This window comes from Pyrus communis, chromosome 11, assembly GCF_041283825.1.
Source record: "Pyrus communis isolate YQ-2024b chromosome 11, ASM4128382v1, whole genome shotgun sequence".
NCBI lineage: Eukaryota > Viridiplantae > Streptophyta > Magnoliopsida > Rosales > Rosaceae > Pyrus > Pyrus communis.
The window spans coordinates 24631305-24703034 of NC_142575.1; the positions used below are offsets into that span (position 1 = coordinate 24631305).

General features: G+C 36.7%; 5 protein-coding genes and 1 pseudogene across 26 annotated transcripts; 2 read left to right on the forward strand and 4 right to left on the reverse strand.

Annotated features, from left to right (window-relative positions):
• Positions 1 to 9926: 9926 nt before the first annotated feature.
• LOC137743676 (receptor-like protein EIX1) lies at positions 9927 to 12824 on the forward strand (annotated as a pseudogene).
• A 6208-nt stretch (positions 12825 to 19032) lies between these two features.
• Positions 19033 to 23882, reverse strand: LOC137711992 (uncharacterized). Of its 17 annotated transcripts, none has more exons than XR_015953401.1 (11): positions 23525 to 23882; positions 23128 to 23250; positions 22986 to 23008; positions 22795 to 22910; positions 22220 to 22258; positions 21687 to 21765; positions 21466 to 21507; positions 21307 to 21352; positions 20225 to 20559; positions 19471 to 19583; positions 19033 to 19267 (listed from the first exon to the last, which is right to left on the reverse strand). XR_015953401.1 is itself a non-coding variant. In XM_088679914.1 (9 exons), the coding sequence occupies exons 4-9, from the start codon at positions 22819 to 22821 to the stop codon at positions 19133 to 19135; spliced, it is 372 nt and encodes a 123-aa protein (XP_088536040.1). In that variant the 5' UTR covers positions 22822 to 22910; positions 22986 to 23008; positions 23128 to 23250; positions 23525 to 23863; the 3' UTR covers positions 19033 to 19132. The 17 variants fall into 17 exon arrangements, 3 of the variants coding, with proteins under 3 accessions (XP_088536040.1, XP_088536042.1, XP_088536041.1); XR_015953405.1 differs by having other exon boundaries at positions 20225 to 20538; positions 23525 to 23881; XR_015953403.1 differs by having other exon boundaries at positions 20225 to 20544; positions 23525 to 23881.
• Positions 23883 to 24564: 682 nt separating this feature from the next.
• LOC137743406 (RNI-like superfamily protein) lies at positions 24565 to 27604 on the reverse strand. The gene is made up of 6 exons (XM_068483290.2): positions 27345 to 27604; positions 27105 to 27235; positions 26758 to 26927; positions 26316 to 26393; positions 25713 to 25857; positions 24565 to 25113 (listed from the first exon to the last, which is right to left on the reverse strand). The coding sequence occupies exons 1-6, from the start codon at positions 27448 to 27450 to the stop codon at positions 24700 to 24702; spliced, it is 1044 nt and encodes a 347-aa protein (XP_068339391.2). The 5' UTR covers positions 27451 to 27604; the 3' UTR covers positions 24565 to 24699.
• An 8987-nt stretch (positions 27605 to 36591) lies between these two features.
• LOC137742046 (uncharacterized protein At4g14342) lies at positions 36592 to 39166 on the reverse strand. Its single transcript, XM_068481784.2, has 4 exons — positions 39027 to 39166; positions 38151 to 38236; positions 37926 to 38049; positions 36592 to 36933 (listed from the first exon to the last, which is right to left on the reverse strand). The coding sequence occupies exons 1-4, from the start codon at positions 39030 to 39032 to the stop codon at positions 36886 to 36888; spliced, it is 264 nt and encodes an 87-aa protein (XP_068337885.1). The 5' UTR covers positions 39033 to 39166; the 3' UTR covers positions 36592 to 36885.
• A 1886-nt stretch (positions 39167 to 41052) lies between these two features.
• Positions 41053 to 42503, forward strand: LOC137742075 (protein translation factor SUI1 homolog). Its single transcript, XM_068481820.2, has 2 exons — positions 41053 to 41188; positions 41951 to 42503. The coding sequence occupies exon 2, from the start codon at positions 41995 to 41997 to the stop codon at positions 42331 to 42333; it is 339 nt and encodes a 112-aa protein (XP_068337921.2). The 5' UTR covers positions 41053 to 41188; positions 41951 to 41994; the 3' UTR covers positions 42334 to 42503.
• Positions 42504 to 42979: 476 nt separating this feature from the next.
• Positions 42980 to 47224, reverse strand: LOC137742074 (calcium-dependent protein kinase 2-like). 6 transcript variants are annotated; one of them, XM_088679713.1, is made up of 8 exons: positions 46276 to 47224; positions 44942 to 45034; positions 44678 to 44830; positions 44471 to 44586; positions 44189 to 44356; positions 43977 to 44104; positions 43652 to 43751; positions 42980 to 43580 (listed from the first exon to the last, which is right to left on the reverse strand). In XM_088679713.1, exons 1-8 carry the CDS (start codon positions 46385 to 46387, stop codon positions 43506 to 43508), a joined length of 945 nt encoding a protein of 314 aa, XP_088535839.1. In that variant the 5' UTR covers positions 46388 to 47224; the 3' UTR covers positions 42980 to 43505. The 6 variants fall into 6 exon arrangements, with proteins under 6 accessions (XP_088535839.1, XP_088535840.1, XP_088535845.1 ...); XM_088679714.1 differs by having other exon boundaries at positions 43043 to 43580; positions 44942 to 45080; positions 46276 to 47135; XM_088679719.1 differs by having other exon boundaries at positions 43043 to 43580; positions 44942 to 45120; positions 46276 to 46948.
• Positions 47225 to 71730: the final 24506 nt, after the last annotated feature.

Below are 71730 nucleotides of genomic sequence, written 5' to 3' on the forward strand. Positions count from 1 at the left end.
GCTAACACAGCTCAATTCTAGGTCCCAGGTGGACTTCCAGGTCGGAGTATGTCAGTTATGCTTTTTAAAAGATTGGTAAAATTATTTCCAAAGCTTGAATCAGTACTACCTCTGTTATTTTACAAAAAAAATAAAAAATAAAAAAAATAACATTTTCTTAAACAAACTGTCCAACATTTTATTACAAAAAATTATCAAAATTATCACAAAATTCTGAAAAGCCTTGATTTTCCTAAAATTACTAATTTCAACGTTTTCCTTGTCAAATAAAATTAAAATTTCAATGACCCATTAATTTATCAATATAATTGTCATCGATGGGAGTTTATCATTAATCTTGCAGTTGGTGAGAGAGTGAGGGACAACAGTGGAAACGAGTGGGTGGCATAATTATTAATCGACTGATTTCGTCTACAAGAAATTTTTTGAAGGAAATGTCAAATATGATCAAATGATACTAGAGTAAATTGTAGCAATGATTCTTTGATTTTAACTTAATTGGAGCAATGGTTTCTCAACTAAAAATGCATTACCATTGGTCCCTCAATTCATCAAAACGTGCAGCTAGGGGTGGGCACTTGGAACCGAAAACCGAAACCGAAATACGAATCGAATCGAACCGCACCGAACGGTTTGGTTTTGTGATTTTGAAACGGTTTCGGTTTCAAAACCGAACCGCGGCAAAGAAAACGATTTGGTTTTAGTTTTGGGTTTTCAAAACAGCACCGAAACCAAAACCGCACCATATAATAAAATTAATAAATAAATGTTATATTTTAAACTTTTAATCTAGTTTTGCACTTCGGCTCCTGAAGGCAGAAACACATCTTCATCTCCTTAACTCATCTTCTTAAAACTCATCTTTTCCTTAACTCATCTTCTTGAAAATTATCTTCAATTTTGCGACCTGGTGCAGATTTGGTGCACTTTTGTTGAGTTTTTTGCAGCAGTTTTGGTGCAGTTTTTCTGTTGTTTTGCTGCATTTTTTATGCAGTTTTGCTGCTGTTTTTTGCTGCATTTGTTTTGCAGTTTTGCCACTATTTTTTGCTGCATTGTTGTTTCTATTTTTGCTGCATATTCATTAATTAATATATGAGGAAAATAAGACCGTCTTATGCATAAATAGATGTATATTTTAAATTGTACATTTTTTTCTCAAAAACCAAACTGAAACCATTTGAAACCGCATCGAACCAAACCAAACGGTTTGGTTTCATTTCGATTTTGGCTTCAAAATAGCACCGAACCGCACCGCGCCCACCCCTACGTGCAGCTATGGTCCCTTAACTAAAAATTCATTACCATTGGTCCCTCAACTTGGTCTCTCAATTTTAACCCGATTGTAGCAATGATTCTTTCAACATAACTCGTTTTGACAAAATTCTAACGAAGTTGACAAAAAAGACCACAGCTACATGTTTTGATGAGTTGAGGGACTCCAATTGTAGCAATGGTCCTTCCAACATAACTCATTTTGACAAAATTTTGATGAAGTTGACGAAAAGGACCATAGCTACACATTTTGATGAGTTGAGGGACCAATGATAATGGATTTTTAGTTGAGGGACTACTGCCACAATTTACTCAATGACACTGAGGTATTCTCCAATGACTCGAATGGCTCCAATAAAGATGCCATATATGCAAACAAATATGGAGTCAAATATATTTAATTTAATTTTTTAATGTATGAGTCCCACTGACAAATAATAAGATAAAAACTAAATCAATTTTAATTATTTTTAATAGTTAATAAAAAAAATGGAGCCCAATATATTAATAGGGTCTATATCACAAATGGTTCCTGAAATTGACCCACACCATTAAAATGGTTCCTGAAATTGAAAATAGATTAATGTAGTTCCTGAAAATAGGTGTCGCAAAACAATGTGGTCCTTCCGTCATAATTCTGTCAAAAATTCTTTTACGTGTGCAGTAAAATTTAAAGTAAATAAGACACAATATGTACGAGGTTCGGCAAGTGTGCCTACGTCATCGGGGCAGCAGTAATACTTTCTCTCATTATCTGAAATAAAAAGAGTACAAAAATGACTCTCACTATTTTTCTCTCTACCTCTCTGGCATTGACGTAGCTTACATGAATTTCTCAATTTTGTGTTGTGTTCTTCAATGATGCAAATACCTCTTTATATAGAGGTTTTCATTCTCTGTCATATTTGATTGGCAATGTTTTTCAACCTAACAAACTTTTCAAATTTTTTTTTTCTTTGAGAACATTGTAAATCTACGGTCATATTTGTTTGCTTATTACAATGGGCATTCACACCTCCATTTACAACAAAATGTTTATTTTTAGGAGAACTAATAAAAAGTTCCATATTTTATTTTATCGAAAAACTCTTAATCAACTTTTCTTATTATTAAGGACATTTTTTTAAATTATAAAGATAAAAAAAACAAAAATGAGTCAAGTCACATTTTATGAGGGGTTTGAATTGAAAAAAAAAAAGAAGAAGTCCTTAATAATAAAAAAATGTTAAAGTTATCCAATAACTTTTTAATAAAAAAAAATTGAGGGACTTTTTATGAATTTTCTATTATTTTTTAATTTGTTTCATTCGTAGTAGAAAGTGTAATGGAAAAGGAAAAATTACACATAGAGTATATTACACAGAGTACACTTTTAATACTTAATTGTATATTAAGACAACAACTTTTAAACATTATGAGGTGAGACAAAAGTTAATACTTGTGAAATATGATATCATTGCCTTTTTGTTATCTAGAGTGTAAGTTACAAAATTATCCTTTATAGTAGAAAAGATTTTTTTCACACTTTTATCTCTTCATTTATTGTCCATTCTCTCTCTTTTTTTAAAAAATATATATATATTGGTTCCAATTCATCCGGCTCATTAGCTGACCAGGAATTCCACCACCACATTTTCACACAACCCACAATTTAAAGAATTATAAAATAAAACATATTGGGGTTCGCCCCACTATCTCGCCTTCCTCTCTCTCCCTTCTCTAGGAAACTAAAAGGTAAAAATCATCACCACTTGCATCCAAATGTCCGTCCTTGCCACTTCCAAGACCACCCACTTGATATTGATTCCTTCCACCCAACAACCACATCATGCCCACCACCATGAACACCCACCCGAAACTCCAATCTTCATATTTAAATATGATTTTCATACCTTGTGCTTCTTTTTCTCTAGTCATGCCAACTGAAATATGATTTGAAAGAGACATCATAATTCTGAAATCAAATAGATTTTGAATAATGTAAATGCAAAAATCTTTTTTGTTCTTTCAGTTTCCAGAAGAATGAGAGAGGAAGGAGAGACTAGTGGGGCGCAAACCCAAAATGTTTTTTTTTTTTCTTTAAGTTGTGGGTTGGTGTTAAAAATGAAGAAGTGTCAAGTTATGGTTGGTGGACTCCATGTTAGCTAACGAGCCCGGAACCTAGAATAATTTCTCTTTGTTTGGGGCCACTATTCAGCCAATATGCACTATTGGAGATCCAATAAATGGTGTGGTTTTATAGTCACAATTTAAAAGAAACTTTTTTGATAATTTGATTTGTCTGTGGTTAACAATTGCAATCAAAATAGTTGAAATCTTTTTACTTTTCAAGATAATATTGGTTTTTTGTTAATAGTTTTTTTATATATTAGTTTGTTCAATGTCGAATTGAATCTCAAATCCACAACTCACTGGCAATAAAATTAAAATAGAAAAAATGACCAACTTTATTAAATCACTAATATGAAGAACAATACAAAGCTGAGTAAGTTTGAAAACAGTAGTTGGTGTATTGGTGAGTTTTTAAATGGATGACAACAAATGTACACACATAGGCATGGTGACATATGATGACGACAGGTTGAACTGATTTTGCAAAAATGGTCGAGAACGGGATGAACTGATTCTGCAAAAATATTTGATGATGGGATGAATTGATTTTGCAAAAATGGTCGAGGATGGGTTGAACTGATTCTGCAAAAATTGTTGAGGATAGGATGAACTGATTCTGCAAAAATAGTCAACGACAAGTTGAACTGATTTTGCAAAAGTGGTCGAGGGCTGATTGAATTGATTTTGCATAAATGGTTGAAGAAGGGTTGAAATGATTCTACAAAAATAGTCGAGGACGAGTTGAACTGATTCTGCAAAAATGGTCGATGATGAGTTGAGTTTATGGCACATATTAATTTTGTTGGAGTTGTTAGGGCTGTTTTCCTAATGCCTTAGGGGTATGGTTAGCATTTTAAAGTATTAGTTCCATGTTTTTAGGTTGAACTTTAATTGTTTTTATGTTTTTGTCTCTCATGACATGTTTAAAATCTAGTGGAGTTCCTTGAAATATAGTGAAAGTTTTTACCTATATATATATATAAAGCTCCTAATAAACTAAATTATTTACTATGGTTGACGAAAAGCTTTGATGTGGAATGTAATTTTTCGTAAATAATAAAGAACTAAAAAAGAAAAAGCTTTAAATAGATTCAGCCTCAAGATATTTGAATCCTCCAATCTTAAGGGTAGTTGGCAGGTAAATAGTTCAATTCTCTTATGGAAAATGTTTTCTTAAAACTAATTAAGAGTGGGCCCAGTTTGGCAGGTGGTCATTTATCATAATAGTGGAAAGATATTGTACCCTTACATGACAGCGTGAGTTCTAATCTCGTTGGTGACTAATCTAATATTTAACATTTAACTTACTTCGCTATCGTTTCGCTCAAAAAAAAAAAAAGAAAAAAAAAAATTGGGCTTAGCTACTCATTCATCAAACAAAATGCGTATTTCAAAGACTCTTATCGGAAGAACCATCATTGGAATATAATACTCCCTACAGAATTGTTGTTTGGGTTTCTAGCCCACTCAAGTTGAACAATTATTGCTAGTGTGCCTGATTTCAACCACATTGGTAATGAACTATCATTGTTTGGAATTTGTTTTGGGGATCAACCATTCTTTTTATCGTAATTTCTGTTCACTGACTTGTAATTTTTTCCATAACAACTTTGTTTACCGTCTTTGTGGGGATGGATCTAGAAAAAGGCAGCTCTTTGCATTGGAAAAAGTGAGAGCTACATAATATTATGAGATATATAATTATATATGTAAGTAGTGGATCGGTCTGAGATTGGGCTTATACACACTAATATGTGTATTATAGATCTTTAAGAGCAAGTTTCAAATTGCTTTTTTTTTCTTTTTTTTTTTTTTAAATATGCTTATGAAGCAATGGCAGATCCATGATTATAATGTTGTGTGATCTCAATATAAAAGTTTCGAAAAATTTAGACGAAACAACAGTACAAACTACAAAGATTAAATTTGTCTACGATGTGGTTTTATAATTTTAAAATGTTTTATGACAGTTTCCTTATCAATAGAACACTTTTTTTGCATATAAAAAAACATAAATGGTATCCCTTTCTAGGGCCGTATTCTATTCATTGTTAATGCACATGAGTTATACCAGCACATGAACAAAAAGGGGAAAACTCTATATAGTTTTCTTACAAGTCATATCAATAACTATAATCTATTGTGAATCCAAAATTTTCATCCAATACACATTAATTTCAATTTTTAACATCATATCAATAAGAATTTGGATTAAAAAACTTAAATGGAATTATGTGGTGGTGAAGAGAGGTGGACCAAGTGGCGGTGGAATGGAGAGAGGTTGACCCGATGGTGGTTTTAGATTCAATATTCATCTTCACTTATAAGTGAGAGGTTTTAGACAATGAACTATCATTGTCTGGAATTTGTTTTGGGGATCGACCATCCTTTTTATCTCAATTTCTATTGACTGACTTGTAAATTTTTCCATAACGACTTTGTCCACCGTCTTTGTGGGGATGGATCTACAAAAAGGTAGCTCTTTGCATTGGAAAAAGTGAGAGCTACATAATATAGATATATAATTATATATGCAAGTAGTGGATTGGTCTGAGATTGGGCTTCGACACACTAATATGTGTATTATAGATCCTTAAGAGCCAGTTTGAAATTGCTCTTTTAAAAACAAATAAAAAAAAAATATGCTTATGATGCAATGGCAGATCCATGATTATAATGTTGTGTGATCTCAGTATAAAAGTTTCGAAAAATTTAGACGAAACAACAATACAAACTACAAAGATTAAATTTGTCTACGATGTGGTTTCATAATTTTAAAATGTTTTATAACAGTTTCCTTATCAATAGAACACTTTTTGCATATAAGAAAACATAAATGGTATCCGTTGCTAGGGCCTTATTCTATTCATTACTAATGCATATGAGCTATACCAGCACATGAACAAAAGGGGGAAAACTCTATGTAGTTTTCTTACAAGTCATATCAATAACTGTAGTCTATTGCGAATCCAAAATTTTCATCCAATACACATTAATTTCAATTTTTAACATCATATTAATAAGAACTTGGATTAAAAAACTTAAATGAAAATCGAGAATTATGTGGTGGTGGAGAGAGGTGGACCAAGTGGTGGTGGAAAGGAGAAAGGTTGACCCGGTGGTGGTTTTAGAATCAATATTCATCTTCACTTATAAGTGAGAGGTTTTAAACAATGAACTATCATTGTCTGGAATTTGTTTTGGGGATCGACCATCCTTTTTATCTTAATTTCTGTTGACTGACGTGTAAATTTTTCCATAACAACTTTGTCTACCGTCTTTGTGGGGATGGATCTAGAAAAAGGTAGCTCTTTGCATTGGAAAAAGTGAGAGATACATAATATTATGAGATATATGATTATATATGCAAGCAGTGGATTGGTCTGAGATTGGGCTTATACACACTAATATGTGTATTATAGATCTTTAAGAGCCATTTTGAAATTGCTTTTTTTAGAAAGAAAAAAAATTGCTTATGATGCAATGGCAGATCCATGATTATAATGTTGTGCGATCTCAAAATAAAAGTTTCAAAAAAATGTAGACGAAACAACAGTACAAACTACAAAGATTAAATTTGTCTACGATGCGGTTTTATAATTTTAAAATGTTTTTTGACAGTTTCCTTATCAATAGAACACTTTTTGCATATAAAAAAACATAAATGGTATCCCTTTCTAGGGCCTTGTTCTATTCATTACTAATGCATATGAGTTATACCAGCACATGAACAAAAACGGGAAACTCTATGTAGTTTTCTTACAAGTCATATCAATAGCTATAATCTATTGTGAATCCAAAATTTTCATCCAATACACATTAATTTCAATTTTTAACATCATATCAATAAGAATTTGGATTAAAAAACTTAAATGGAATTATGTGGTGGTGGAGAGAGGTGGACCAAGTGGTGGTGGAATGGAGAGAGGTTGACCCGATGGTGGTTTTAGATTCAATATTCATCTTCACTTATAAGTGAAAGGTTTTAGACAATGAACTATCATTGTCTGGAATTTGTTTTGGGGATCGACCATCCTTTTTATCTTAATTTTTATTGACTGACTTGTAAATTTTTCCATAACGACTTTGTCTACCGTCTTTTTGGGGATGGATCTAGAAAAAGGTAGCTCTTTGCGTTGGAAAAAGTGAGAGATACATAATATAGATATATAATTATATATGCAAGTAGTGGATTGGTCTGAGATTGGGCTTATACACACTAATATGTGTATTATAGATCCTTAAGAGCCAGTTTGAAATTGCTCTTTTAAAAAAAAAAAATGCTTATGATGCAATGGCAAATCCATGATTATAATGTTGTGTGATCTCAATATAAAAGTTTCGAAAAATTTAGACAAAACAACAGTACAAACTACAAAGATTAAATTTGTCTACGATGTGGTTTCATAATTTTAAAATGTTTTATGACAATTTCCTTATCAATAGAACACTTTTTGGATATAAAAAAACATAAATGGTATCCCTTGCTAGGGCCTTATTCTATTCATTACTAATGCATATGAGCTATTCCAGCACATGAACAAAAGGGGGAAAACTCTATGTAGTTTTCTTACAAGTCATATTAATAACTATAGTCTATTGCGAATCCAAAATTTTCATCCAATACACATTAATTTCAATTTTTAACATCATATCAATAAGAACTTGGATTAAAAAACTTAAATGAAAATCGGGAATTATGTGGTGGTGGAGAGAGGTGGACCAAGTGGTGGTGGAAAGGAGAGAGGTTGACCTGGTGGTGGTTGTAGAATCAATATTCATCTTCACTTATAAGTGAGAGGTTTTAAACAATGATAGTAGTGGTGGTGGAAAGGAGAGAGGTTGACCTGGTGGTGGTTGTAGAATCAATATTCATCTTCACTTATAAGTGAGAGGTTTTAAACAATGAACTATCATTGTCTGGAATTTGTTTTGGGGATCGACCATCCTTTTTTTCTTAATTTCTGTTGACTAACTTGTAAATTTTTCCTTAACGACTTTGTCTACCGTCTTTGTGGGGATGGATCTAGAAAAAGGTAGCTCTTTGTATTGGTAAAAGTGAGAGATACTTAATATTATGAGATATATGATTATATATGCAAGTAGTGGATTGGTCTGAGATTGGGCTTATACACACTAATATGTGTATTATAGATCTTTAAGAGCCATTTTGAAATTGCTTTTTTTAGAAAGATAAAAAAAATGCTTATGATGCAATGGCATATCCATGATTAAAATGTTGTGTGATTTCAATATAAAAGTTTCAAAAAATTTAGACGAAACAACAGTACAAACTACAAAGATTAAATTTGTCTATGATGTGGTTTTATAATTTTAAAATGTTTTATGACAGTTTCCTTATCAATAGAACATTTTTTGCATATAAAAAAACATAAATGGTATCCCTTTCTAGGGCCTTATTCTATTCATTACTAATGCATATGAGTTATACTAGCACATGAACAAAAAGGGGAAAACTCTATGTAGTTTTCTTGCAAGTCATATCAATAACTATAGTCTATTGTAAATCCAAAATTTTCATCCAATACACATTAATTTCAATTTTTAACATCATATCAATAAGAATTTGGATTAAAAAACTTAAATGAAAATTGGGAATTATGTGGTGGTGGAAAGAGGTGGACCAAGTGGTGGTGGAATGGAGAGAGGTGGACCAACTCGTGGTGGAAAGGAGAGAGGTTGACCCGGTGGTGGTTTTAGATTCAATATTCATCTTCACTTATAAGTGAGAGGTTTAAGATTTGATTCTTGCCAAAGGCGAATTTGAACAACATTATTGTTAGTTCATTGTGAGGCTAAGCTCACCCCCTTCCCTTAGTGTAGATAATATCGTTTGCACAAGAAAAAAGAAAAACCATTCATTAGGCCTTGAATGAAACAAAGGTATTTAGTTCTTGTACAAGCCCAAACTTATTTTAATTCCAAATATCTTGTTCATTTTTCTCCCCTCCTATTAGCTGATCTATAAATCAAGGAAGAACATTATCTACTATTAAAAGAGATGAATGACGAAAAATTGATGAAGTTTATTTTATTTTATTCTATTTTCAAGGCACTAAGTCGTTGTTAACTTTTGTTAAGAAATATTCATCTAATTAAGTGGATGACTGCTCATTCCACAAAAAGAACACGTATTTCATAAAACTAATTAAGTGGATCAACTATTGCAACCACATGCTTTTGAGTTTTGACTACCTTATAAAAGTTTCCATGACAACTTTGTCTAAGGTTTTTGTCGGTTTAATGGCATTCTTTCTTACTTATAAGTAAGAGATTTTAAATTCGATTATTTCAAAAAGCGTATTTAAATAATATTATTACTAGCTCATAGTTAGATTTAGTCCACTCTCCTACCTTCTCAATGTAGGTAATATCATTTGTTCAAATAAAAAAAAAAAAATATATATATATATATAAATTAATTAAGAGTAGGGCCGAGTTTTGACCTGTACTCTTTACTAATGTGTGTATATATATAGGATATTAGCACTCTAAATTACTCATTACTCACATCCATCACCTACTTGATATCTATATGGATAGAGTCATGAGAGTTGGTTCACTAGTCAGCTTTCTCCTATGCATTGCGTCTTTTACAGTTAGCTTATGCAAAGGGGACCTGTATGTGCCTTGCAAAGAAAATGAGAGACAAGCACTTTTTCTGTTCAAGAAAGATCTTGATGATCCGTCAAATATGCTTTCCTCCTGGGGTGGTGCAAGCGATTGTTGTAACTGGATCGGTGTTGCCTGCGATAATTTAACCGGTCATGTCCATGAGCTCCACCTTGCTGGTAATTATGATCAAGAAACTGGTGAGGAACATGGTTTGGGTGGTAAGGTAAATCCTTCTCTACTCAATTTAAAGCATCTCAGCTACTTGAACTTGAGCCACAATAATTTTGAAGGACTACAGATTCCTAGCTTTCTAGGTTCTCTTAAAGGTTTAAGATATCTTGACCTCTCGTATGCAGGGTTCAATGGAACCATTCCTCATCAGTTGGGGAATCTCTCGAGTCTGCGTTATCTCGACCTTTCTCACAACTTTGGTTCGATGGTCGAGAATCTCAAATGGCTCTCTGGTCTTTCTCTGTTGAAACATCTTGACATGAGTTCTGTAGATCTTACCAACGCATCTCATTGGTTACAAGCAAATACACTCCCTTCTCTGCTAGTCGAGTTGCATTTGTCTAGCTGCGAACTTTATCACATACCAAGTGGTATTGCGAACTTGACAAGTCTTAAGGTTCTTCATCTGCACCGGAACCATTTCAACTCTACTATACCTAAATGGTTGTACAGTTTGGGCCATCTTGAGTTCCTCTTTCTTTCTCATAATGCTTTCCATGGTGAAATTTCGAGTTCCCTTGGAAACTTGACAACCCTTGTTGATCTTAAATTGGGTAGCAATTAGCTTGAAGGGGAAATCCCAAACTCTTTGGGAAATCTTTGTAAGTTGACTGCTATTGATCTATCATCGAACAATTTTAGGGGGAGGGTATCAGCAATCTTTGAAAGTTTGTCTCGATGTAGTTCTGGTCAAATATATTATTTAGATTTGTTGGATAATAATTTTTCAGGTCATTTATCTGATCAACTTGAAAGTTTCAAAAATTTACGTTATCTTTATCTTTCAAATAATTCAATATCAGGTCCTGTTCCAGTGTCTTTAGGAAATCTATCACTCTTAGAGGAGTTGGCCATTGATAGCAATTCATTCGAGGGTGTTGTCTCTGAAGTTCATTTTACTAATCTTACAAGATTGATTAACTTTTTTGCAAATGAGAACTCTTTGACTCTTAAAACCAGCCCAGACTGGCTTCCTCCTTTTCAACTTTCTATCTTGACTTTAAGTTCTTTGCATCTGGACCCATCAGAGTTGCCTGCGTGGCTCAAGAGTCAAAAACATTTGTCCGCTCTTAACATGTCCAATACAGGAATTTCAGGTACCATTCCCATTTGGTTTTGGAACATTTATTCGAATGATGCATATTTTGTGGATCTCTCGCGTAATCAGTTGTCCGGCGAGATTCCAAACATAGTTTCCACCAACTGGCCAAAACAACAGCGTTTCGATCCCCAAGTTTCAGGAATCCTAATTGACTTAAGGTCTAACCAGTTCAATGGTTCATTGCCTCTTGTGTCTTCGGCAGTGTCTACACTTGATCTTTCCAATTCATCATTTTCGGGAACTCTCTCTCACTTACTTTGTGATAGGAGCGATGTACCTAAAAACCTTCTTGTTCTTCATCTTGGCAACAATCTCCTCACTGGAGAAATTCCTGATTGTAGGTTACACTGGCCAAACTTGACAGTTGTGAATTTAGAAGACAACAAGTTGACGGGGAAAATTCCAAGCTCTATCGGGGACCTAATTTCCCTTCAATCTTTGCACTTGCGCAATAATAAGCTATCTGGAGAATTACCTGTGTCCCTACAAAACTGTGAGCAATTGTTACTTCTTGACCTTGGTGGAAACAAGTTTGCTGGAAGCTTTCCATTATGGTTTGGCCAAAGCTTGGTAGTTCTGAGTCTTCGTTCAAATCAGTTCCATGGCGCCATTCCTTATAAGCTTTGTAGTCTCACAAATCTCCAAATCTTGGACCTTGCGCATAACAATATCTCGGGAACGATACCCAAATGTTTCCAAAATTTGTCATCCATGGCCAATACCTCTTCAAGCGAAGGACTTACCAGTATTCAATTCTTGGATGCTTCTTTTTTCGGTTTTGGTCTTTTTGGGGAATCCTACACAGAGACTGCAGTTTTTGTGACCAAAGGTAGAGAAGTGAACTATAACACAATGCTTCGGTTGGTAGCTAGTTTGGACCTTTCCAACAACATGTTAACTGGAGAAATCCCGGAAGAGCTGACCAGCCTCATTAGCTTACAAACGTTGAATTTATCCGATAATCTTCTGACGGGAAGAATCCCTTCCAAAATCGGTGATATGAGAATGTTAGAGTCGCTTGATTTGTCCATGAACCAACTTTGTGGCGAAGTTTCTCCTAGCATCTCGAACTTGACATTTCTCAACTATTTGAATTTGTCCTATAACAATCTGATAGGGCAGATTCCGAAGGGCACTCAGCTTCAGAGCTTTGATATGTCTAGTTATGCCGGCAATAAACTTTGCGGACCTCCATTGGAAGAGTGTCACAGTACAAAAGAGGCAATGCCACCTGTAGGTGATGAGAAGCATGGAGAAGGTCATTTACTTGAAGATGGCGGGTTCTATCTGAGTTTGGGGCTTGGATTTGCATTCGGGTTTTGGATTGTTCTTGGTTCATTGTTGTCTAATGTGCCGTGGAGCAATGCACTTTCTCAGTTCCAAAATATCATTGTGAAGAAGCTCTATGCTGTAATCGTTAAACGTCATTAATTATTCTGTGCAGATAGAGGGAGTTTGTGTGGTTTGTTTCTACTTTTTTGTTATACAGATAGAATGTTACACTGTTGTATGCTTCTTTGTTTCTAAATCTGGCATGTTTGCACAACTCTTTCTGATCATGTGATCATATTTACAAGAACAAAAATGAATAAGCAACTGATTCCGATTCTCTTCTTTTTAACCAGGCCATTATGTTCCACAGTTTGCACATTATCTAATAAAAAACTGAAGTTCAACCTGAAAGCAATAGCAGTAAGCAAATGAGAATCGAAAAAGTGAAGTGACCTGAGAGTTGATGTTTTTGACTAAGATGTCATGCTTGAGTGCTTGTGGTATCATGGCACTCAATTCAATGTTGACATTCACTTACCAGCAGAGTGCTTGTGGTATCATGGTACTGAATTCGACCTTCGAAATACAAAGTGTGTTGTATTTCAAACCAACAACGTACATCTACTTATTCTCACTAGTCCTTACTTCTTATGATGCATATAAACATAACATTCTTAAATTCTTTGATTGGTGGACGCTAAAAAAATTTGTATGTGTCAGTTTGAGTTGTGGCACGCCCAATGTTTAAAATATTGGTATCAGTAAAAATATCGATATGTAAATTTGTGAAAATATCAATGGATATATTGATATAGATATCGTTGCCTTCGATAGAAATGATGGAAATTTACTAAAAAATGTGGACATTTAAAATGAAGCTTTAGGAAAATATCATATGGAATTTTGTCGATAATTTACTGATATATAGGAAATATCAATGAAATCTATCTATTTTAGCCGAAATTTAAGAATTTTTCCAGTATCTTATGAAGTTTAGACTTCACCTCCACCTTCATATCTTTTCTTTAATTTTTTCCATATTTCCACAGAAATTCAATCGTATAGGAAAAAAAATTCAAACACTGTGTTAGCGTTTTGAAAATGGAAGAAGGAAAAAATGCACTGAGAATGAAGAAATGCTACTATTCTCTCTGCAAGTTACAGAGGAACCTTTTCATTCTTTTTGTAAAGTATATTTTTTCACACAGCACGCACAATCGTGCAAAAGGGAATAACTCTGTTAACAAGGCTTAGCTGGGTACACACACCAACAATACAATCTCAGCCTTACACTTGTCATAATCTAAGACTAAGTGAATACACAATTAGAAACAAGGCTTATTTACTTTAACTTTACTTAGCTCACAGCTTATACACTAATACTCCCCTTTAAGCTTTGAGCAGAAATAACTCCAAGTTTGTCCCTGAGATAGTTGAATCTGTCCTTTGGTAATGCCTTGGTGAAAATGTCTGCCACTTGTTCTTTGGTAGGACAGTAAACCAAGTCAATTATCCCTTGCTGCAAGGCATCCTTGATGAAGTGATATCTCCTGTCAATGTGTTTTGTCTTCTGGTGAAACACAGGGTTCTTGGATATTGAGATTGCAGATGTGTTATCACACTGCAGAGGAGTTGCCTCAGCTTGTAATTCTCCAAAATCTTCAAGAACAAACCTGATCCATATAGCTTGAGATGTTGCTTCGGCAGCACTTATATATTCAGCCTCTGCTGTGGATAGTGCAACACAATTTTGTTTCACAGAAGCCCATGAGAACACTCCACTGCCAAAAGAAAACGCATAGCCTGAGGTACTCTTGCTGTCATCTATTGATCCTCCCCAATCACTATCACAGAAACCAACCAAAACTGCCTTCTTGCCTTTCATATAATGCAAACCATAGTCCAGTGTTCCCTTGATATATCTGAGCACTCTCTTAGCTACCCCATAGTGCTTGTTAGAAGGGCCATGCATATATCTAGCTAACAAACTAGCTGCATACATCACATCTGGTCTTGTAGCAGTAAGATACAATAAACTGCCTACAAGTTTTCTGTATTTCTCTTCATCTGCTGCACCACTTCCATCTTCTTTACTTAACTTTTCAGTAGCCACAAGAGGAATAGAGACAGATTTACATTCTTTCAACCCAAATTTATCCAACAGAGAAGAGGCATACTTCTTTTGATGAATGAAGATGCTAGATTCTGTTTGAATCACCCCCATTCCCAGAAAATGGTGAAGAAGACCCAAGTCTGACATCTCATACTTCTCCTTCATATCATCTTTGAACTCATCCAGCATATCTTGATTGTTTCCAGTATACACAATATCATCCACATATATGGAAACTATTAGTATATCCTTTTCTCCCCTTGTCTTAGTGTATAGAGTTGCTTCACTTAAGCTTTTCTCAAACCCACACTTAGCAAAATAGCTGTCAATCTCTCCATACCAGGCCCTAGGCGCCTGTTTCAAGCCATAAAGAGCCTTGTGCAGCTTGTAAACCTTATCTTCCTTGCCACTAATCACAAACCCTTCAGGTTGATCAACATATACTTCTTCCTGCAATATTCCATTTAAGAAAGCAGACTTAACGTCTAATTGAAATAGCTTCCAGCTTCTGTGTGCAGCAAGTGCTATTAGTGTTCTGATGGTGTCCAATCGGGCAACTGGAGCAAACGTCTCATTGTAATCAAGTCCTGGTTTCTGCACATATCCTTTAGCAACCAGCCTTGCCTTGTTCTTTTGTACTGAGCCATCCAAATTTAGTTTGGTTTTGAACACCCATTTCACACCAATAACCTGCTTATCACTTGGTCTGTCTACAAGCTTCCAAGTCTCATTTTTCTCAATCATGGACAATTCTTCTTTCATAGCTTTTATCCAAGCTTTATCTTGTGCAGCTTCCTCATACTTCTCTGGCTCCACAATACAAAGATTGCATTGTGCTAGAATATCACTGATATTTCTCCATTTAACTGGTGTATGATCATATGGACTAGTGATCTCAACAGTTTCAGAGACATCTCTATCTTGTTCTTCCATTTGATTACTGTCTACTATTTCTGTCACTTCTTGTAGACTGAAATCATTCACAGTCCTATACTGATCTTGAATGTTAGTTATTGCAATAGACTTCTCTGAATTCTCCTTCCAATTCCAAGACATAGTTTCATCGAAGACCACATCCCTTGATAGAATTAGCTTCCTTGAACATGGATCAAATACTCTGTACCCTTTCTCACAAGTTGCATAACCCACAAACACACCTTTGACAGACTTTACATCAAGCTTTTGTCTTCTTTCAGCTGGTACATGAACATAACAGAGTGATCCAAACACCTTTAAGTGACCAATTCCTGGTTTTCTCCCACTATAGGCTTCAAAAGGAGTCATGTTCTCAAGAGCTTTTGTAGGCGATCTGTTCAGAATATAAACAGCTGTATGTACAGCTTCTGCCCACAGAGAGTATGGCATGCTCTTATCATGAAGCATTGCCTTAGCCATCTCTACAACTGTTCTATTCTTTCTCTCCACTACTCCATTTTGCTGTGGAGTATAAGCAATGGATAACTGTCTTTGTATGCCTTCAGATTCCAACAACTTGCTGAATTCAGTTGAGAGAAATTCTCCCCCTCTGTCACTTCTTAGACATTTCACTTTAAATCCACATTGTAACTCCACCATTGTTTTGAACTTTCTAAAACAGATTAGTGCCTCAGACTTATGTCGTAGGAAATAAACCCATGACATTCTTGTGTGATCATCAATAAACAACATGAAATATTTATTCCCAGCAATTGATTCATTATTCATGGGACCACACAAATCTGTGTGTATCAATTCTAGAGGATTCTTGGCTCTCCAAGCTTGTCCTTTTGGAAACCAATCTCTGTGTTGTTTTCCCATTTGACATCCTGCACACACACCATCAACATTTTCAAGGTGCGGAAGACCATGCACCATTTCTTTTTCTCTAAGCTGCTTGAGGCTTCTAAGATTTAGGTGTCCTAGTCTCTTGTGCCAAGTCCAGGTACATTCAGCTACACTAGTTTTCAATGCAACTTGATCAGTTTGCATTAAAAACAAAGGGTAGCACCTATTACTTTTCATCTTAACCTTGATAACCAGACAATCAAGTGAAGGACCATCAAAGATACAACACTCTCCTCCACCAAATAGCAAATAATATCCATGTTCGTCCATCTGTCCCACACTCAACAGATTTTCCTTCAAACCAGGTAGAAACATGACTTCCTTGATGCATTTACTACCAGAATTTGTATCAATTATAAGTGAACCTATTCCAGCAACATCTACCAGATTTCCAGTGGGCATTTGTACCTTTCCAGTGACATTTGTCCTTACATCCCTAAGTAGCTCAGCATTTCCAGTCATGTGGTTACTACAACCACTATCAATGTACCAGTTTTCATTCACCTTGACCTCAGTAATTGCACTGTTAGCATAAAACAGATTACCTGTCACTTCTGCCTGATTAGCACAGTTTGCCTTCTGAACAACCTTGCCTGCTGTGCATTCTCTAGCCCAATGTCCAAACCTATCACAGTTGTGACATTTGGATTGCCCCTTGTATCGACATTCTCCAAAGTGAAACTTAGAGCACACTTTACACTGTGGTTTAACTATATCTTGCTTCACATACCCAGAAGAGTTTGAGTTCTGTGTAGAATTAGTGAATGACCTCTGTTGAAACTTAGGCTTAGATTCCCATTTCTTTCCCTTCGAATTCAAGTGCTTATAGGATTTGAATGTACCAGATTGAGCATTTCCACTGGTTTGTCCTTTTGAACTCACAGAGAATGAGGCAAAAGCCTTTTCAGTGACATCAACATTATGCAAATCAAATCGTTGTTCTTGACTCTTCAAAATTGCTACAACCTCCTGCAGTTCTACAGTTTCTAAGCACTTGGTATTTTCAATAACTAGACATATGGGATCATATGGTTTACTGAGACTAATGAGCACTTTCTGTACAAGCCTTTCATTAGACAGATTCTCACCAAATGTTTTCATCTGATTGATCAATTCATTTAGCCTAGTAAGATACCCAGACAGAGTTTCATCATCACGCATCCTAGCATACTCAAATTCACGTCTCAGATTTTGTAGTTTCACAGATCTTACCTGATCACCACCATGGTACTCACCATATAACAGATCCCATGCCATCTTCGCAGAGTCTGCATTGGCTATTCTAGGGAATATCTGATCTGAGACTGCGTTCTGAATAATACCCAGAGCTTTTGCATCTTGCATATATGCTGCGACCATTTTCTCATCGTCTTCTTCTTCCTCTGAGCTTCCTTCAGCCTTCTTCTTCTTCTTTGTTTCTGAGATCGTAATCCCTTTTTCAACTAATTTCCATAACCCATGAGATTTGAAGATCGTCACCATCTTGATTCTCCAGAACTCGTAGTTCTCACCGGAGAAGATCGGAGTTCTCACCTCAGAACTTCCAGGTCCAGCCATCTTCGAGCTTTGATGATGCGAATATAAATCGAAATCGAGTTTTGTAAATTTCCAGCAACGTCACCCAACCCGGAACGAGTTCGAGTGTAGCTCGATTGGTTTTACGCCCAGATCTCAAACAATCGATCCTGGCTCTGAGGCCATGTTAGCGTTTTGAAAATGGAAGAAGGAAAAAATGCACTGAGAATGAAGAAATGCTACTATTCTCTCTGCAAGTTACAGAGGAACCTTTTCATTCTTTTTGTAAAGTATATTTTTTCACACAGCACGCACAATCGTGCAAAAGGGAATAACTCTGTTAACAAGGCTTAGCTGGGTACACACACCAACAATACAATCTCAGCCTTACACTTGTCATAATCTAAGACTAAGTGAATACACAATTAGAAACAAGGCTTATTTACTTTAACTTTACTTAGCTCACAGCTTATACACTAATAGGGCAAACCATATACTGCGTGAGGCAAGATATACGATCACCATTGGAAGATAAGACAAGGCCTTTGACAATTTCCTAATGAAAGTGATGCAGATTATGTTGACCTTCCTCTTTCTAAAACTCTTTACACAATGTTTGGACGAAAGAAATAAATATGGAATTTGTCAAAAGCCAAAATTATAGATTAACATATATCAATTCTTTTATTTGGATTCATAAACATAGAAATTTAGAATTTCCAAGTAGAAAAAAACTTGGAATTTGGGACACTGACTCCCAAGTTTAATTATCATGAATAGGTGTTACTAGAAATTTGTACCCGCACGATGCTGCGGGATTTAAAATTATATGAGATATTTTATAGCTTCAAATTTCATAAATAATGTTGAGTGAAAACAGAGAATTACGAATGGCAATGCAATTTATATGTATTATCATGAACGGATACCAACAGAAAAATCTATTCCTTCAAAGTGCAAAGAAGAAGATAATTGTTCATTCAAAAAGTTGGACTAATAATAACTGCATAACTTACAAATCCAGCATTGAGAGTATACCAGTCAAACAAAGCTTGCTACATGCTAAATAAAGTTGAATGTAAAGCTTGGATACCAGACTTGTTCCTAGCTTGAGGAGTTTCCAAGGAAGGAAAATTTGACCTTTTGTTGTAATAAATTCCAGAGAGTGTCTTGGACAGTTGTGAATACAACTGCAAAACGTAATAAAGACAATTAGGCAATGATTAAAAAAAAATCAAAATTGAGTTTGGGAGAGTGGAGAGAGAGAGAGAGAGGTGGTAATTTGACTTGTGAAATTATCAAATCAAACATTTAAATGAAGTTTAATCAAAATTTAGAACAAAATGTTAATTAGAAATGTGTTAAAATAGAAGTAAAAAAGATTGAAACTTGCCTAATGTGATGTGTACAATTTTACCATCTGTTTGTGAAAAATATACTGCTGTGACATGCCATATGTTGATCTTGCCTTCTTGGAAGTGATATTAGTCGTTGATTGCCAAGTAGCTAAAATATGTACAATATTTTAAATTATGAGACAAATTATTATGTCAAAGTTGTGTGATAAAAAATAATTTATATTTCTATATTGACGCAAGTTATGATTTTAATTTGCATATTCCTTGGTGGAGTTATTCTGTGTATGAGTTTCTTACATTCGTCATCCATGTTATGTGAAAAGCTGATTCCAAGTTGTGCAAGAAGTCACAAAGAAATGAAATATAAAATTGGACCAAAAGGAAATTTGAAAAAACAGAAGTAAGAAAATATTATTTCAGTCATTTTCCAATCTTTGAATTGGAATGACACAGAACATATGACTAAAACTTTTAACTTTCTAGTTAAAGTCTTAACTATTTTATAAATTTTTATCAGCCAATACTGGAAAATGAATGTAAGTACTGCTGAAGGAGGCAGACAATAAAAGTCGATGTAACATGTAAAACCCAAAACGTTAAAAACATAACATAACTTTTTCAAAGACAAAAATGTTGCAAAGGGAAAAAATGTGGTCTGCAGAAAATCTGAAAATGAGAAAAATCGAATTTGATAAAACTGTATTTGAAGAGAACTATTAAATATGTAGTGAAAACAAAATTAATACAGTTTTTGCAAAACAAACTCCATGAGTGATTTATTCAACCAACCTGAGTTTATTTGACCATAATGAATGTCATCTTTGATTAATATCATCTGCGAGAAAACATTTTGCTTTCTACACATCAGTAACCACTCATCTCTAGAGGCAGTATCTTTCTCTAGCTCCGCGAAATCCATGCATTGCCTCCTTTTTTTGGATTTCGCTTGGCTTGGATGAGAGGTTTTAGACCTGTTGAGGTGAAGGTGGATTCTACTACTGTTGTGACTCTTGTTAATCAGCAGGATAATTTTCTCCATCCTCTCCACATCCTGATTTATGACTGCCAAGCTTACTTGAAGATGGACTGGCAACTCTCCTCCTCTGCTTCTTCAAAGCTCAAAACTTTCACGCTCAATGGATCAAGTAAGCCTTGTTTTTAATACCCTTTTGGAGTTTGATCATTAAGTCTGTTAAATTTTTTATTTATTTTTTGTCTGATTTGAATTTGTGGGTTTTGTCTCCCAATATCAAAAGCTTATAGTTTTATATATGTCAGTAATAATCCACAATATCTCAATTTTTTTTCCAAGCAAAAATAAATATCTCAACAAATCAGTGCTTCATTTGGTATTCTTCTTTCCAGTTCCATATCAAAATCTATTTACATCCCTATGTTCTATAAAGAACAATTGATATGAAAAAATTATCTTATTTTCATCCATGTAGTATATATAATACACAGTAAAAAATTATCTTATTCATCGCCAAATATTTGATTTTTTGCTGTGGTTTGTTATTTTACCGAATTTGGTTGTTGATATTTCGTATTTTTTATCGTTCATTTGTGTTCTATTGGGGTTGTATTTTGCTAGAATTTCATAGAATTTGATTTGGCTGCGTGACTGATTGGCTTAAAATTTTGTGAGATTAAATATTTCTTGAATTTGATCATTAGATTTCCCTTTTTTTTCTTCTTTTTTTTTTTTTTTTTTTTTTTGCAAATATCTTGTTTTCTAGGTCCCAACTTTTGACATTGTTGTTCAGTACTTCACTCTTCTTTACAGCAAAGAAATGTTTTTCTTGTACCATGCATAGGGTTTTTAGAAATGGATCAAAACTAACATGAGATATAGAACTTCTGTGCTTCACTTATTGATTGGGTTACAATCTCAGCATGAGAAACTCACTCCATGATCTGAAAAACATGGAAGAATTATATAGCTACAGTAGACAAACTAACCTACGATTTTAGAAATACAAAGTAGGATAAATTTGCTACATGGAGATCCCACAACAGAACCAACTTACAAATATTCTAAACTCCATCCAAAATTCAAACCGTCTGCAATTCTATACAAAAATATAAACTTGTATGACAATTACTACAATTTGAAGTAAAATTTAACCTATGCAATAGTTGAATTTAATAACTCAACAATATTAATATTCTCAAGAGAAAAAAAAAAACCACAAAAAAAATAAAACCCCATATAAAAAAATCCAACACTTTGTACAGAACATAGGCTTACCTTTCTTCAAGAACTGCAATTGAAATTGCAGCAGTTGCGTTTGTTGGGTGGTGGGAGTCATTTCGCTGTGCAAGAGTTGCTGAAAATTTACCAAAATCTTAGTAAGATAAAGAACAAAAATAGTAATCACAAAACTCAAATTTAAAGCATAGTTTTGTAGCTCCTAAATTTTTTCTAAAGAATGCAAACACTCTTGCCTATCTCAGATGGCTATAACTCATGAATCCAAATCTCATTGAATCAAGCCTATTCTCTTAAACTAAAGATGAAATTGTTTCATGATCTGCAACTAATATGATTTACAACTAAAAAATAAAATTAATCAACTCGAAATCAAATATAAATCCAATTCAATTTAAACCTACCAAGCATAACAGAACAAATCATAGATAAACAATCAATCAAACAGAACTGAATGAGATTTAGCTCCTTCAAAAATTTCACATTAAACCCAATTATAAAGCACAAAATCCTACCCAAAAATGAAAACAGAGATAAAACAAAGCAAAAATCGAACAAAAAGGGATGGGTACCTCTGTTTTTGACTCGAGATCTCTGCGCGCTTTGAATTTCTGCACACAAAATATATTACTTTATGTAACACTTGATAAAATTTGGAAGGTCCTTATATAATAAGATTCATGTTTGCTTATGATTTTTTTTTTTTTTAAATTCCCTTAGCAAGAGGATTAGTAATGGTAAAGCTAAAGTTTGGGGATTCATGTGTGATTTGGCTTTTGATGTTCAAATGACGGAGAACGAATTTGTCAATGTAAGTTGGCAAATATTTGATCGAGTAAAAACTATGTTTAGCCACAAAATACTATCATGTAGTCAGATGGAAGCATTAAGGATTAATTTTCATTAATAGTATTCGATCTATTTGCAGACATTTTGTATGATAATCCTTTTTGGGTGGTTAGTCAGATCAATTAGGGATATATTTAACTAAAATGGTAACACATTTTAACTAAAATGATAATACAATTCAATATCCTTCTCCTTGAATTGGAGATTAAGTAGAAAATATTACCCACAAATCATCCACACATATTCATAATTATGCATGAAAAGTAGAAATTCGAAAAGAAAAATCTAAATCACTTACATGGCAGGTCTTCAGCAAGAATAGCATTGCTGCAACCAAAATTGATACCAATAAGCCGTATGAATCTTATTGATTATGAGTACCAATTCTCTAGATTGAGCACTGCGGGGTAAGATCTGCACTTGTGGGTAAAATCAAATTAGGTTCTATTTAATCATAGGTGCACCAGAAAATTATAAAAATTTTCATACCTTTAAGTTTCAACGTTTTTACTCTGGAATCCAAGAAAAACCCATATCAGATTCTAAGTGGGTTTATCACAAATAATAATTTAATCAGAAATTAACACTGAAAATAAATCAAAAACACAAAAAAAAATTGAAATTTCCGTACCTCTAAGTTTCTGGGTTTTTACTGTGAATCATATTGAGAACTAAGGGCGCAAATTGCTGGAGGAGAAGACGAAGAGGGAGGAAGCACGGATTTGTTTTGGCGATGAGTGGGAAAGCACGTCAACTTCCAAAAAAAAAAAAAAAAAAAGGAAAAAAAAAAAAGAAGGGAAATCTAATGATCAAATTCAAGAAATATTTAATCTCACAAAATTTTAAGCCAATCAGTTACGCAGCCAAATCAAATTCTATAAACTTCTAGCAAAATACAATCCCAATAGAACACAAATGAACGATAAAAAATACGAAATATCAACAACCAAATTCGGTAAAATAACAAACCACAGCGAAAAATCAAATATTTGGCTCTGGGTAGTTGAGAAGAAGTGAGATTTAATTACCTGTTGAAGGCTAGAGAAATTGGGTGCACGATTAGGCAGCAAGGAGATCGCAAAGCAGAGACCAAAAAGATGAGGAAGCAGAGATCGAAGGGATCACGAAGGAGAGATCGAAAGGATCAGGAAGCAGAGATGGAAGAGATCGCAAGGCGGAGTGTAGGACGCATGATCGAAACCGCCAACCCGTTGCAGAGTAGCTGAGAATTCTGTGTTTCAAGTGTTTTCGGCAGTAGTCGAGAGATTTCTACTGGAAACCATGTGGAAACCATGGCCAAAACCGTCATTTTACTGTGGAAAACACAAAAAAAGCTAGACTTGAAGAGCAGATGAGGGGCAAAAACGGAAGAACACTGGCGAAGGAACAGTAAAAAGGACACAAAGGGAATTAAACAGAAAGTTAGGCGTTTAGGATATATATAATTTCCAAATTTCTGTGAGTGAGAATTTAAAAACAAAAAATTCCCTTGTATTTTTTTAGGTTAACAAAAAAGAAAATTTACAAATTCTAGAAAATAAAATTCCGTCATTTCTGTTTATGTCATTTTGAAATTTTTTTAGTAATCCAAACACAATGTTAGGTTTATTTTCTTGTGTTTTTAGAAAGACCGTAATTTAGTAGTGAAATAAGAGAGGGATTGTGGTATTACTAAATCTGGATATCTGGGTTTGTTTTCTAATTAAAAATTAATGCGAGGTTGTAGTTTTATTTGGCTTTTTGAGCATTATCAAATGAATTATTGGTTTTTCGAGATTGCATCACGGATTAATCAAACGAAGTTTTGGAATTTTTGAGTTGATTTGTTAGTCCCTTGCATCTTTTATGTGCATTGCTTGTCCTCGTTTTTAGGGTTGCGTGAAAATACCTGCAGGTTGGTTCATTGGAACCGATTATTTTGGTTTTGGCACAATCTGAAATTTAAATTGGTAGCATGCGATACTAATAACCCACACTATTTTTTAAACTAAACCAAAATAATCCACACTAAACTAGCAAAATAATAGTTTATGATGGTTTTTAGTTAAATTAAACTTAGTCCAAGCCATTTTCATTAAAGCTCCCTTCTTGAAATTACTAGTTGCATGTGCATAAGCCACGAACAGTACAACACATATTCATTTAGCAGCAAAGTTGACGAAAACCTGGTACATTTGAAGGTAATGCAAACAAACAATATGTGCTAGTTCCAACTGTGTAGAGATCTGCTCGCTCGTGAGGCTAGAGCGACTGCCTTTGCTCTGGTATCCGTCATCACCCAGTCTCTCTCCGCACGTCGCTGATGCTGCCTTGCATTTTTGGCTCTCTTGGGGGCTAACCGAGTATCCCTTTCCTCAAATGCACGTCTAAACTTTTCAGCCACAGACAACTCCACGGGGCTGGAAAGAGATGAAGGTATTGCCTTTGGTGTAAAACCACGCACCGCCCATGTTTTGGGATCAATATCCTTGACAACAGAATCATCCAATTGGATGTCTGGGAATGCCTCCCTGGGAACTTGGGTTCCCCTTAATCCGAAGGGTGATGGCTTTGGATTTACTGTAATGCGCGGGCATTCGGTGGCAAATCCCTCAAGAGAATCATTATCAATCTTTGGCTGCAAAACATGAAAGGAGGAATGAAAACATCACAAGGCAGGAACAGATAAAGAAGCAGAAAGTGATTCTCCTACTTGTTTCTCTAAGGGCAGAATAATTGAATGGTCATAGCCGACCACAAACTTGTGCACCGCTTGCGGACCCAACTAATTACTAGTAGGGGCTGTAGCCCCCTATTAAATTTCCTTTATTTTATTCAATCTTCTATATACATCTAAGCTTTCCTTGTGACACTGTTTTACACATCCCTACTCTTACTATTGCTGACATGCTACCATTTGAAGCCCAAAGATGGAATCCATTTTTTCTTTTTAATCTTTTCCAACCTTTCGGATAAGTTCACACAGAGAACCGAAGAATGTGTCCATTCTATTCATGGCATCGGGCATGGGATCACAACCTGTCTCGTTACAAGTTATCATTTGGTAATGCAAAGCATGTACGCGTATGACCATAAAGGGAAAGTCAAGACAGTCAAGCATTCTACTATGTAGGGAAGAGATGAAACCACTTCATCATAACATAGTGGTCACCAAAGATCAAAGAAATTAATCATTGATGAAGAATAATATCATAAAAGGACATGTTAAGTACATACCCATACAAGCCAACGCAATGACTCTGCACCATTCACAATTTCTGCAGTATTCAGTTCTTCCCAGGAATCTCCCTCTACATCATTCAACTTCGGTTTAAATACATCCAAGCACCTGCGTGCAGTGTGGTCACTCCTAGGGCTCCCTCTGCAATTCATAGCCTGTTATGAAGTTACTGGTAGTCAAACACAATATTACGGGCCACTAAAAGCACAAGGGGTGGAACCAAAAAGTAAAGATTACTTGGCCTATACTAATTTTATTTAGTGGACAATTTCATATGATGATTAAAAAGCAAAGGACAATGATTTTAGAAGCACGATATACTAAACAACTTCATATCTTATTATGATCAAATTGTTATTAATTCATTCCACAAGGTCAAGGTACAACTAAATTTTTCTACTTCGCAGTTAGAAAATTGAAAGTGAGTCACATTAACAACAAAGGAAAGATAGAAAAAAGCAATCGGGTCCAAAGTCACTCTGGTTACGGAATCATTTCAATCACAAAAGCTCTAATCAAGACCATGGCAAAGATTGATGCGCATATAGAAACTTGTAATGAAGTTTAAAATATTTTTTTAGTTAAGGAAAGGTGTTTACCCGCATCTCAACGTCTCCAATGATTGGCAACGCTGCACAAGTTCAGAAACTCCAGCAGCAGTGATTTTGTCACACCGACTGCAGAAGAAATGTCTCAGTTTAACCACATAGTTTCTTCAGACAAAACAAACTAAAGAGTTTGAAACCAAAAAATATGTTGATTCCTTAAGTATTATCCAATCGCTACTCAGGTGATTGAAACAAATATTAACTAAGACCAACAATTTATATACATTTGTGCCTCAAGGTTACTATAAACTTAAATACAGTTACAAAGTATCACACTTCACGGATTGGACATCGAAGCTAAGACCAACAATCATCCGATTTCTGCTAAAACATTTCATCTTCTCCATGTTCAAAGTATGTTGGTGTTACTCAAATATCTTAATTAATCCACAGTTAAGCCGATACACGATATTATCACACTGAGCATCCGTACCTAATATCAACAGCTTGAAGTGACCCACATATATCGGCCACTTTTGCTAACCCAAAATCCGAAACATCTGATGCCGAAAGGTCAAGACTTTTCCATGTGTGATCAGCCAAAGAGACAATAACATCGTCGTCGAGTAACTTTCTTCTTCTGGCAATTGCCACCAGTGCCACCTACCATATCAGAAATTGCAAAAATCTTGAGATTTCAGAACCAGCAAATGTTAATTAGCTTCACATGTAAACAACAACCCATCCACAACAAAGAAACCCATCACAGTTTTTTCCAAAAGAAAACAAATTTACAGAAAAAAAGTGATATGGATTTTACGAATAAGGATAGAGAAAAACCTTTATATCCGGCGGAAAGTTAAATGCAATCTCGGCCAAGTCGGGGATGATATCCTCCAAATGCCTGCCGACGATTCCGATACACAAACTTTGTAAACTCGGAGGAGTCTTGGCCCTTTCAAGCTGTGTTCCTGCCATGGATATTTCAATTAAGCTCACAAATCGTGCATATATACATACATACACATATATCTGTGCGTGTGTAAGCATTTGAAACAAATATTCAACTTTGGGACGTACTGGAGGATTGGATTGGAGGGATTTGGGGGCTGGGATTGGATTTGGAAATCAAATCCAACTTGTTCAACGAATTCGTAATCGAAGCGATGGCTCTTCCTTTTTCCATCAAAATCAAAAATCAAAGACTTTCTTCCCCGACTTTCAAAATCAAAATCAAAATCCCTAAATCTAAAGCCGCAGGAGACTATTTTCCCGACTTTTCCGACTTTACAAAAAGAAAGAAGAGAGAGCTAGGCCTAGCTGTAATCAGATTTAAAGGTAAAAATAAGTTTCATACGTTCAACTCATATTAGAAATAGGAATGTGGTTGAATAAATTTTAAAGAGTCTAAGAATGTATCTTATATTTCTATTAGGAGGAGATTACCTATTTAATGTTGTAATCTTAAAGAGAAAGGTTTTTACCTATCCTACTACTATAAATAAAAACACAATGAGGTGAATCAAAGACACCTCATAATTAAATCAATCTCTCTTCTCTCTCAATATTGCCGAACCCCTCTCTCTCTCTCTAAACCCTATATCATTCAATCAAATAGGCCTACAATACATTATCAGCACGCTATTGCCAGCAGCTGAGGAATTGACGCATCATAGGAGGAGGCTATCATCCACCACATTCAAAGGCTTATTCGTTTTCTGCTAATCAGGTACGCTTAAAATAAAGGAAGATATTTGAAATGTCCACAAAGCATGAAAACATTCCCCATGATGCATGAACCCCTCTATGTTTATATTTTCCCTTCAATATGGATACTGTATATGTTCATATATTTGTCTATATATATATATATATATATATATTTGTTTCTTGTATTGCACAATTAAATTGTTATGTAGAATTTGTGAGTCAAAATATATAAAATAAATTAGAAGCATATTTAGGATTTCCTAAACCTTTAGGGATTTTGAAAACTATATGGGAATGGGAAATGGTGCGGCATACCACTGCACCATCACGATGGACATAGCACCAGGCCACGACCTGGATTTCAACTCGGCAGGGCCTGAAGCCCCACGCCCAAAACGCTGCCAGCCTAGATTGGCTAGGTCCATTCATGCATGTTGCAACCTTTATGGTTACTGGGCTCACTGCCTGCCCCGACCTGCATTCAATCCAGCTCAGTTAGCTAGGATTTTCCCACGACCCGCGTCCCATGCAGCCAGCCCTCGCGGCTAGGCTTCCCACGTCAAACCTGCAAGCTTTTGAGCTTTCTCCCGTGCCCCCCTCCCTCGGTCTAACTTCGAAACCCAACTGCGGCTGGGGTTTCCCTTCCTCACCCGTGGCCTACAACCATCACTCGAGGTCCTTTGGGCCTTGCCTTATGCTTAAGGCACCTAAACTCGTGCCGTATTACCCATGGCACTAAGCCCAAATTATTTTGGGGTTATATTTTTCGACCAATAATATTATTTTAATATTATTTTGCTTCTACAATCGATCCCGTATGGCCCAATTTATTGAATTAATTAAAAGTGACCTACAGTCCATTAATCTGATAATGAATCCAAAATTATTGACCTGAAGATCACTTTTGGACATTAACGATTCAATAATTTATTTTTATACTTTGAACCGTCACATACTTTCATAGTAACGAAGCTCTCACACTTGAGTTCCCGAAGAACCTCAAATCCACTATATCCAAATTAGTATATTGCATTCTGTGTTTCTTGCAGGAACCTCTCATTATGAACTAATTGTTCATAAAAACTAAATTGAACCTGTAGTTTCAAATTTAGTGCCCTTGAAACCTGAAGTTTTCATTCAAAACAGACCACATGAAACCCGTAGTTTTCATGCATAAATTAAACCATTACATGTCTATAGAACCTGTATGTTCTACGATATATGTCTATGGCTTACCATATGACTAATCACGTTTTCTCTCTCCGTTTTAGGGACATGTCGAACTTGAACAAGCTCGATTTCTCCGCTCTAGAAGTCTCTGGAAGAAACTATCTGAAGTGGGTACAAGACGTAAAGCTCCATTTAACTGCAAAAGGTATTCGAGCCACCATCGAGGCACCTATCGTTGACAAACCTGTTGACGAAGCTCAGAAGGCTATTGCAATAATGTTCACTCGAAGACACATCCATGATGCATTGCAGACTGAATATCTCACTGATGAGGACCCACGTACCCTCTAGCTTGTCTGGCCGATCATTTTGATCACCAAAAAGACATATACTTGCCTGAAGCAAGACACGACTGGCAGCATCTTTGCTTCTAGGACTTTAAGTCCGTGAATGAATACAACTCTAAAGTTTGTAGAATCTGTTCTCTGTTGAAATTCTGCAAAGTGGAACTAACCAAATCAAATCTCCTGGAGAAGACCTATTCAACCTTCCATGCCACTAATATTGTCCTGCAGCAACAATATAGGCACAGAAATTCACCAAGTTTTAGGATTTGATCTCTGTTTTACTTCTCGCTGAAAAACAGAACCAGTTTTTGATGAAGAATCATCAAGCTCGACCCACTGGCTCGAACATCGTGCCTGAAGCACATGCGACCTATTCTAGCAGTCATAAACAACGAAAGAACCATCGTGGCTGTGGCAATGGGTGGCAAGCCCAACCACAAGCCTAAGGTCAACAGAGTGCTACACCTAAGGGAAAAATTGCCATCTAGCAGCGTCCACCACTCACCCCTAAGGTCCCAAACTTCAAGAACAAGGGCAAAGCTCCCATTTAGGCTGCTTCTCCTGAACTGGTGGATCAAGGGATCATTAGTCACGCATATGCGGAGCTTCCCTTGAGGCTATTGTCATGTATCATTCCCGTTGTGGGTCTAACCTTGCATATGTGGATCATCCGGAAGATGCAACTACATCAATGGAGATATCAGATTTTCAGGAGGTGTAAGCGTCTATGGATGAATAAATTAGACATGTTTTTTTAGGATGTTTACTTGTAGTGGCCGAAACCACTAGGAATGGCCGGCCCTACCCCCCTATTTTGCTTGGTTTATGGTTTAATTTTGAACAACTTTTCTATGTATTTGGAATAATTTGTTTGGTTTTGGTTTGTTTTGAATTATGGATTGTTATTTGAATGGATATTATTTTCTTGAATTGCTTAATTGAATGAATGGACTTACATCTATGCATGTGACCAATTCAATCAATTTATTTCTAGGTATGTCTAGTAGGGAAGTTAGTTGTCTGGCAGATAGTACAACCACGCACACCATCTTGCGTGAACGACATTATTTTACTAACTTAATACCCAAGAAAGCTTTTTTAACAACTCTCTCAAGCCCATCCAACCTAATTGAAGGATACGGAAAGGCACGTATCATGTTGTCTAATGATAAAATCTTGACTATTAAGGAAGCACTCTATTCTTCACGTTTCAGAAGAACGTTGTTGAGTTTTAGAGATATTTGAGATAATAAATATCATATTGAAACCACTGAAGATCATGGTTCTGAATTTCTTTGTATCACTTCATACGAATATGGCCAGAAGCATATTCACGAGAAGTTGGAACAACTGCCGAGTGGGTTGTACATTACAAACCATTCCCAGCATAGAAGCCCACAATGTGGCCGACCCTATGCCTGAGTTCCAGGACACTTTGTTGCTTTGGCATGACTATTTGGGACATCCTGGACGTGACATGATGCGATGTATCCTCAAATCTTCTCACAGGCATAAGTTACATCCCTATGTTGGAGTTTCGCCATGCAAAGCGTGTTCTTTAGGGAAGTTGAATACTTAACCCTCCCATACAAAGATTATTCACGACCCCCTTAAATTTCTTCAGAGGATTCAAGGGGACATTTATGGACCAATCCAACCAACCTGTGGACCATTTAAATATTTTATGGTGTTGGTTAACGCATTGACAAGATGGTCACATGTTTGCTTGTTGTCCACACGCAACGCGATGTTCGCTAAACTGTTAGCTCAAATCATTAAGCTAAGGACTCACCACCCTGATTATCCAATTAAGTCAATTTGACTAGATAACACTGGAGAGTTTACATCACAGACTTTTGACAATTATTACATGTCAGTAGGGATTGATGTGGAACATTCTGTGCCCCATGTTCACACCCAAAATAGCCTGGCAGAAGCTTTCATAAAGCGCATTCAAATGATAGCTCAGACTTTGGTTATGAGAACCAAATTGCCGGTATCTGTCTAGGGCTATACAATATTGCACGCAGCTATGTTGGTCCGCCTAAGGCCAACTACTACTCAACCATATGCACCGTTACAGTTTGGCGATGCATTCTCATACTTAGTAGCTACTGACATCATGTTTGGCGATGACATTGAACCACGTTCCGTCGATGAATGTCGACGTAGAACCGATGGGTCAAACTGGAAACAAGCAATCTAGGTCGAACTCGATTCGCTTGCGAAACGTAAAGTGTTTGGACCTATTGTTCCTACACCACCACGCGTGAAGTTTGTTGGCTACAAGTGGGTTTTAGTGAGGAAGCGTAATAAGAAGAATAAAATAATGCGATACAAAGTAGCGTAAGGCTTCTCTCAGTGCCTAAGGATTGATTACGAGGAGATGTATTCCCCCGTAATGGACGTTATAACGTTCTACTACCTAATCAGTTTGGTAGTTTCCGAAAAATTGAATATGCAGCTTATGGACGTGATAACCGCGTATCTCTATAGGGATCTAAATACGAAAATCTACATGAAAGTTCCAAAAGGACTTCCATTAACTAGCTTAAATAGTTCTAGACCACGGAACACTCTCTCAATTAGGTTGAGGAGGTTATTCTACGGATTAAAACAATCTGGGCGGATGTGGTATAACTGTCTGAGTGAATATTTGACAAGTTAGGGTTATGTGAACAATGAACTATGCCCATGCATGTTCATAAAGAAGTCACGTTCCGAATTTGCAATCGTTGCAGTTTATGTCAATGACATGAATCTCATTTGGACTCCCGTAGAGCTTGAGGAAATTGCTGCACACTTGAAATCGGAATTTGAGATGAAGGATCTTGGGAAAACTCAATATTGTCTCGGCCTAGAGATCGAGCATTGTTCGGATGGAATCCTAGTACATCAATCGAACTACACCCAAAAGGTGTTGCATTGTTTTAATGAGGATAAAGCGAAGCCTTCGAGTACACCCATGGTCGTTCGGACTCTACATGCTAAATGAGATCCCTTTCGTCCAAATGAGGATGAGGAAGAGATTTTGGAACCCGAAATTCCTTACCTAAGTGCAATTAGAGCTTTATTGTACTTGGCTCAGTGCACTAGACCCGACATCTCCTTCGCAGTGATTTTTTTGGCAAGATATAACAATGTGCCCACACGTAGGCACTGGAATGGTGTTAAAGACATTTTCCGGTACCTCAAAGGTACTACAGATTTAGGCTTGTTCTATACTCACGAATCTCCAAGTTTTGCCGCCCCCTATGGCCCTTGGATTGATTCTCGCCGTGTTAGTTACGCAGATGTTGGATATCTATTTGACCCACATATAGCATATTCTCAAACGGGTTATGTCTTTACTATTGGAGACACCGCTATGTCTTGGAAGTCTACCAAGCAAACACTAGTTGTGACTTCGTCTAACCATGCTGAGATTCTCGCCCTACATGAAGCATCGTGTGAGTGCTTTTGGCTGAGAGAAGTTATAGAACATATTTGAAGCACAAGTGGTCTTACATCAGTCGTTAACCTTCCTATGACGATCTTTGAAGACAATGCAGCATGTATCGAGCAGTTGAAGAAGGGATACATCAAGGGGAGACAACACCAAGCATATAGCACCAAAGTTCTTTTACTCACACCAGCAGCAGCATCATCAAAACATTAAAGTCAAGCAAATCCGTTCCCATGACAACCTGGCCGATCTCTTCACCAAGTCGTTGCCCAAGTCTACATTTCAGCAGCTCGTCCAAGAAATCGATATGCGTAAATTATCTGAGTTGAATCGCTTGTAGTTCTCTCATTTAGAAGTTATGTTTAACTCAGAGGGAGTATCTAGAAGCATACTCACATGATTTTAATGTACTCTTTTTCCTAAGATTAGAAGCATTTTTCCCACTGGGTTTTTGCTACCTAACGAGGTTTTAACGAGGCACCCATCCTGGGATGATCATACTCCGTTGAGTTTACTTCCTTCATCCAGTTTGATGTTCGTTTTTAGATATTATGCATACTTATCACTTTTCTCCTTAGTTTATAGGTTTTCCCCATACCTTGGGTTTTACCATAGCAAGGTTTTGTGAGTTTTACTACAAATGCATACTTCACTTAAATTTGAGACTCACGATCACCAGTTGTGCCGATGACTTCATCAACTATTCTACCTTATCTGCTGAAGATCTGATGCGATGGTTTGTTGAGTATTTACACACTGAAGGGGGAGTGTTGCAGTCATATTTAGAATAGGAATGTGATTGCGTAAATCCTAGGGAATCTGGGAATGTATCTTATATTCCTATTAGGAGTAGATTACCTATTCAATGTTGTAATCCTAAAGGGAAAGGTTTTTACCTATCCTACTACTATAAATAAATGCACAACGGGTTAAATCAAAGAGACCTCACAATTAAATCAATCTATCTTCTCTCTCAATATTGTTGAAACCCTCTCTCTCTCTCTAAATCCTAGGCCATTCAATCAAATAGGCCTACAACATCATGGACATATTAATTCGATATAGATCGGCATATAAATTTTCATAGGAGCATTTTCGAAGCATTTTTATTCACCATCTCCTTATCATACACTTAATTATTTGACAAATGTCTAATTATTAGGTGTATGACGCATGCCCTATAGTTAAGATGATTAGCAAAAATGCTTCTGAATTTTCATATATCCAATTTGACATATGAAAAAAATGTGATGTCAAATAATCTTTTAATTATGAAAGTAGCCTTTACCGCAGCGGTGGAAGGGAATTAAACACTTGCATGATAATCTAAGTTCGAACTCCGTCGGTGGCTAATCTAACAAATCTATGTCAATTAGTACTACAGTCTAGTGATATTTCTCTTCACTCTTAAGTGAGAGATCTTAAGTTTGATTATGGTCAAATGCAACTTTGAGCTACATTATTGCTAGTCCATTGTGAGGCTAAACCCACTTCCTCTCCCTTTAATATAGATAATATCGTTTGTTAAAAAAAAATCTTTTAATTATTTATTATGTGAGTCCCAGTAATGCACGAAAATGAGTCCTATAAATATCACTTATAACTAATAAAAACGTATGAGCTAAACTGTTATTGAATTAATATTTGACATTTATCTATGGACATCTTCATTGGAAATATTTATAGCATTAAGGGTAATTCAATATAGGGCAAATAAGCAAAGAACTTATTCTCAGTTATGCCCTTATACCTACAAAAATCTCACGTTGTTGCTACATTTTATGTTGTTTCTCTTTAGTCCTCCGTTCTTCTTTTGTGTTTTACTTGGCTCTATTTTGTGTTTTCCAGAAAGGTTTGAATTACTCTCTTAAAGCAAGTTTCATCTTGAGACAATTCCCTTTTCCATGGAGCAAGATGTTTGGCTATTTCATTTGACATGTATAGTTTGTTATATAAGCTAGTACCTAACACGAGTAGCCGTCATCAAACAAGTATTTCAAATGTTCAACCACCGAACGGCTCAACATAAAGAATTTTCTTTTTCTTAAGAAAATCGCTATATTCACTCTCAAGATCATCGACTGCCTTATTTTTGACACCACTAACTCTAAGGATTGCAACTTTCTGCACCTCTCTTAAGTGCAGTGCACCCATAAACCAATGCTTTTTCTAAATGATTACGTGACGGTGTGATATAATAATGCGTTCCACTTTTCTCATGAATGTGTCAGGGTAAAGTTGATAAGTGAGGAAATAAAAAGAGAGGAAGAAGCTTTGCAGGAAGATCTATATTCTGCAGATAGAAAGTTTTCTGAGTATTATAATGTATGAAAATAAGAATCCATGTTTTTGTTCCTGAAATCTCAAACTGGCCTAATTTCGTTTGTGAGATTATGTGACGTGTGTTCTCGCACAAACTAGGTTTTAGAGCAGATGCTGGGAGTTTTGATCAAGTTGATCGAGGATTTGAACTTGCAACACCAACATAATTATGTAAGCTGCTTACAACGCTTGTGATGTCAATGTGATTTCAGCACTTGGATTTTCGATATGCATTTAACATTTTTGCAAGTATCCTTTATATACGATTCTGTTTTTCTTGTTGAGCATTCTTGAACTTTTGTTGTTGTAATGATTTATAGGACGAACCACAAAAAACATGGCTGTGCAAAAGGTGTGAGACCATGAGCGCTAAACTGAGGTTCGTTGCCTGGTTTTCTGTATTCTGATTGATTGCAACTCAGCAGTGACTACTGACTGGATTTATGGTATTCGTTTATTCTTGTATGATGGTATTAATCGATTCTACATGATGAGGATATACCCGATCATATTTCAGGAAACTGGAGTATGCTCTCGTAGGTCAAATGTATGCTAAGGACTCTGTACCAGCTCTACATAAAATGAGGTACTTATCGATTACATTGTCGAAAGTAGTCATCATATGTACAAGCTTACTAGTTCAAGTTTCTTTAAATCATGTCATTCGTTATAGGAAGTATCTCATCGATGCGTCGGAAGAAGCTTCAGTTACGTATAATAAAGCGGTATGTTCTTCTAACTCTCATCTGTTACCCTTTCCTATCCTCCTCCTATAGTTCTTGATTTTGGGCTTTTCTACGGGATTTTGTAAGATAATCTTTGTTAATTAACTCATGTTTCATCGTTTTTTAACCAGTTTACCCACCTTCGTGAGTATCAGGGTGTAGATCCTCACTTCGATCAAGTTGCGCGGCAGTATCGTGATATTTTTTTTTTTTTTTTTGAAACCCAGCAGTATCGTGATATTGTACAGGTAAAAAATAGCAATGCTCAGAGTTGTTCATTTATCTGGTTCCTCTGCTAAAATCTTTGAGAACAACTTTCTGGTACAGAAACTGGAAAACATGCAATGGACGATCCAGCAAGTTGAAATGGACCTGAAACGCCTCCCAGATAACCTGAATGCCTAGAATCCGCTTGTTTCTTTGGCGGTTTTATTCAGTTTTCCTATTTGTTGAAATCGGATCTAAACCGATTTATTCAAATAAAACTTTCTCACCCAGAGATCTGTCCAACCTGTTTTCGGCTTCATAAACAGCTTTAGTGAATTAGATGCATGAATTATGGCAATGATAAAAAGTTTGATGTCATAATGCAGCTTAACGTGAATGAATACGGATAAGGGCCACAAGAAGGCATTAGATTCATGAATTGAAAAGAACGATCAAGTACACGTAATCAAAGTCACATATGATCACTTTTTTCAGCAAATGGGATAGATAGGAGAGCAACATATATGGAACAAGTTTACTGTCACGTGGCGTTCCAATCCAATAATACTATGCCATGAGTAAAAACCTTACACATGTTAGTGTTTTATTGGGAATGAGGCGCCGTGATGGGTGTACATCATAAAGAGGTAAGTTCTTAGGACAATATAGAGGTAAGTTCTTATGACAATATGGTATCAATCGTCTTCTCTTTCCGGGGGAGGACCGCATGGCAAAAGCATTTTCTGCACAACAATGAAAACAAATCAATTCAATAAATCATAGAGACAAGTATCACAGCTCGAGTTTTTACTAACGCATTATCAAATATCTCTACCGCATGAATTTTAAGATCACCGGGTGCAAAAGAAAACCATCATAAATTACCCATCACCAGGCCCAAATAACAAAGAAAAGAAACCGACACACATTGACATCAGATCATATGGATACGAAAAAAAGATTAGGAAGGGCTTTACAACACTGCAGACTAGTTGCGGGATCAACTGGACCAAGTGCTAACAAGAAACCAAGATTATATCAGAATTCAGAAGTAAAGATATATAATACTATACGGTCGATTATGACATGGTGTCCATGGGATAGTAGCCTATTGTACTTAAGTCTACTATGCTGGTCAACAGGATTTGACAGGGGCAGTGGAATACTCAGCCCAGGTAGTTTGGATAACACTTTGTTCAGTTGAGTTTAATTAAAGAAATTGCAACAAGATATACTGCAGACTGATTTCTCCCAGGATCTTGGATACCCAGCCTTTACATCATCGGGAAGTCACTGATGGAAATGTCACATTTCAAGAAAACAATGTATAGCCTGGTAGACTTAAGAGTGAACATATTCTGGATAACTAAACAAAACCTTACCCCAACTACTTAAGAAACAGAGCAGTACAAAAAGCACGCAGCGAACTTCCTCTCCATGTTTTACCAAACTAAACCATCTGGAACTTCTAAGAAATTCATCACCCAACTTCTCCTTTCTTGTCTCAGTTACATACTAAATTCAAAATTATCTTCCTTCTAGTTAGGCACCAATGAAACAAGGATCGAAAAAATCTCAAGCCATGCAAACTTACTAACTGAACACGCAACTAATGAACAACAAAGAAGTAACAATCCAATAAAACATAACCAGACTAACAGTAGCTAAAGATAAGTATAGAGAAACACCCAATTCATATCCTCAAAGTCATAAAAGTGCAAAAGTAAGAGAGAACCTGCATAAAGTTGTAGCGTTCTCTTCCAATGGACTCATTCTCCGCAAGAGCAAAGTAAGCAAGAAGTGGATAATGGCCAACATAGGATGCGTAGCTATCGCGTTGGATATTCACGGCCCATTCACTACACATTCCAAACGAAAGAGAAGTTCAAAATTAACACATAACCCAATCATAAATACAAAAGATTATTGCATTTTGCAAAAGAAGCAAGACTATACTCACTATCTATTCATATCAGCATGTCCGGTCCCAACATATTTAGCTTGAAGATGTTCAAGCTGGGAATTGATGTTGAACCTATCACTGGCCTGAGCTCAATATAAGAAACACAAACAATTAGCAAGCTCATTACTACTTTCAAGTATTAGAGCATCTCCAAGAGACTCTTTACAACAACATTAGCTAACCATAGCGAAAAACCAGCAAAACCTTACTTCAAGAGACTCTTTAAATGGCTTTCTGTTCTAACATAGTGAATAGTCACTCCATAAGAGGAGTAAAGAGAATTTTAGCTAAACATTAAAAAACTCTTCAAACTCTCAAACTTTTCAACTCTCTCTTGAAAACTAACAAAATATTAGGGCTTGTTCGGTAATCCGTCTTGGATCCAATTTTTTTGTTTCAAAAAAATGAATAAGTAGCTAAATTAATTAATATTTAATACCATACCAAACAACTACTTAAGGGTTTTTTTTTCTTTCTAGTACAAGCATATTCTACACTAATATACACTAAGGGGAGGGGAGCGTTCAAACCCAGGACGCATTGGGCTAAAAGAGGAATCTTTAACCACATAGCAACCCACCACTTGCAACATCATTAGAGGTGTTTAGTTAAACTGGATAGCTCAAAAATAGTTCTTTGCCACTGTTAAGCAGCTAATTTAACAAAAAAAAAAAAATTGAATAGCCTACTGGAGATGCTCTTAATACTGAAAATTAGTGTTCTATGGTGATGATATTAGGGTTTTCTGCCGATTTTCTTCCTCTTCTTTCTCCGGGAACAAAGAGAAAATTAGGGTTTTAAGCAATTACTTACGCAAGAACTGGAGGAGAATATTGCAATTGAGATGAGAAATTAGGGTTGATGTGTAGTTACCTGCATATTGGCAAACGAGAAGAAGTAACCAGCTGAATTGAATAACGGTCACCGAGAGTTCGAGTCAGAGAGAGATGTGAGCTTTATGAAGACGACTCTGCAGCTGCAATTGCAAACCCGCAAATGAAACGTTGGGAAATATGCTTTGTTATTTGACTTTTACCGCGAAGGTGGAGGTAAAACCTAGCGCAATATAATTGTTACCCTAGTTTGTTACTGGGATTCTGAAAAAAAATCGCCATAAAAAAAAACTACGAGCCTTTTTATGTTTGTTAAACATTTAATTTAAATTTTTTTTCACAGTTTTGAGTGAAAAAAAAATAAAAAACATAAAGCTGCAAAGCTCAGTTTTGAAAAATCAGTTTTTTTTTTCACATCTGTTTTACATAAAAGTTTATCAAACATTATAATACTGTTTTTTTTTTCTCAAACTCTGGGTTTCTTGGTTAAGCAACATTTACCTTTTTATGATATGTATGCATACCTTTATATAGAGTCAGGCATGGCATGAAGATAATTCATTAGGGCATGTGTGACGCTCCCTAAATGCTTGGTTTTTTTTTTTTATTTATTTGGCAATAAAATGATTGGTTTTAACCCTACATTATCTCGTTTATTTAGCCAACAGCGATTGACTATGAGAGACGTGATGCAGGGCACCCGTAAGAGTCCAATTTAGGGACGATTCTTAACAGCATCAATAATCATGGCCTATGTTTTAGCCATGATTATAGGGATCATTATCTCTTGAAGATTTCCTTATCAGACCCATCTGGGCTGATCTCATTAGCTTCTAGGCTAATGGAGTCCTCCTTAGGCCTTACTTGGCCCGCGAAGTCTTCCAACTTTGTTGAGTGGGGTGGCCTAGCGTACTGCTTTACATATTTCATCACGTGACGCATGGTGCATATAATGGCACACCGCTGTTGAGCGTGATTTACATAGATACATCTCTTCTTGTATTTAATGCTCAACCCGTGCAAAGGTTAAGTGTTAATGAAACCCTTAGGGTAATTCCATCAACCAGGTTTGCTTTGGTACACGTGACATCCCCACTAGAGCAAGTGAATTTTGGTTACCACAACTATCAATAGATGTTCCCCAAATTACGTATTATCATGGTAAATCTTTCTAGATATGTATATTGTACATGAAAACTCATATTTCGTGCAAGTTTTCACATACTAGAATGAAAATTTCTACAAAAATTTATAGCTCAACTAGAGAGTTTATACTACTTGATTCCCTATCTTCAAATAACCCCATTTCATAATAGAGTTTGTATATTTGTATATTTTGTGGTGCAGAAAGATCCTCCTAATTTGATTCATGCTATTTGGATGGTACTAAATTTCTCTTGAGTTTTAAAGAACAACATTCCAAGATTATTCACATGAATCCAATTAGGAAAAATATGCCCGACTTAAGGAGTCTTTACTTGTTATCCAACTTGTAGGGTACCACCACCAATAGTAACATTGATGCATTGGCAAGCATGACATAAACTCATACGTATCTTAATATGCCAAGTGGATTCTTTCCTTTCTTCATATCCACTCAAATGTTCTCGATTATTTGATTCTGGATTCTTTGTTGTGGTCCCACAGTCTCTTCACCTTTCTTTCTTCCTACGGAATTTCTTTCGTTGAACTTATATAGAATATTCACGTGATATTTTCATCTTTAAATGATAATATACTATTAGACTCAACATTAACAGTGATCTCAAACGACAATTTATTATCGAATAAATCTAAATAATAATATATTATTAGACCGAAACACAATGATAACAATATATTCATTACATATAAATTTGCTTTCCTGGCACTTGCATGAATTTGCCAGTCTGGGGTGCGTTCATTGTACGCGTACCCTAGAAATATTAACTATTAAAAAAATAGATATTATCCATTAATCCCGCACGCCAGCTTGATCTCACCGCTCACACTACCAGACACTCGATCTCGTCCGTCCAGTTGTCAGGTTATATTTTCTTGGACCCACCTCAGGTTAGCCACGGTTTGTTGAATTGGTGGTTATATAAACACCGGTAGTCTCTCCGAGTTTCTTCATCCTTGTCTCCTCCGAAGCTAATAAGGTTTCCAAGTTAAAAAAAAAGAAGAAAAAAACCCTACCCTTCCCAGCTTTCTATTATTCTGGTACGATCCATCATCCCAATTAATTATTTTCTTTCTTTTCTTTATATTTATAGTTAAATTAATGGGTTTTTTCTTATCATATATCATGCTATATGTATTCTGCCTTTGTGTATATTGATGCTTCTGTGTCATATGGGTTTTGTTACTTTTTGGTTTTTGGTAGAGAAAGTATTCGGACATCGATCATTGATTTGCAACAAATGCTATTAAGTTCATGCATGAACAAATTGAACTATGTTCTTCATGTCCTTGTGTATATTGATGCTTCTGTGGATCAGAAGAGAATTCACCTTTAGAGACAAAAGGGAGAAACTAAGTGTGTAAATATTATTTTCCATCATGTTTTTATGCCCAGTAGTTTGGTTTTTGGTGGATTTAAACAAAGCCCATGTATTGTTTCGTTGTGAGTTGATATGGGCGCCTCAAAAAAATCATGACACTTTTATTTCTAGGAGGGTTTATCGTATGACTATTTTGAAGTGCTAATATGAAAATGAATTCTTTTTTCTTCTACGAAGTTAATTGGAAGAAGGGTGTGTGTACACCTCCTTTGGCCATGAATTTTCGATTTGGGAAGTTGCGCCGCGTTTCATAAATTTAAGAAATAAAGAAAATCCATCTTATAATTTATGGCAAATATGTATCTATTCATGTTTTTATAAATTGAATTTCATGTGTTCATGGTACCAATTAGTTGGATGATTGTTGGTATTGAAGCAACATTTGTGGAGGACTAACAATGCTTTTTGTTGTTGTGTGCAGCTGAATTTGTTGCAGAATTCTCAAGCCAAAGCAAAAGTACATATATGGTTGAATTAGACGTTCAGATCCCAACCGCTTTTGACCCCTTCTCCGAAGCTAAAGACGCGGATGCCCCCGGAGCCAAGGACTATGTGCATATCAGGGTGCAGCAGAGAAATGGAAAGAAGTGCCTAACGACAGTTCAAGGGCTGAAGAAAGACTTCAGCTACGACAAGATCCTCAAGGACCTCAAAAAAGAGTTCTGCTGCAACGGCAATGTCGTTCAGGACAAGGAGCTAGGCAAGATAATTCAGCTCCAAGGCGATCAACGCAAGAACGTGCTGCAGTTTCTCGTTCAGGCCGAGATTGTTAAGAAGGATCGGATCAAGATTCATGGTTTCTGAGGGCTTGGAGTCGTGTTCGAGTTTGTTAGTGTTGTATTCAGTTTGCTACTAGCTCCTCCTGGAACCTCCTGGCTTGTTAGGCTCAGTAATGAGCTGGGGTTGTAAAAACAGAATTGTCTATATCCTGTGGAATTTATAGACATTTGATGCATGATGTTGGTCTTTGTTAATTTGCTTCCTTGTTTGTTGGTTGATGATGATTTCAGTTCAATTTTATGGGATTTCATTGTTAATCCACCCTAATCGTTTTTCATTTGCTATCAATTTGGTGGAGGATTCCACAAAGGGTGAGACTAGCTCATTACGTGACGAGAGAGAGACCAGGTAGTGCAAATTATCTCAACAAATGGATTGCGTTTTTTCAACAATAAAATTTAGCATTTCTTAATCTTGTCCCTTGTTTTTGTTTAATTTATTTCATTTGATAGCCATTAAATGAAGCAGGGTGCGTGAAAAGCTGAAAATGATTGCGTAAAACCACCTTCCTTCCTACAAATCTAGGGAAGCCTTCGTATAGGAAAGCGATTCATGTGTCCTCATTTTCACTATTTTCACAACCTCCTCAATTCTAGCACTTAACTTTCCATCAATTTGTTTAATCCAGAAGAACCAGTAACAGAACGAGTGTGCAGAGGTGAAAAAGACGAATAAAAATCATTTCTCTTCATTTATGAATTGAAAAAAAATAAGCCAAGCCAAACACGAGATCTAAATTAATTAGCTTGCTCTTCATTGATTTCCTAAAACATATTGACATACCAAAACGTAGACAAGACTAAGGATAAATACAAGGCACAATAGAGACGCAGACTTTTTATGCATAAACAGTTCCAAACTAAAAGCTTCAATAACTCCACCAGTTAGTATTATGGTCCAGTAGTATTTTTCTTCACTTGTAGTGAGAGGTATTTTATTAAGTTCAATTCTCGCCAAAGGTGAATTTGAACGACGTAATTGCTAGCCTATTGTGAGGCTAAGCCGACCCTTTCTTCCTTAGTATAGAAAATATTTGTTCAACCCAAAAAAAAAAAAAAGCTTCAATAACTCCGGAACGCAGTTGGCAGCAAGCATGAAATACCACTGGTGCGTCTCACGGTCCACCTCAATTTACACATACAGTGTAGAACTGGAACTTATGGCTTGCAGTAGTCAGAGAAATGTTAACGGAAACTCTAGAACAGCTTGGCCTGCGGTTGCATTCCACTTCTCATCATTGTGGAGAACTCCTCATGGTTGATCCTACCATCCTGTAATCCCAACAGAGTTAAGTACTCATCAAAATGGAAAAAACAACAATTTTGTGAGGATGCCGACTTACATTATCTGTATCAACTTCGGATATTATTTCCCTAATTGTAGCTTTGTCGCCCATTCCATACTCTTTCATTGCTGATTCTAGCTCGTCTCTTGTGATAAAACTGTAATGGACCAAAAAACATTACCCGGTTAATCATTAATGCTTACTCATAAGCCTAATCTTATCAAATTTCATGGTTAAGAATATTAGAACTGGATCCAGAGCGAATAGGAGCTGAGGTCAATTATCACAGAATTGTAGTTAACTACGGCATATTTCTAGTTCTTTGGAAATGAACGTCCACGAAATGCGCACGCATTTCTTAGAGATTGGAAGAAATGCTTACCCGCTATTATCTTTGTCAAAATATTGGAAGGCTTTGTAAAGATGTTCGCCCCTCTCTAGCCTGTGTTTATGCGTTGTAGCAGTGATGAATTTAATGTAGTCAATCGATCCACTCCCATCCACATCAGCCTGAAATGCAAATGCAGAATATGAGTTGGGCGGGATGCAAAATGGTATGCGGAAAAGGTAATCGAAAATTTGATAATAACTTACAGCTTCCATTAGCTGCTTGACTTCAGCCTCTGTGAGCTTACAGCCAAGTCGAGCCAATCCTGACTTGAGTTCATCATAAGTGATGGTTCCACTGTTGTCGGTGTCCATGTTTGTAAACATTGCCTTCAGCCCATGGATTTCTTCTTCAGAAAGATTTTCCGCAATAACCTATAACCATGTTCATAAATTATACACGCGAAGGACAATAAGATCCAGTATATAATACATCACACGTTCAAAATGCAAAGAAGTCTATGTGAGCAAGCCTCTGGACAAACATACCTTCAATGCAAGGTTTTTAAGTTTGTTCATTTCTCTGAACTGTTTCATCCTAGAAAGCACTGCAATGTCTATGGGTTTGTCTGAAGCTTCTCCGCCATCTCTGATCCATTGATGCTCTAAGTTGGAGACCCAACAAAAGTTTTAGTTACTAGAGAAATCTACTAGACATAAGCCAAGTAAAGTATTAAATAAAAGAGGGATTTGTACCTAGAACCTGAGTCGAAGTGATACGTTTTTTAGGGTCCTGTGTTAGCAACCTCCGGACTAGGTCCTTGGCACTGGTTGATATAGATGGCCATGGTGCACTTGAAAAGTCAATCTCTCCCTCCAATATGGCATCAAACATCCCCTTCTCCGTTTCTGAATCAGTATTGAAAATTATTAACCGTTTAGACCAACACGAAAAATACAGAACCTATAACTAGTACACAATATCATGTTAAGCAAAACAAGTATATAACTGTGATTTACCTGCCCAAAATGGAGGCACTCCACTTAGTAAAATATACAATATAACTCCTGCGCTCCATATGTCTATTTCCTTCCCATATCTGCATCGCATTACTTCAGGAGCAACATAGTAAGCACTCCCAACTATATCACGATACACCTTTCCTGACAAGACTTTACCACGAAAGATATATGAATAGCTATGCAACAAGCGGAAGCATATCAAACACAATATAGAAAAATATTCACCAAAATGGCGAATAGCTGTCAAGTTTAGTACATATGTCTGCAGTAAATTACAAAGAAAATACAGATCTACTCATCTCAAGTTTTAAAAAACGAGATGTGACGCTAAAATCTAAAGCAAACAATCTAGTGATGTCAAGATTTCACAATATTATTTCCACGATGTTATCTCAAGGATAACTATGAAACCCATGAAACTAGACAACATATTAGGAAGGTTCACAAGACCACAAATTTTTGGCCTGTTCCAGAAAACCCCAGTTCAACAGAAGTGTTAAAATACATGTTTCCAATTACGGTGTTAAAAGAAAGCACAATATGGCTATGGCAATTTACCGGTCTGGACTCCCATCTCACACGGATATGTGAAAATAGGCTGCAAGCATTATGTGCCTCTTTTTTACTGTTGAATGATCAAGCAGCAGAAAACATCTGCAGACACATCAATAATTGAAGACCATCTCTCCCCTCCCCTGAGTAGTTAAAGATGTTAACTCGTTACTAATACAACTGCATCAAACATTTACAGTATGGCTCTTTCCTTTTCCTTCCATCTCGGTTCCATGAAAAGAATGGAGGCCATTATGGGAATATGGCCGCGAAACATGTTTGGTGTGGTGTGTATCATCGTCTATCAAACATGGCAAAGCAAATGAAATTACCAAAGCAGTGAATTCTAAACTGATGGAATTCAATTCAAGTCTTCATTGCCCAACATAATTAAGGCTCAGTTTGTCTACGGTAATAAATTCAACATCTAGAATCAAGTTTTGATAAAGTGCTTATGAACCGTCTGAAAATTGCCAGCTAACATGCCCTGGTTACCATTTCTTATTTTCTAAAACAAAATGGCCTAGTCTTGAGTCTTCTGTCAACCTACAAATATATTATGAAACCCAGCTAGCTTCTGCATTGACTTCGGGCATCCGAATTTAGTACCATTATCACTAGAAACATCATGTAACATGCTACTGAATTCCAGATGAAAACAAATTCCGCGATTGAAGCAGATGCGCATAATTCACCTAATACCTTATAACTATCATATCAATTGTGAAGGATACTGCATTTTCAAGCAAGTAACTATGAAATGATGAATCTAAATTTACCTTCTTCAATGAAGACCGACAACCCGAAATCTGTAGCCTTGAGAAGGGCATTCTCATCCTTGCTAGACAGCAAGAAATTCTCCGGCTTCAGGTCCCGATGCATCACCCCCATAAAATGACAGATGTGGACAACATTAACAATCGCCCGGCATATCGAAGAAGCTGCCCTCTCACTGTAATTTCCCTTGGCAATGATCCTATCAAACAGCTCCCCAGCTCGATACAAACATGGACAGACTGCTTGTCCTCGTAACAACCTTTGAACTCCACATTGTTGGGTTGCCCGCTCAAATGCTGCATAATCTGAATCTCCCTCTTGATGTCCTCCTTGTCGTTCTTGGTGGCAAGCTTCCGCTTCAAAATCGACTTGCCGGTCGAAATCTCGGTGCAGAGATACGTCACGCCGAATTGGCCTCTGCCCAATTCTTTTCCAATCGTGTACTGCAGCCTGACATCCTCAACCAGTTTTCCGAGGATTGTGTTGTCTGACGGCCTTTGAGCTGCTGGTTTGGGGTTTTAGCCGGGAATGTCGGTGGGGTTCTTGGTGGCCTGCCAGGCCGCCTTTTTCGGGTTGTCATTGATGAACAGCAGCAGCTTCATGGCTATGGAGTTTCGGGTGGCGGGCCCCACCTCCTCCTCCTGATCCGTAGCCATTTTGCTGTCGCTCTGAATCTTTGCTTTGGCTTAGACACTTGCCCATTTGTTGTTTTTACTTAAATAATAGCTCTTCTGCTGGAACTGCAGAGGAGAGAGAGACTTTTGGATGACAAATTATTTTAGGGATGAGGGGAAAGGTAAGAGAAACAGAACCCAGATGAGGTATGTGATAAAGAAAACTTTGGAAAGGGTTAGGGGAAAGTAGGATGGAAATGCAAGGTTGAAGTAGATGAAGTTGGTCAAACAGTTCCACGAAGTGAGATCGTTGAATGTTTCCGTTCTTCAAAGTTCTGACAAGTTCTTAGGCGTTAGTGGACGACATATTGGGGTTTAGTGCCAAGGCAGTTGGGCGGGGTTTAGGTGGACGCCCAGACGGACTAGGCGGATTTAATTAAATTTATTATATTTTGTGTAAATAAGTGTTTGTTTATCCTTAAAATATATATGATTTCATCACAAACTACAAAATGGAACGACTTATATATTATGAGCTATTGGAACATAATGAAAACATGAGGAACAAATATATAATGTGTGTTCTTTTAAGTATTCAACAAGTTTCTTACAATTTATTGAAAAAATAAAATGCAAAATGAAAGTTATCTATTTTCTGTATAACTGAGTCGCAACCTAGGCAGGAGTCTAGACGGATTTGGGCGGGGCTAGGCAGGTGCCTAGGCGGGTGCCTCAATAGGTCTAGACGCCTTTTCTTAATTTTCAAACGCCTTGGTATTAATCGGGGCGGTGGCCAACCGCTTAGTGCCTAGGCGGTGCTAGGCAGGGAATTTTAGAACAGTGGTTCTAACAAGTGACGGAGACAAATTTCTTTCGCTATAGGAACTTACTCGTGTTACGTGATATGTTAATTCAATATTACAATATTATGTGTAGGTTTTTTTCATGTCATTTTATTATTCTACCGCAATGTTAGAGTAGTGAACATATGTCATGTTGTATGTAAGTTGCTCATTTTCAATGAAATTGCTTTATAATCAATCAAATTATATGAGATGAGTTCACCGTCGTGGAGCCAAAAAAAACCAAAAAATTCAGAAGACGACACGTGCACTTTTCCTCAAGAAGTGAAATTGTTGAATGTTTTTGTTCTTCAAAGTTCTAATCAGTGACAAAGACAGATTTCTTTAGCTATAGCCACTCACGCGTAATATGTACAATGTTATGTGATATGTCAGTTCAAATGAAGCACGTAAAGTGTCACGCACAAATTTCACGAAATGTGGGATATGAGGCACGTGGACACATGAGTATGAGTAATGCTACACTTAAGTCATCTCTAATGAATTAGGACATAGAGTTATAGGCTGTGTTATAGCCCAAAATGAGAAGGAAAAAAAAACATCTTCAATGGAGGTCTGGCCCAAAAGAAAAAAGGGACCCACTGGCCAAACTCAAGCCCTTTGGCCATCAAGCTAGGCAAGTCCAGCCAACCAGCCCATTTGAGGAGCCCAACCTACAACTTGGATTTTGATTTTTTTTTTTTTTAAGGACGAAATTTAAAAAAAAAAAAAAAAAAATTCTAAATTCTAATTTTTTTTTTTTCCTTCTATAAGTTCCTACATCATTTTCACTATTTCATAGTATCTTATCTCATTTTATTTCAATTCTTCACATTCTATTCACTCAAAATCCTATCTGAAAAATTATTTAGATTGTATAAAAATAAAAAATGCAGAGACTTATTCATTTAGCGATAAGTGACACTCAAAACATGTGTGAATAACCTTATTTTAATATGGTAGTTTAATTTAATTTAATAACCAATAAAGTTAAAGAACAAACTTAAAAATAATAAATTATTGAGAGGGCTAAAAATAGCTCATTCAGTTGGAGATGATATATAAATATGGCATGACACTATTCATTTGAATATAATTTTTTGCAGGGTTATGACTTTGGACAGGGCTAAACATAGCCCCTTCGGTTAGAGATGGCCTTACAACATATTTGTACTATCATTGTACAATCTCTCTAATAGATGTAGAGCCCACAACACATGTGGATCTCATCTCTATTATAGAGATGTTACAAATAATAGTACAAATATGTGGTAAAGGTAGCACTTTTGCATGGGTATTTGTCGTGGTTCTTGTAGGAAGTTGGAAACAGGGCATGTGTTACATCAATAAGTGACCATATGGGGACTTTACCAACTCTGCTAAAGAAAAAGGCTCTCTCGTACCTAAATATGTGCATCTTTCACGGTTACGAAAATTTTAGGAAAAAAGTAGCCTATTTTAGAGTTCAGGCATATCATAAGTCTTTTTAGGATTTACAGATAAAGTCTTAGCCTTTTTTTTTTTTTTTGTTTTTTCAGATCGTCCACCAAGAATGGTTGTTGGCAGCAGAACTCAAATTTAAACCTTAGTCTAGCGAAGATAACGATTCTTATCAACTCAACCAATTGTCAACAAGTGCATCTTTGACTCTTCATAAATAGAAAATGGAAATGCGAAGTTTACAACTACGCGTTTTTGGTTTTGATTGTCTTTTGTTCTTGTGCTTGTGCTTCCATGCACATGCTTTGAAGCCCAAATAGAAAAGACCTTATCTTGGAAGCATAACAAAATACAATAATGATAATAATAAATTATTATTATTATTATTATTATTATAAATGAGAATTGCTAGGATTAGTCGAACAAGCATAGTGGGTTGATCTTGATTGTCTCTATTTGATTCACAATAGGACACTAAGATTAGCCACATGGACAACTATCTTAGTATTTTTCAAGTGCATGTATACGATGAATGAACAGTGATAGGAATAGTTGCGTATATGATCTAGTTGTTCATGCTTTTATAAGTGATGACCAGCCAACCCATGAAGCAAAGACGGTTAGAATCAATGAACAAAGTAGAGAAGGCTAAGGTCAGTTCCCTCATGTGTGCACTACTGATAATAGCATGCATTTTCACGTGGCAATAGATTATGTCTGGAAAAAGGTATTTTCATGTGGCAATTAGTGCTTTACTGATAATACTTGAGCGTATTATTGAGCTTTGATGATAGCTTTTTATTTATTTATTTATTTTGGACAAGAGCTAAACTTTGTTAAACTTAAAATAGATTACAAAGCCAACTAACGGCCCAAGACAAACAGTGGGAGGCCCAATTCCACAACAATAGAGGCTTGAAACTGAAAACACATGACAATAAGAAATAAAACCTAAAATCCATCACAGAAACACAGCCCACCGCTACCGAACTCTTGCTAGCAATCACTGTAATGACATCCATGTATGAACCAGAATGAAGGAGGATCTGCGAAGAGTCAAGCATAGCTAAATTAACCCAAAAAAGAGAGAAAATCCACAGCAAAAATCAGATCTCAGAGTTGTGCAATCTACCTAGCCATCTAGATCCGTAACACCAACCACCATACCTGTAAGAAACGAACCAAGTTGACATAACACGAGGGGGGGATGACTAAGGGGGATGTGTAAAACACCATTACTACGAAGGAAGCTGCATAACATTTCGCCTAAAATTTCCAGCATGTTGGTAAAGCAGGGGGTAGTGGGATAGAGATCTACATCCAATATCGAGTCCAAAACTTGGTGAATGGGGGATCGGAAATAGAGGTGTAGGCAAGTGAAAAAAGGAAGAAAGAAGTGGGGGAAAGTGGCTATAGAAATGGAATTAGAAAAAGAAGCAGGGGCAACAAGGAGGAGGAGGAGAAAAGAGGGGAGGTAACAAAATGGGAAAACCATAGATAAAACCAGTAAGACACGCCGGAAAAACGGCGAGGACCACCAAGACTCTTACCTCAAAAATCGACAACCATAAGCTGCAGAGAGCAGGACACAGACAAAAGCGTAAAGAGGATAAAGAAAAAAGATGAGGTAAGGGGTTGCCTGCCAACCCCAACCAATGGAAGGAGTTGTTGTATGCATATGTTTGAGGAAGATGTGTGTATCCTTTGCTTGTGAGGAATATCATTTGCAGTCAACAATGTTCATCCAAGAGAAGGCAAAGTAAGGACGATGTACCAAAAGAACCAAAGTACAAAATAGATCTTCGAGTGTAGTAAGTGCATGTCTTGTTGAGCGTTGTAAAGGTTCTTTTTACCTTAGTGGATTCGCGATTGCGTGGATGTGTGCTCAAGGCCTTTTTCCTTCATGTGTTGAAGAAAATATCCTTGTGTTCTTTGTTCTTTATATCAATATATTTCTTATTATTCTTCAATTTTACACTGTAAGACTGAAACTGCAATTCAATCATACTGCCTGCACATAGGCTAGATTCAACTAAGTTGCAATTTAACTAGAAGAAGAGGATATGGAAGGTTTTTTTCAAACAAAAATCAATTGGAGAAAATGGGAAAATTGGCTGAGCCAGCATTGGAGTTGGAGATGGAATTGGGTGGTGAAGGAAGGAGAATTGATTATTTTGTGGCGAAGAAGTAGAGACAGGGGTAGAGACAGGGGTGTTGAATTTTTGGGTTTGCTGAGTTTGAATTTTGGGATAATTGCCGAATTCAAGCACTTCAGTTATCATGTTATAACTGGAAGTGATAATTGGCCAATGAACTGAAAAATAATTTCTGAAAGAGGTTGTACGTTATTCGAGCGTTTTGATTAACTTGACAATAAACTACAAAGATTCACCGACTACAAAGGTTTTGCGGTTACGTACATATGTCGAATTAGGTTAATCAATTACCTGCATGTTTAATTTTATTTTAACAATCAAACCATTTGTGTATTATTTGAGTCCATGACAGACCCAACTCGTTATAGAGAAGATGATATCAATTGCCTTGCACGTTTATCACCAGCTTCCCTTTCTACTTCATGAATGCAAGACTTAATTAAATTATATTGTGACCTCTCTGAATAAAATTTGTTTGCCCCTCCAGCATGAGGTGCATCAATTGGCCTACCTATGTGAGATTCGCTCTTCCCTCCAGCTCCCTGGTTTGCATTTGCTATTAGAGGAGACTTATGTGAATTAGCAGAATCTTTAGTTCCCGTTTCATTATGGACAGGACTTAGTTTTAGATGAGGGGTTAAGAAAATTATTTTCATGCAACTCATCTATCTCACCTTGGTAATGGTTATTGTCCTTGCATGGAGAACGAGTCCTCTCTAAATCATGAGCAAATTTTTTTTCAACTACATTGTCATGACAAGATTCAGTTTCCACAAGGTAAGAATCTTTCAGGTTTAGTGAAGGGGAACTGCGTTGCTCATGTTGGTTCCGATCCTAATTGAAGTCATCCCTTCTTTCAAAGTTTTATGGGAGTCTTAATGAAAAGGGATTTCCACTATTCATTCTTAATCAAAATGACATTTTGTGTATGTAAAGTCCATAATGGATCAAGCTTTTTTTTTATTTACTCTTATGCCATTATTTCATTATTGTAGCAGGGTCCACAATGATGTTGACATTTCTGTCAGGAAATACATTATTTTACATGTTGCTATTCAACTTATGCTAATTTGCTATCAGCTCATCATGCTTCCATCATGTTGTCAATGTTATGCAACTCTTCTTCTGTCAAATTGTTCCAGTACTGTTCATCGCCTTCTACTAGCTCTGCATCTCTTTCTCTATTTTCTTTTACCTTGTAATACATATATGTTGTGTTCTCCTTTGAAATTGTGAGACTTCCAGTAGGGTTGATGATTGATTCTTGTCTTACTGTAAATATACATTTCTTATTCTTCTACTACTAGTAACATATCATACCTAAAATCTTCAAACTAATCTAAGACTAGCATTTGGATCCCTTGAAATCTTAGAATATTTTTGTATGAAGGAGTCCACATGTGTGGGGAGATAGAGGATAGTCTAAAAGACTCTTTCTTAATCATGGCTATATGCCTAGCTTTCTCCTTATGCATTTGTGCATATTAAACTGGAGGACTATTGATAAAACTTATGCAAATTTCTTTCCACTGTTCTAGATAATCTTCTGCTACTTTTATAAGCTTTTCAGGAAATGATTCTAGTTGGGAAATATGGTTAATAAAAATTTTATCAAGATAACCAAACTCTAATAGTAACCAAACTCTAATAGTAGGGCCGAGGTAACTTCTACTACATTATGCTTTTTATGATGCTCATAATTAAAATGTCATGGTTTAAAATCTCTCATGTTAATCCTGGCTACATATATGCTAACATTTGGTTTACAAATACAACTCTATGTACTATCACAAAGACATGGTGGATACATCTTTGTAATAATATTCATCACTAGTTTTGGATCAAAGATGGACTGATACAAAGCACATTGTAATTGTAATTGTAACTCTTTCATAGACTGTGATGCTCTGCTTAGGATCTCATTTTGTATATCTGGTAGCATTATTCTTAATTTTGCTTTTGAAATTTATTCTAATCGGATAACATCTATTATTTAGTTTAAAGATATATTCCAAAGAAAAACTTTTTTATCTTTCTTGTTTTTCTTTGTCACTCAGATGCTGATGCTGCTCATTATTTTGATGCTACTCCATTTCAATGTCTTCTTCTAAGAGCTCAATCTTAATCTCTTCTGTGGGCGTATTAGCCTCTTGTTCTATGGGTTCAATAACCTCTTTTTCTTTATTTTTATGATGATCAGTTTCTAAACCTATTTTTAATTCTCTTTTCAAGGTGTCACTCGCCTTTTGCTGCATTCTAAGAGATTAGAGTTCTTGGTTCATTTTGGTAAACTTACTAAGTAATGACTCATGATCTCTAAAAATGACTTGAAGGATGAATATGATGCTGGCTTTGATGGAAATTAAAATTAAAGCTATCAAACTCTTGTTCTAAGGCTTTAATTAGTTTTTCATAACCTAACCTCATGCTTGGCTGTTTGATTTGGATGTTCAAAAAATTATCTAAGAGAACCTATTGTGTATTAGAGAGTTTTGATACCCTTGACCTATAACTCAGAGTTAGATTTCTGATTCATTTAACAAGAGTGTCATTAAAGTTGAAAGTGAGTACTGGTAGTGATGTTGGTCTGGCTATGCTATTTTGGAATCCACTGAATGGTGGAGATCCATGGTGCATCATTATGCTATTGAAATGTGCTCTTCTGCCTTGTGGTATTGTGCTATTTGAGGATTATGGTCCACGATATTTCATTCCTATTCAACGAATCAATCTTGATAAGATATCAGCTAATGTATTTTCACTACCTTTTATATGTTCAAAAATTGGTTTAAAATCATTTCCTGTAATTGAATCAATAAAATTAATCCATTTTCGGGCGCCTATTTATTAGCATGTATCTTGTTATAATGAGAAACTATATTTTGACAATCTGTTCTAATCGTAAATATTTCATTATGTAAAAATAAAAAGAATGCTTCAAGTTAATTATTCCTAAAATTTCTAAATATGTTGACAGTAATCTTGATTGTACATCACTAAATGTTCCTGATGAATATCTACAAACTTGTTCGTCAAACTTTGGTGACTCCTTATACTTTTTTTGATATAGTATACATGCCCATCCTATTGATGAAGCATTTGTTTCAAGTATTTTGTAACTATCATGTAATAGTATGTTAGTGGCTTAAGTTAAGTAATTTCTTCCTTTATATTTTGAACTAATTTAATATCTTCACTATTAAAATATTTTTGTCCTGTTTTGCTAGTTTTACTATGTAATACTGTTATTTTTCTTCCTAAATCAGGGATAAAATTTCTTGAGTAATTTAACAATCCTAAAAATGCTTGTAACTGTTTTTTATCTTCTAACTTATCTGGAAATTCTAAGACTTTTTTAGCTATATGATCTTGTAATTATATTGTACCTGACTTGATATACATACCTAAAAATTCTATATCTTGCTTTTCTAATACTATTTTATTTTTACTAATCATAATTCCATTATTGATAAATTCTTGTAAAACTATCTTTAAATGCTTCCTATGTTCATTTTTATTTTTATTATGTACTAAAATATCATCTACATAAGTACTACACAAATTATCATATTTCTTGAAAATTTGATCCATCTTACTTTGAAATATCGATGGAGTATTTTTAAGTCCAAATGACATAACAAGCCACTCAAAATGTCCTTCTGGACAAGTAAAAGTTGTTCACTGAATTGATTTTTGTGCTAATCATATTTGCCAAAATCCTAATTTACAATCAAATTTGCTAAAATATTTACTTTCTTAAATTTTATTTATAAGCTCATCCTTATTTGATAACTTATAACTATCTTCATATGTATTATCATTTAATCTCTTGTAATTATAAACTATTCTAGCCTTACCTCTCTTTAGCTCTGAATGTTTTCTCACAAAAAACGTTGTTGTTCTATAACTAGACTTAAATGGTCTAATTACTTTAAATTTAACAATTCTTTTATTTGCTGCTCAAACTCTTGTTTATCTAATAAACTACAAGACACATCAACTGTCTTAATGGTTAAATCTGAATTAATTATATTTAATTTTACTAATATTTTATTTTTACTCCAATGTAACTGTGGGGTATTCTCCTATGATTTTAGTTTGTTCTGCTAATTGTAATAATTCTTCTAAACTCTTTGGTCTATCTAACTGTAATATTTCTATACGAGTTCATTCTTCTAAAATTGGATACTCATGTTCAAATATTTCTTCATCAAACTCTTCTATATTATCAACTGGAAAGTTAAGGTCCCACTTTGTGGCCAATGTTGAATAATCTTCCCTTTTTTTTTTCTTTTACGTAATAACGTTGAATCATCTTTAATACAATCATCTCCATGAGATCTACAATGACACTGTAGACCAATTGAAAGGGATGTAGCGCAATTTGGTAGCGTGTTTATTTTGGGTACAAAATGTCACGGGTTCAAATCTTGTCATACCTACCTATTACTTATCTTCTGAGTATTAACGAGGGATCAATTGAGATCAATTAATAAAATTGGGCATACATAATTAAATAAATATTTAATTTTTTTTTATAGTGTGTGTGTGTGTGTGTGTGTATATATATATATGCAAGATAAATTGGGGTTACAAAATGTTTATTGTGATAATAAAGCGCTCTTAGTTCAATTTGGTAGAATGTGGGTGTCCAAAACCCGATGTCGTAGGTTCAAACCCTACATGTTGTGATTCTGTGTTCTTGTTAATTGCGGGAGGTCAAACGAATGGCATCTTATTTATTACCTGTATCTACTATTTAGGCAGAATACCGTCACCCATTATTACTAAGAAACTGAAAGAAACCTCAGAAATGGAAGAAAGGGGGCAAAGTGAGGAAGAAACAGATGTAGAAATAGAAACAACTTCCGAAACAAAGGGGACTAAATAGGAACAAGAGGGATCCACCGAAGAAGATCCTTCCCCTTCCTTTTTTTTTTCAGAAGAAAATGAGGATACGAACAAAATCGATGAAACGAAAGAGATCCGAGTAAATGGAAAGGAAAAACAAGGGATCAATTCCACTTAAAAGAAACACTGTATAAAAAAATACCCGTTTATGAAACTTATTATCTGGATGGGAATCAAGAACAAGAAAATTCAAAGTTAGAAATATTAAAAAAAAAATTAATAAAAAAATGAATATATAAGATACGTACACCAAAAGATAAGAAGAAATTCGACCATCCCTACATATTTGATACCCTCTCCTGCGAAAAAACTCGCCATAGCGACTCCATTCGTAATTCCTTCAATTACTTGTCTATAAAAAAAAAATGAGTTAGTTCAGCCAATCTTCTTATACCTTTAGTTAAGAATAGAACAAATTTTACATGGAATCTCTACAAATCAATTAAACTCTCTAAAAATCTATAAATTTATAAATCCATTTAAATCTCTCAAATTCCCAATTGAATACTCCCCTCTAAATCTCTCATTGTTCTCCCTAGAGAACCAATATCCTTGAAGTTTCGTCAATCAAAATAAGTAGAGATGACAATTCAAACCGTTAAACCCAATAACCATCCAAATGAAACGGATTTAGGGATGAAAATTCGGTTATATTTCGGATATGGAGAAAAACCAAAAAGATTATTTGGTTATGATTACGGATATGGTTATTGGGGTCACCGATCCGTATCTGTCCCCATCGACCCGAATAATACGTATTATATATATATATAAGATAATTTACATTCAATAAATTAAGTATTTTATATTTATATATATATATATATATATATATATATATATATTCACCAAACACATTACCTTGAAAATTACAAAAGTTGCATTTTGTGAAAAAGTTTAAAGGTTTTGGATCAAAACCAATAAGAACCCAATGATGCTTATGGGAGAGATCAAACATAAGCCAACATCATCAATGTGTCTATTATATTATAGGGAGTTTTAACGAAAAACCCACTGTAGTGTTCACTTTAACGAAAAACCACATTTTTACACTAAAAAGTCAAACCTGGTACTATTCACTTTACCCTTTATTTTGTCCTTATCATTAAAACTCAAAGTTTTCAAGTCTTTTTCATTAGTTTTCCTTATATTATATTGCCTCAATTGAACTAATATATTTTTGGCATTGACAAAGATGGATATAACCGTTAACCGATAGGCAATCCGTTACCCAGTGGGTATGGTTATGGATAATCCCCGATGGTTAATTTGCGGTTATGGATATGGTTAATTTTTGTGGTTATGGGGATGAATATAACATTTCCGTCCCCAAGCCGAATCATTACCATCCCTAAGAATAAGCATATTCAAGTTCCATACACAAATTTTGAACAATATTGCATATATGGATCTCCGTTTGCCTACTTCTCATATATTACATATACTAGTATCTTTTGTTGAAATCTATGCAGACCAAAGATATTGATGCCAAGTTAATCAATAATTCCTATTGACAACTATTATGCTCCAGCTAATTGAATCGAATTCACTGTATTCGTTTAATTGCTTAAGTTAAGCGCAATACATTGTTTGCAATCCCACCCAATTAGAGGCAGTACTTGGCAGTCCAGCCTAGATAAGAGGAAGAACAAAGCTGCATCCAGCAATCTCTGTGGACAAGAAAAATTTATAAACACAAACCCCGCGAGCCCTAGCACGTCACAAATCTTGCGTAGCCATACTAATTCACTACAACACCACCCTTCTAATGGGGTACAAGTTATCAAAGAAAACAAAGAGTAAGCGGGATGCAAGTTTACACCGTCTAGCCTTGCACCCTACTAACTGTGACGATTAAGGTCCCACAAAAAAGCATCGAATCAAACACACCCAAATAGTTAGCCAGTACAATGGTGCAGTAGTTGCACTTTCGGACCAGTTTTGGAGCATATCAATAAAACTAAATTCTCTTTATGTCAATCTTTCTCAGGCTCCTCTTGTTATAATGTTTTGAGTCAACTGAAAGCAAAGAGTTGGATGGGTGGGCAACGGAACCGGAGTTGGTTGGTTGCTCGTCTGACATTGTGAGTGCACAGAGAAAAAACATTAAGAAACTGCTCGTTAGAGCTTAGGGCTCGATGATACCATATAATGTTTTGAGTCTCGCTGAATAGCTTTCATTGATTTGTTTACAAGGAATAATAGAAGATGATATACTAGTCTAGGAGTGACTTTACACGAAAAGTAATAAATGAAAACATGTAATTAGCAGCAGCTATATATACAAATTAACAATTAGAGATTATGTAAAATCAACGGTTGATTTGCCTAGCTGGGATGCTTGATACGTGGAGGAGATGGTGTCGTCATGGCTGGTGTAGGAGTGATAGATGGAGAGGAAGAGACTTCCCTTTTACTTCTCAACTCTTAATTTTACCCCACTTTCTTCCCTACAAAATTGTGAGCAATAGAACTCACAAATACGTACAGTTTATACACACCTATAGACGCACCATTTTGAACGTTTATACACAACTAGACTATTCAAATTCTTTCGAAATCTTTCAATGGGGAGTCGTACACCTATACAGCCCCATAGAGTTCTCTACCAGCTGCCAACTTTCTAGCAAACCATTTTCAACATACTACTAGATAGTAGATAACACAGTTATAACCAAGTTCCACATTCACCATTTTATGAAACCGAAGGCTTCCCATTACAACCCATACACAAGTGAAAGTATTCAGCTAGAGTTTTGGCAATATCCATCATCTCAAAGACAATAATATCTTCAAGGTAAAACCAAAACAATCATGGTAAAATAAAACAATTAGGTGCAATTTTAACATTCACCCTCTTAACTATTAGGTGCGGAAATCCTCAAATTTTTCCCCTATCTAAACTACTTATTAATAAAATTTTCTTTGTAAAAAAAAAAAAAAAAAAGGGTGAAAACTGAAAAGACTATCTAATCTTCTATCACAACAAAAAGTTATGGGCAATAATATAATTCAAAAAATTAAAATATTTATCAAATATAGCCAAATATTAGCCTTAAATTTCAAAAATGTCAATTTTATAAAAACTTTCAAATATATCCAAATGTCACTTATATAGACACAAATACCCTTAAGCTTTAAACCTAATACATTAAAAATTCAAAGCACTATTAGATGAAGAGTTCCCATGGCTAAACCTAAAAATGGTGCTTTCTCTTATACCAGTCTTTCGGCTACTAGTAACCGAATAAGTTCCCCTTTGGAAATTGACACACCCCGATCGAGATCAGGGCATGCTGGCCGTCACGTGGAAGTGACGTAACCATGTGCACAGTGCGGAAGCAAGTAAAATAGTAATATAAATAGTACGGATAAATAAAACTAGCTTACATAAAGTAATAAAAACAAGTGAAAGCGTAAGTGTGACGCTAAGTTCAGAGCATAAAGCCTAAAGCAGTTCGGGAGAAAATGACGCAACAAAAGTACACCCGAAGGTGGTCCTACGCTGGTGATCGTCTGTCAGATATGCCGGAAAAACCCTCAGGGAAACCACCAAACGTGCTAGCCAACTAGAACCTGGAGGGGCGCAAAACAAAAGCGTGAGTGGGCAAAAACAAAGCTTTTCGAAAACCATTTAGTAAAAATGTTCTAACCCCTCGCCGTAAAACCTGTATACTTCCCATAAAATAGAATATATACATATATAAATCATGCTCAAGAATATGCTATGCCAAAACCTCAAAGTAAAATGCAAGTGCTTAGGTAAAATCATATCAATGTCATATAAACTGTCAGCCGGAGTCACCTAACGTGACCTGTACGGCTGAATCTAGAGCTAAAATCTCAATCTCACTAACTCGACCTGCACACGAGTCGGAACCACCTAAAGTGGTATGTACGACAGTCCTGGGTGTAATATATATATACGCTCAAGTGTTACGATCACGTGAAGGCTGTGCGAATAATCGCGGGTCACCTACGAGTCGGAACCACCTAAAGTGGTATGTACGACAGGACTGTGCACCTAACTTGGATCCAAGCTGAGCGTGTGGTGCGGGAGGTGAACATCACGTGAAGGACTGTGCCCAACTCTGGGCGGGAGCACTAACACCGGGGCTGCAGGTTATGAGCTCTCTATGTATCTAGAATCACTAATGAACGTAAATATAAATCACCACTCACCTGGCACTTACCTGTGCGTCTGCAGCACCAATACACACACATATATAAATGCAAGCAACCATGCATAACAACGGCAATATAATGTATGGCATATAACGAATAAACAATTCAAATCATTTTCTGGGGAAATATAAGTGTATAGGTATATACGGAAAACCAAAAGCCCACTCACTGGTATGTGGAAGGGTTGTAACCCCCTGCCTTGAGTGACCACGCTCGTCCTCGGGATAAGTATCACCTATATGCGAAACAACTACGAAAACGTTAATTTTAAAGCACATAACCAAACTTAAGAAATAACTTCTCATACAATGCTCAAATGGGGTGTATGAATACACCAACGTGATCTACTCAACCTCAGGAACATCCCCATATTTTTAAAATAATTTTTCACCGTCGCACGCGCCGGTCACGCGCAGGCACGTGCCTGGCACGTTGACGGCGTCAGTTGACGCCGTCAGGAATATTCCGTTATCCCTAACGGTAACTGTCAACGGCGTCAGGAATATTCCGTCAGATTTGACGGAATATTCCGCCGTCTTCTCCGGCGAGGCGCCGGCGCCGGAAAATCGTAAAAACTTCAAACCTTTGTAACTTCTTCGTTTTTCAACCAAATTTCACAAAATTGGTACCAAAATGAAGCTTACAACGAGAGGAACACAATCATACCACTTTCAAGTGCTAAAAACCACTAAATCTCACCTGGAAATTCACCCTAACTCCGGCCAACTTCGAAACTTGTGATCCCGACGTCCAAACCCTTCAAACGAACCACCCGGAGCCTCCTAGGGACCTCACCAAGCTTCCTACAAGTTGAAATGGGTATGGTTGGACTCCTACGAGCCTCACGAGCATGGATATGTACTTTATTCCTTCGATCTGTGACGATTTGGGTGGTTTGTGTGTGTGTTCGTACGTTATATGGAAAATGGGATGGGAAAGGGGACTTGGGACAGGTGCAGGGATAGGGGAAAGGGTGTGGGGTGTAGGTTAGTGTGTGTGTGGCCCAAAACATGCCAACAAAAACCCAAAAACAACCATAAAACGTAAAGAAATCGCACTAGGGGCAAAATCGTCTTTTCACGCGTACGTTTTAGAATTTTCGGAACGGGCTGTCACAACCTACCCACCTTAATAGAATTTCGTCCCGAAATTCAAAACAACCACACAACAACCCCTAGTGATCAAAGAACAACCGAGGATACAAATCCCTCATCCAATTTTCTGTTTCCCACGTAGCTTCCTCCACGGAATGATTCTTCCACAAAACTTTTACTAAGTTCACCGTCTTGTTCCTCAGAACCTTTTCCTTCCAATCTAATATCGTCATTGGTTCCTCGTCATAAGTCAAATCTGGATTAATTTTCAAGGGTTGAGGAGGTATCACATGAGACGGATCAGCAACGTAATGTCGAAGCATAGACACGTGAAAAACGTTATGTACTCTAGCCAACTCCGGAGGCAACTCCAATCTATAAGCTACCTCACCAACTCGCTCAGTGACCATGTATGGTCCAATGTACCTGGGACTCAACTTGCATTTCTTTCCAAACCATACAATGCCTCTCCATGGTGAAAGCTTCAGAAATACCCAATCGTCAACCTCATACACTCTGTCAGTAGCATGTCGGTCTGCTAAACTCTTCTGCCTATCCTGGGCTGCCTTCAAGTTAGACTTGATTACCTGAATATTTTGAGTAGTTTCCTCAACAATCTCTGGACCCACTAAGACTCTTTCTCCGACCTCTAACCAACACAATGACGTGCGACAAGATCTACCATACAATGCCTCAAATGGTGCAATTCCGATACTCGAATGAAAGCTGTTGTTATAGGCAAATTCCATTAAATCCAACCGTGTGTGCCAAGCATCACCAAACTATAATACCGAAGCCCGCAACATATCCTCCAAAGTCTGAATGGTTCTCTCTGACTGTCCGTCCGTCTGAGGATGATACGCCGTACTATAAAGTAGTCTCGTACCCAAAGCTTCTTGAAACGCCCAAAACTTAGATGTAAATCGTGGATCACGATCAGAGACAATACTCACAGGGACACCATGGTATTTCACAATCTTTGAGATAAACAACTCCGCTAATCGGCCCAAGGAATATTTCTCCGTCACTGGAATGAAATGCGCCGACTTAGTAAGCCGATCAACAATCACCCAAATGCCGTCAAAGCCATTATGTGTATGCGGAAGCTTGTACACAAAATCCATAGTAATATTTTCCCATTTCCACTCTGGAACGGGAAGCGGTTGCAACAACCCAAACGGCTTTTTCCTTTCCGCCTTAACTTGCTGACAAACAGCACACCTGCTCACATACTCAGCTATCTCCCTTTTCATACCCGGCCAATAATAAAACGGTCGAATGGTATGATACATTTTAGTAGCTCCTGGATGCATGGCATAAGCCGAGATATGTGCTTCATCGAGAATTGCCTTCTTTAATTCCAAATTATTAGGCACAAACATCCTACCTTTCTGCATCAGCATGGCATCCGAATCACGAACTCTGAGGTCTCTCCTCCTTCCCCGATCTCGAGCTTGGATTAATTCTTGAGTTTCTCTATCCGCTACCTGAGCTTCAAGCACCCGATTAACTAAAATTGGTTTAACTTGAAAATTAGCAAGTAAAGCTACCTCTCAATCTTCTGCCTCTAACCTCACTCCCGTAGAACGCAAATCTGCTAGAAGAGGAACACGACTAGCATACAACGCATTGATATGGCCCTGAGACTTTTTGCTAAGTGCATCAGCCACAACATTTGCATGACCAGGGTGATAATCAATCGTGCAGTCATAATCACTGAGCAGTTCCATCCACCTCCGCTGACGAAGATTAAGTTCCTTCTGAGTAAAAAGATACTGAAGACTTTTGTGATCTGTAAAGATCTTACATTTCTCTCTATAAAGGTAGTGTCTCCACAACTTCAGCGCAAAAATAATAGCGGCCAACTCCAAATCACGTGTAGGGTAATTCAACTCATGAGGTTTCAACTGTCGCAAAGCATAAGCAATCACCCTACCATGTTGTATCAACACACATCCCAGACCATTCAAAGAAGCATCACTATAAACCTCGAAATCACCACTATCGTCCGGGAGTGCCAAAACAGGTGCATGAGTGAGACAATACTTCAACTGCTGGAAACTCTACTCACACTTATCATCCCACTCAAATTTAACGTCTTTCCTCGTTAACCTCGTCAGTGGTAAAGCAATCGTAGAAAAATCCTTAACAAACCGTCGATAATACCTTGCCAAACCAAGGAAACTCCTCACCTCAGTGACGGTTCACGGTTGCTCCCATTTCTCCACAGCTGCAACCTTTTGAAGATCCACCAAAATACCTTGACCTGAAATGATGTGCCCCAAAAACGCAACTTAGTCTAACCAAAACTGGCACTTGCTAAACTTAGCATACAATTGGTGTTCCCTCAATCTTTTCAACACCAAAGTAAGATGTCGAACATGCTCCGCTTTAGACTTAGAATACACCAGAATGTCATCGATGAAAACGATAACAAACCTATCCAAATATGGCTGGAACACTTGGTTCATCAAATCCATAAAAGTAGCTGGTGCATTCGTCAACCCAAATGGCATAACCAGAAACTCGTAATGACATAACGAGTCCTGAACGCCGTCTTAGGAACATTATCCCTACAAATCTTCAGCTGATAATATCCAGATCTCAAGTCAATCTTGGAAAATACACAAGCACCTCGAAGCTGATCAAACAAATCATCGATACGTGGCAACGGATAACGGTTTTTAATCGTCACCCGATTCAATTGCCTGTAATCGATACATAGCCTCAAAGTTCCGTCTTTCTTCCTCACAAACAATACTGGAGCACCCCAAGGTGAAGTACTAGGCTGCATGAAACCCTTATCCACTAATTCCTGCAACTGAACTTTCAATTCCTTTAACTCAGCGGGAGCCATACGATAAGGAGTCAAGGAAATAGGATTAGTACTTGGAAGTAACTCAATGGTGAACTCCATGTCTCGGTCTGGTGGTAAACCAGGTAAATCCTCAGGAAAAACATCGGGAAAATGTCTGACTACCCTCACATCCTCAACTCTGCTAGGAGCAGCCTCATCCAACACCACATGAGCTAAGTACCCCTGGCAACCTTTAGATAACAGCCTTTTCGCTCGCACGGCCGAAATAACGCCATGTCTCACCCCACTCTGCTCACCCACGAAAGTAACCACAGGTAGTCCAGGACGATGGAACGTAACTATTTTCCCGTAACAATCAATATTGGCACGATTGAAATGCAACCAATCTGTGCCCAGAATCACATCAAAGTCAACAATGTCTAACGGGATAAGATCAGCTGGCATAACAACACCCTCGACTATCACTAGACATCCTGGGTACACACGATCTACAATACATCTTTCCCCTCTAGGCATAGCGAACTCTAAATCATACCCTAGAGGTGTGGGGCGAGGTTGCGTCACTTGAGCAAAGGTATGAGAAATCACAGAATGTGTAGCACCACAATCATTTAATACTCTAGCAAAATAACCAAGGATATTTAACGTACCCATAATCAAATCCGGATTGTTCTGAGCATCCTGCAGAGAGATATTATGAATACGTCCCTGGGTCTGCTGTCGTCCTCCTCGACCTCTGCTCGCCTGACCACCACGACTCTGAGTACCACGCCCCTGACTGGGCTGACCAGACTGCCTCGAAGACCCCGCACTACTCGTAGTAATCTCTCCCTGCTGAATCTGTCCTCCCTGAAACCACTGAAAACCGCCTGCTGAAGTTGGAGGATACGACATATAGCCGCCAGAATACGGGTCTTGGGGATACTGATATTGTCCTGGGGCATAAGGAACAGCATCGCCCTGATAGTAATAGGCACCACCTCGACCTGTCTGCCCATAACCACCTAGACCCTGAATCTGCTGGATCGGTGCAGGCGGCGGCAAGAAAGTCTGCTGCAGTTTCTGCTGCTGACTCTGGGGACAATTTGTAGCCCAATGTCCCATCTGTCCACAAGTAAAACAACCACTGCTACTACGCCTACACTCACCAAAGTGTCGATTATTACACCTGCGGCAAATTGGGGCCCTACCTCTACCGCCATCACCCTGTCTCTGGCTTCTAGCACCACCAGCAAACCTACCTCCACGACCCTGACCAGTGGCGCTGAAACCACCGCTAGAAGAGCTAGAACTAGTGCCACCCCTCTTGAAGTTCTGTGTTCTACGAGGTCCGAGCGACGCCTGACCTTTACCTTTATCATCCTTCTTCTGATTACCATATTTCTCTTCTTCCTCACTCTCGCTCGGCATGTTTTTTGAATCCTCAATTCTCAGCAGAATCTCATAGAACTCCTGGTAGGTATCACAGTGGGTAGTGGTCGTCATCGAACGCCACTTCTTCTTAGTGCCCAAACGGAAACGACGAAGCATCTCCGCTGGATTGCCAGCAACATCTAGATGATAGCAAGACAAATCAGTGAGCCTCCGATAGTACTCATTCGCTGTCAACTTCCCTTGTCTCAACTCAGTGAATTCCTGCTTCTTTCGATCAATATACTCAGGAGGCACAAACCTTCTCTTGAACAACTCTCGGAAAACATCCCAATCAGTCTTCTCAGCTGGAGTCAAACGACGAAGTTCCTGTTCCCACCAGGACGCATACACCTTACCCAAAAACCACGATGTTGTCTTAACCCACTTCTCAACTGGGAGATTCCCCTGACTGTGCAAAACACGAAAAGTCTTCTCAATATGCTCTAACCATCGTTCCGCACCCTCATGACCCTCGTTACCTTCGAACTTATCTAACTTCAAATTATACATAGTCTCCAGATGAGTCTTCTGGGGAGGGCGGATCGCCGACTGAATAACTGTAGCAATAGCTTCCCCCAGCTAAGTAATGTCGGGGAAACTAGGCTCAGCAGAGCGACGTGGTTCCCGACGAGGCGGCATAATTCTGACAGAAGACACCAAAACCATTAGAATACTCACAAAAGTACAGGACTGCCAAACCTAGGCTCTGATACCAAACTAACACACCCTGATCGAGATCAAGGCATGCTGGCCGTCACGTGGAAGTGACGTAATCATGTGCACAGTGCGGAAGCAAGTAAAATAGTAATATAAATAGTACGGATAAATAAAACTAGCTTACATAAAGTAATAAAAACAAGTGCAAGCGTAAGTGTGACGCTAAGTTCAGAGCATAAAGCCTAAAGCAGTCCGGGAGAAAACGACGCAACAAAAGTACACCCGAAGGTGGTCCTACGCTGGTTATCTTATGTCAGATATGCCGGAAAAACCCTCAGGGAAACCACCAAACGTGCTAGCCAACTAGAACCTGGAGGGGCGCAAAACAAAAGCGTGAGTGGGCAAAAACAAAGCTTTTCGAAAACCATTTAGTAAAAATGTTCTAACCCCTCGCCGTAAAACCTGTATACTTCCCAGAAAATAGAATATATACATATATAAATCATGCTCAAGAATATGCTATGCCAAAACCTTAAAGTAAAATGCAAGTGCTCAGGTAAAATCATATCAATGTCATATAAACTGTCAGCGGGAGTCACCTAACGTGACCTGTACGGCTGAATCTAGAGCTCAAATCTCAATCTCACTAACTCGACCTGCACACGAGTCGGAACCACCTAAAATGGTTTGTACGACAGGCCTGGGTGTAATATATATATATACGCTCAAGTGTTACGATCACGTGAAGGCTGTGCGAATAATCGCGGGTCACCTACGAGTCGGAACCACCTAAAGTGGTATGTACGACAGGACTGTGCACCTAACTTGGATCCAAGCTGAGCGTGTGGTGCGGGAGGTGAACATCACGTGAAGGACTGTGCCCAACTCTGGGCGGGGGCACTAACACCGGGGGTGCAGGTTATGAGCTCTCTATGTATCTAGAATCACTAATGAACATAAATATAAATCACCACTCACCTGGCACTCACCTGTGCGTCCGCAACACCAATACACACACATATATAAATGCAAGCAACCATGCATAACAACGGCAATATAATGTATGGCATATAACGAATAAATAATTCAAATCATTTTCTGGGGAAATATAAGTGTATAGGTATATACGGAAAACCAAAAGTCCACTCACTGGTATGTGAAAGGGTCGTAACCCCCCTGCCTCGAGTGACCACGCTCGTCCTCGGGATAGGTATCACCTATATGCGAAACAACTACAATGCTCAAATGGGGTGTATGAATACACCAACGTGATCTACTCAACCTCAGGAACATCCCCATATTTTTAAAATAATTTTTCACCGTCGCACGCCCGCCCACGCGCCGGCACGTGCCTGGCACGCTGACGACGTCAGTTGACGCCGTCAGGAATATTCCGTTATCCCTAACGGTAACCGTCAACGGCGTCAGGAATATTCCGTCAGATTTGACGGAATATTCCGTTGTCTTCTCCGGCGAGGCGCCGGCGCCGGAAAATCGTAAAAACTTCAAACCTTTGTAATTTCTTCGTTTTTCAACCAAATTTCACAAAATTGGTACCAAAATGAAGCTTACAACGAGAGGAACACAATCATACCACTTTCAAGTGCTAAAAACCACGAAATCTCACCTGGAAATTCACCCCAACTTTGGCCAACTTCGAAACTCGTGATCCCGACGTCCAAACCCTTCAAACGAACCACCCCGAGCCTCCTAGGGACCTCACCAAGCTTCCTACAAGCTGAAATGGGTATGGTTGGACTCCTACGAGCCTCACGAGCATGGATATGTACTTTGTTCCTTCGATTTGTGACGATTTGGGTGGTTTGTGTGTGTGTCCGTACGTTGTATGGAAAATAGAATGGGAAAGGGGACTCGGGACAGGTGCAGGGATAGGGGAAAGGGTGTGGGGTGTAGGTTAGTGTGTGTGTGGCCCAAAACATGCCAACAAAAACCCAAAAACAACCATAAAACGTAAAGAAATCGCACTAGGGGCAAAATCGTCTTTTCACACGTACGTTTTAGAATTTTCGGAACGAGCTGTCACAGAAATCCAATAGTTGACAGGGAAGATGGAACAATACATCAAGTAGTGCTAAAGACAATCAGGAATATATGAAGAAGTTGATGAAGAAGGGCAATATACTATTTTCATATAGCAGCAAGTGAACAATGAGATTGAACAAACAAAAATGAATTAACTTTTATTTGTCTTAAATTTAAAGGATTGTATAACCAATATAAACAATGAAATGATAGAAAGAAAATATTATTCATTAAACCGTAAATTTAAAAGGGTTCTACAAAGTAGGATGAAGTTGAACAGGATTCCTACAAGTTTGCTTATAATGGTCATTTAAACCACATTTTGAACATTTTTGAGTTGATTTTTCTAAAAGGGTTTTGGTCATTTAATTCATTAGGTTTAAAATTTAAGGGTATTTGTGTCTATTTAAGTGATATTTTGGATATATTTGAAAGTTTTTATAAAAACTAACATTTTTGAAATTAGAGGCTTATATTTGGCTATATTTAATAAATACTCCTAAAGTTTGCTGCTTTTTATGTAAGACTCAACTACATGTGATTTTAGCGTATATCTAATATTTAAAAATAAAAAACCAAAAAATTCTCTCCCCACTCCCACGTTCTCTCTTACTCTCCTTCCCATTTTATGAACAAAAATAAAAAATGTTCACACACACAGTGTGTAGGCAGATGCTAATTTCTAATTAATAGGTGCAAATGTATTGGTCTCTGCTTGTTCATAGTTTTGTAGTGAGTCAATCAACTGTATCAAATAGATAGATGATTTGTAATATGCTTTTATTGAATCCATCAATATGTTTTTATACAATTTGATGACTAAATGATGTCATCTTTTTAATTATTGATTTTTCAGAGATGACCTTTACAAAAGGATTTATAATATTAACGGTTGCAATCATAAACACGAAACCTAAAATTCCAAAATGTGAACCATCCAAAAATTATTGGATAAGAACTAGAATGTACTTGAATATTTCGAATTTGATCCGAAAATTCTAAAACTTGCTAACTCAAGACACTTGAATCATATACTTAAATATGACTATACTTTTACAATTACAAGTTCTTTAAATATATTGCATACACTAATTAAAGATATATATTATGTAGTGAGAGAGCCCAAGAAATGGGATACTTTTGATTTTGATATAGACTAATCTGAAGAAGAAAAAAAAATGAAATTAATCCGATTAGTTTTAAATAGGCATGAGTTTTTGAATTTCTAAAATTCCCATTATGAAATTGGAATTGATATTCATTTTTGAAATTTTTTGGATTGAAACTGAAATCTTGTAATTGATGTGATCCCACATTAAAGTTCAAAATCATAATCCACTTTTCCCTCCTCGTTATTCTTGTTGCTCCCTTCACTTTCTTTTCCCTAACCCTAATTAACCTAATCCCAATATAATCAACTAAATAAAGGTGGGGAGAAGCACTGTACTGCCAAACAAAGTTGCCATAATGCCACTAATTGGTTGGTTTTGTAGCCATGGACCTTTGTTTTAATTTCTCTTGGGATACCTTTTGCTTATCGTCGTAGTTTTTCCTTCATGCAAAAACTTATACTTGGTGATATATATGTTAAATTCTTTTTCTCAGCATATGTAGTGAAAAATATCTTTGTGGGGTTATTTTAGTGGGTAGCTGCATTACAAGCTAGAAGGTGGAACCCCAGCCGCTCTGCGCATTTATTTTTTTGAAATATCAAAGAAGATGGAGACAACAAATGGGTGAGAAAAATGGGTGCCAACTTTGCTAAAATAATGTATATATCTACAATTCAATTAATCAATATTAATTTATAGCACCACTTGCCCTTAATAGCATTGAAATTTCGGCCCACAGAAGCTCTAACCCTATTCCCAGCACCTGGTTTTGCTTAGTTTCCTGCTTCAGTTTAATTAGACCCCGTAGCTCTGTTTTAATGGATGTAACAAGACAAACCTAACTTGCCCTTTTTATGACAAAATATATCGGGATGGCAACTGGTATCAAATCCCATATATCTTTTATCCACTGTACAATAAATATGGCCTGCAACTTGATCGTACTGTAGATAGTAACTGGGTAGCTTGTAAGGTATATCTGCTCAATTGGCACATTGGATTATTATTCAGTCTGAATTTGGATGCCGCTAGTATTAAAAAACCACCATTGAGAGCTAGATAAAGCATTGCACACAATCACTTAGTCTGGTTTTTGCTTCGATAAACCCTAAATCAGTTTTTTGTTTTGTTTTAGTTAGTAGAAAATGCATTTTTATATTTTGAGTTGGTAAGTATTTGTTTTCCTCACTCCCTTTATTAATTTTATCCCACTTGAAAAAGTGAAGTCTTGCATTACATAAATGTGACGTATCATTGCTAATAATTGATTTGAATTGGTATGGAATGCAATCCTATATATTGCATATTCATGTTAATTATTAAGCAGAAAATCTTCGATCGATTTTTCTTGTCCTTGATAACATAAAAAAATGGAGCATTTTCTCACTCCAATCATCTTATACCACTTAATTGGTTGACAATTCAAACTCAAATTATTGGGGACGTAAATTTAAGTGATTAGAACTAGTTGAGTTTTTAGGTTCTCTTTGAACGGTTATTCATGCAACTACTATTAATAAAATCCAAAATATTTTGGCCAATTTTGTATTTTTATTTCAATCTTATCTAACGGGTTGTGTTTATTTGCACGTTTTAGTACCAAATAATTTTGGATCTAAATGATTTTGGTAGCTGGTTTGAGAAAGAGGATCTAAAATATAGATGTGTAATTTGGATTGTCCAAGAGGGGTGGTATTGTTTCATTTTCTAGTCCATCAAATCAAACCATCTTAAAATTCAACATGTCATAAAACTTCATAGTTCAGTAACTAATATAGTTCCAACTCAGAGATCAATAACTTCAAAGTTCTATGAATTTTGACATCAACATTCTTACTATAGTTATTAGCCAATAAAATGAAATAAAAACAAATATATATATATATATATATATAAGTGATCTGTCCGGTTCGATTTCAGCTAGTTTGTAAAAGCTCAAAACTACAACCTTACTAAATCATTATGGTTGAATTTGGTTATGGACCATTTAGTCCAAATCAAACTAAAATGGTTAGTACAATTCGGATCAACTGGTTTAGTCGGCTCAACCAGATTGATAACCACTCCTGCACCATAAAGTTAAAAGATATCATTATGACATAGAAGATTGGTTGCTTAGAGATAGATTATTAACCATTTGTACTATAATCATTTTAATATATCGCAATAGCA

Excerpts from the sequence above, each read along its gene's own strand:
- LOC137711992 (XM_088679914.1), bottom strand. The coding sequence starts at position 22,821 with ATGCTATTCTTGCTGAAGACCTGCCAT. Across the intron at positions 21,766-22,219 it reads ATCTCGAGTCAAAAACAGAG|CAACTCTTGCACAGCGAAAT; the intron begins GTACCCATCCCT and ends GTAAATTTTCAG. Across the intron at positions 19,268-19,732 it reads ACATAACATGGATGACGAAT|TTGTATTCACAACTGTCCAA; the intron begins GTAAGAAACTCA and ends TACGTTTTGCAG.
- LOC137743406 (XM_068483290.2), bottom strand. The coding sequence starts at position 27,450 with ATGGAAAAAGGAAGAGCCATCGCTTCGATTACGAATTCGTTGAACAAG. Across the intron at positions 26,394-26,757 it reads CTTCAAGCTGTTGATATTAG|TCGGTGTGACAAAATCACTG; the intron begins GTACGGATGCTC and ends TTTCTTCTGCAG. Across the intron at positions 25,114-25,712 it reads CATTGCGTTGGCTTGTATGG|CCAAAGATTGATAATGATTC; the intron begins GTATGTACTTAA and ends CATGTTTTGCAG.
- LOC137742046 (XM_068481784.2), bottom strand. Across the intron at positions 38,050-38,150 it reads CATGCTGATATGAATAGATA|TGAATGGGCCGTGAATATCC; the intron begins GTGAGTATAGTC and ends TGGAATGTGTAG. Across the intron at positions 36,934-37,925 it reads AACGCTACAACTTTATGCAG|AAAATGCTTTTGCCATGCGG; the intron begins GTTCTCTCTTAC and ends ATTGTTGTGCAG.
- LOC137742075 (XM_068481820.2), top strand. The coding sequence starts at position 41,995 with ATGGTTGAATTAGACGTTCAGATCCCAACCGCTTTTGACCCCTTCTCC.
- LOC137742074 (XM_088679717.1), bottom strand. The coding sequence starts at position 46,387 with ATGGGGGTGATGCATCGGGACCTGAAGCCGGAGAATTTCTTGCTGTCT. Across the intron at positions 45,086-46,275 it reads GTCGGTCTTCATTGAAGAAG|GAAAGGTGTATCGTGATATA; the intron begins GTAAATTTAGAT and ends AAGTCTTGTCAG. Across the intron at positions 44,587-44,677 it reads CACTTCGACTCAGGTTCTAG|AGCATCAATGGATCAGAGAT; the intron begins GTACAAATCCCT and ends TCTCCAACTTAG.